The sequence below is a fragment of the Zea mays genome, chromosome 1 (genome assembly GCF_902167145.1).
Source record: "Zea mays cultivar B73 chromosome 1, Zm-B73-REFERENCE-NAM-5.0, whole genome shotgun sequence".
NCBI classification, from domain to species: domain Eukaryota; kingdom Viridiplantae; phylum Streptophyta; class Magnoliopsida; order Poales; family Poaceae; genus Zea; species Zea mays.
Window position 1 is genome coordinate 45,433,112 of NC_050096.1, and position 71,475 is coordinate 45,504,586.

Consider the following 71,475-nt stretch of genomic DNA (forward strand, 5'->3'; position numbering starts at 1 on the left):
TGACTACTTCGAAAAGTGGATCCTGAAAACGACAGAGTACACGTAAGCAGCCAAGGTTGACCGAGCCGAGGGACTCCTACGCCTCCGGGATACGGATACCTCACTCATCACCTTCTGCGATAAGTAACTCGCGTTCACATAAAGTGATTCCGCGGACCGAACAAGTCTTCACGTTCGGAAGCTCTTCTGCCGAAGCGATCCCTCGAGCCTTCTCGACTAAGTCGGTGACAGGGCCTCACGGACGGGTGAAAGTACGCGTAAGCGGCAAGGCTGACCGAGCCAAGGGACTCCCACGCCTCCGGGATACGGATACCTCACTCATCACCTTCCGCGAGAAGCAACTCTCGCCCGCACAAACATCCCTGTTACCGACAAAAAAGTCCAGATACTCGAAACAAGAGGAAAAGAGACGCAGCTTTACGACGTAGCGAGGGTGTGCGTTCTGGCCTCGGCGGCCGCAGAAGGCACGCGCTACAAGACAATCTGATCCTGCAGGCTCGGGTCTTGACGCTGGAAGGGGCGGCAGCACCCTCGGCATCGACGACAACTTCGGCGAGGTTCAACCTAGCCTCGGACGGCGACGCGGTCCGAAGACCTCCGCTCCGAAGGACGACGTCATCACCACGCCCGGGCCATCGCCGCCAGGGTCTTCTCCGGGAATCCGGCCCGAGCAGGCGGCTCGGCCGGTCACTTCTGAGGCCTCGGCCAACCATCTTCCAAGGGCGCCAGCCCGGCCCGAGGCCTCGGCTGATCAACTCCGGCGTCGGTCCCGCTAACGGACAACCCGGCTAGGCTCCGGCCAACCAGGTTTTCATTTTCGAGCCAACCCCGCCTCTGTTCATGCTGATATCGCTACCCCTGGCCTCGGCTCGTCGAAGAGCGGCCAAGGGGTCCCTTTAACTAAGCTAGAGGAGCCTCAGACAACAAGGCCGACCGAGCCGAGGGATTCCTACGCCTCCGGGATACGGATACCTCACTCGTCACCTTGACACGGGGCGACTCATGCTTGGTGAAGCGGTTTGGATAATCAACAGGCGAGTCTTAGTGCTCGAAAATGAGGAAAAACACGGCTCCGTGCCAAAATTACATACATGTTCAGGCCTCGACAGCCGCAATGAACAAAAAACCCTGGCATTCGAAGTGCCATTACAAACGGAACTCCGGTTCCCCCTCCGCAGGTACGAACAACCCCACTCGATAGGGGTGGGCCTGCGGAGCAACAGAAGACCGACGAACGGCGCGCCGTCACCTGCTCCAGCAGCAGCGACGACGACGACTTCTGCTCCGAGGGGCCGAACAGCGGCAGCACTGACCTCAGGGCGGATGCTGCTGCCGGGAGGCCCCTGCCCATGCCCAAACTCGTGAGGCAAGGACGAGCAGAAGGCCGTAGAGTTGGAGGTCGGTCCGTGGCCAGCCTTGGCTATCTCGCCGGCGGAAGAACCTCTTCAAGCTGCTGTGGCAGACGCCGGCGCCGCGAGTGGCTCCGAAGCCACTCGCGTCTGAGAGCCAGGCACGGTGCAGCTGCCGGCGCCACGGACGACGACCGCCCTTCCCTTCCGATCACTAAGTGAAGGAGCGGGCCGCCGCCCACGCAGGGGCCGACTCCAACTCGGCACACTCCCCTCCTGAAAGGGAATTAGGCTTACACCTAGTCCCTAATTATGTTTGGTGGTTGAATTGCCCAACACAAATCTTTGGACTAACTAGCTTGCCCAAGTGTATAGACTATATAGGTGTAAAAGGTTAACACTCAGCCAATAAAAAGATCAAGTTTTGGATTCAACAAAGGAGCAAAAAGGCAACCGAAGGCACCTCTGGTCTGGGGCACCGGACTGTCCGGTGTACACCGGACAGTGTCCGGTGAACCAACGGACAGTGTCCGGTGCACCAGAGGACTCCAACTCGAACTCGCCACCTTCGGGAATTTCGCAGGCCGCGGCGCTATAATTCACCGGACTGTCCGGTGTACACCGGACAGTGTCCGGTGCTCCAAGGAAGCGCGGTCTCCAGAACTCGCCAGCCTCGGGAACGCGCAGCAGCCGCTCCGCTATAATTCACCGGACATGTCCGGTGTGCACCGGACTGTCCGGTGAACCAGCAGAGCAACGGCTAGTTCGGCGCCAACGGCTACCTGCGACGCAATAAATGCGCGCGCAGAAGTCAGGCGCGCCCATACTGGAGCACCGGACAGGGAACAGTGCATGTCCGGTGTGCACCGGACATCCAGGCGGGCCCACAAGTCAGAAGCTTCAACGGTCAGAATCCAACGGCAGTGATGACGTGGCGGGGGCACCGGACATGTCCGGTGCGCCATCGAACAGACAACCTCCACCAACGGTCAAGTTTGGTGGTTGGGGCTATAAATACCCCAACCACCCCCACATTCATAGCATCCAAGTTTTCCACTTCTCAACCACTTACAAGAGCTAGGCATTCAATTCTAGACACACCAAAGAGATCAAATCCTCTCCAATTCCACAAAAGGCTTTAGTGATTAGCGAGAGAGATTTGTCGTGTTCTTTTGAGCTCTTGCGCTTGGATTGCTTCTTTTCTTTCTCACTTGCTCTTGTGATCAACACTCAATTGTAATCAAGGCAAGAGGCACCAATTGTGTGGTGGCCCTTGCGGGGAAGTTTTATTCCCAGCTTTGATTTGAGAAGAGAAGCTCACTCGGTCCGAGGGACCGTTTGAGAGAGGGAAGGGTTGAAAGAGACCCGGCCTTTGTGGCCTCCTCAACAGGGAGTAGGTTTGCGAGAACCGAACCTCGGTAAAACAAATTCGCGTGTCACACTCTTCATTTGCTTGCGATTTGTTTTGCGCCCTCTCTCGCGGACTCGTTTACATTTCTAACGCTAACCCGGCTTGTAGTTGTGTTTATATTTGTAAATTTCAGTTTCGCCCTATTCACCCCCCCTCTAGGCGACTATCAATTGGTATCAAAGCCCGGTGCTTCATTAGAGCCTAACCGCTCGAAGTGATGTCGGGAGATCACGCCAAGAAGGAGATGGAGACCGGCGAAAAGGCCACTACAAGCCACAGGAGCACCTCATCGGAAGAGTCCCGCACCAAGAGGAAGGAGAAGAAGAAGAGCTCCTCCAACAAAGGAAAGGAGAAGAAATCTTCTTCTCACCACAAAGAGAAGAAGGAAAAATCTTCTTCCCACAAGCCGCATCGGAGTGGGGACAAGCACAAGAGAATGAGGAAAGTGGTCTACTACGAGATCGACACTTCATCAACATCGACCTCCGGCTCCGATGCGCCCTCCGTAACTTCTAAACGCCAAGAGCGTAAGAAGTTTAGTAAGATCCCCTTACACTATCCTCGTACATCTAGACATACTCCATTACTTTCCGTTTCATTAGGCAAACCGCCAACCTTTAATGGCGAAGATTATGCTATGTGGAGTGATTTAATGAAATTCCATCTAACCTCACTCCACAATAGTATATGGAATGTTGTTGAGTTTGGAGCACAGGTACCATCCATAGGGGATGAGGATTATGATACGGATGAAGTGGCCCAAATTGAGCACTTCAACTCCCAAGCTACAACCATACTCCTCGCCTCTTTAAGCAAGGAGGAATACAACAAAGTGCAAGGGTTGAAGAATGCAAAGGAGATTTGGGACCTACTCAAGACCGCGCACGAGGGTGATGAACTCACCAAGATCACCAAGCGGGAAACGATCGAGGGGGAGCTCGGTCGCTTCCGTCTTCGCCAAGGGGAGGAGCCACAAGATATGTACAACCGGCTCAAAACCTTGGTGAACCAAGTGCGCAACCTCGGGAGCAAAAAGTGGGACGACCACGAGGTGGTTAAGGTTATTCTAAGAGCTCTCATCTTCCTTAACCCCACTCAAGTTCAATTAATTCGTGGTAATCCGAGATACCCACTAATGACACCCGAGGAAGTTATCGGGAATTTTGTGAGCTTTGAATGTATGATTAAAGGTTCAAAGAAAATCAACGAGCTTGACGAACCCTCCACGTCCGAGGCGCAACCGGTGGCATTTAAGGCGACGGAGGAGAAGAAGGAGGAGTCTACACCAAGTAGACAACCAATTGACGCCTCCAAGCTCGACAATGAAGAGATGGCCTTAATCATCAAAAGCTTTCGGCAAATCCTTAAGCAACGGAAGGGAAAGGATTACAAATCCCGTTCCAAGAAGGTTTGCTACAAGTGTGGTAAGCCCGGTCACTTTATCGCTAAATGTCCATTATCAAGTGACAGTGACAGGGACAACGACAAGAAGGGCAAGAGAAGAGAGAAGAAGAGGTACCACAAGAAGAGGGGCGGTGATGCCCACGTGTGCCGCGCGTGGGACTCCGACGAGAGCTCCACCGAGTCCTCCTCCGACGAGGACGCCGCCAACATCGCCATCACCAAGGGGCTTCTCTTCCCCAACGTCAGCCACAAGTGCCTCATGGCAAAGGACGGCAAAAGGAAAAAGGTTAAATCTAAATCCTCCACAAAATATGAGTCCTCTAGTGATGATAATGCTAGTGATGAGGAGGATAACTTGCTTACCCTTTTTGCCAATCTTAACATGGAACAAAAGGAAAAATTAAATGAATTGATTAGTGCTATTCATGAAAAAGATGACCTTTTGGATTCCCAAGAGGATTTTCTAAAGAAAACAAGAAACATGTTAAGGTTAAAAATGCTTATGCTCTAGAAGTAGAAAAATGTCAAAAACTATCTAGTGAGCTAAGCACTTGCCATGACACCATTGTCAACCTTAGAAATGAAAATGCTAGTTTAATTGCTAAGGTTGAGTCTCATGTTTGTGATGCTTCAATTCCCAATCTTAGAAATGATAATGATGACTTGCTTGCTAAGATTAAGGAATTTAATGATTCTCTTGCTAGCCTTAGAGTAGAAAATGAAAATTTGATTGCTAAGGCTAAAGATTTTGATGTTTGCAATTCTATTATTTCCGACCTTAGAACTAAGAATGATATGTTACATGCTAAGGTTGTTGAATTAAAATCTTGCAAACCCTCTACATCTAATGTTGAGCATGTTTCTATTTGTACTAGATGTAGAGATGTTGATATCAATGCTATTCATGATCACATGTCTTTAATTAAACAACAAAATGATCATATAGCATTATTAGATGCAAAAATTGCCGAGCATAACTTGGAAAATGAAAAGTTTAAATTTGCTAGAAGTATGCTCTATAATGGGAGACGCCCGGGCATCAAGGATGGCATTGGCTTCCAAAGGGGAGACAATGTCAAACTTAATGCCCCTCCTAAAAATTTGTCTAACTTTGTTAAGGGCAAAGCTCCCATGCCTCAGGATAACGAGGGTTACATTTTGTACCCTGCCAGTTATCCCGAGAGCAAAATTAGGAGAATTCACTCTAGGAAGTCTCATTCTGGTCCTAATCATGCTTTTATGTATAAGGGTGAGACATCTAGTTCTAGGCAACCAACCCGTGCTAAGTTGCCTAAGAAGAAGACTCCTATTGCATCAAATGATCATGACATTTCATTTAAAACTCTTGATGCATCTTATGTTTTGACTAATAAATCCGGCAAGGTAGTTGCCAAATTTGTTGGGGGCAAACACAAGGGCTCCAAGACTTGTGTTTGGGTACCCAAAGTTCTTGTGTCTAATGCCAAAGGACCCAAAACTGTTTGGGTACCTAAATTCAAGAACTAAAATTGTTTTGTAGGTTTATGCATCCAGGGGCACAAGTTGGATCATCGATAGCGGATGCACAAACCACATGACCGGGGAGAAGAAGATGTTCTCCTCATATGAGAAAAACCAAGATCCCCAAAGAGCAATCACATTCGGGGATGGAAATCAAGGTTTGGTCAAAGGTTTGGGTAAAATTGCTATATCTCCTGACCATTCCATTTCAAATGTTTTTCTTGTTGATTCATTAGATTACAATTTGCTTTCCGTTTCCCAATTATGTCAAATGGGCTACAACTGTCTATTCACTGATGTAGGTGTCACTGTCTTTAGAAGAAGTGATGATTCAATAGCATTTAAGGGTGTGTTAGAGGGTCAGCTATACTTGGTAGATTTTGATAAAGCTGAACTTGACACATGCTTAATTGCTAAGACTAACATGGGTTGGCTCTGGCATCGCCGACTAGCCCACGTTGGGATGAAGAATCTTCATAAGCTTCTAAAGGGGGAGCACATTTTGGGACTAACAAATGTTCATTTTGAGAAAGACAGGATCTGTAGCGCATGCCAAGCTGGAAAGCAAGTTGGGTCACATCATCCACACAAGAACATCATGACGAGTAACAGGCCACTGGAGCTCCTACACATGGACTTATTTGGCCCGATTGCTTACATAAGCATCGGCGGGAGTAAGTACTGTCTAGTAATTGTGGATGATTATTCTCGCTTCACTTGGGTGTTCTTTTTGCAGGACAAATCTCATACCCAAGAAACCTTAAAGGGATTCTTGAGACGGGCTCAAAATGAGTTCAGCTTAAGGATCAAGAAAATTAGAAGCGACAATGGGACGGAGTTCAAGAACTCTCAAATTGAAGGTTTCCTTGAGGAGGAGGGCATCAAGCATGAGTTCTCTTCTCCCTACACTCCACAACAAAATGGTGTAGTGGAGAGGAAGAATCAAACTCTATTGGACATGGCAAGAACCATGCTTGATGAGTACAAGACACCGGATCGGTTTTGGGCAGAAGCGGTCAACACCGCTTGCTACGCCATCAACCGGTTATACCTTCGCCGAATCCTCAAGAAGACATCCTATGAACTCCTAACCGGTAAAAAGCCCAACATTTCATATTTTAGAGTTTTTGGTAGCAAATGCTTTATTCTTGTTAAGAAAGGTAGAAAATCTAAATTTGCTCCTAAAACTGTAGAAGGCTTTTTACTAGGATATGATTCAAACACAAGGGCATATAGAGTCTTTAACAAGTCCTCAGGACTAGTTGAAGTTTCTTGTGACGTTGTGTTTGATGAAACTAACGGCTCTCAAGTAGAGCAAGTTGATCTTGATGAGATAGGTGAAGAACAGGCTCCATGGATAGCGCTAAGGAACATGTCCATTGGGGATGAAGAGCCTCCACATGCACAAGATCAACCATCCTCCTCCATGCAAGCATCTCCACCAACTCAAATTGAGGATGAGGCTCAAGATGTTGAACAAGAAGATCAAGAAGATGAGCCACCTCAAAATGACGGCAACGATCAAGGGGGAGATGCAAATGATCAAGAAAAGGAGGATGAGCAAGAACCAAGGCTGCCACACCCAAGAGTCCACCAAGCAATACAACGAGATCACCCCGTCGACACCATCCTCGGCGACATTCATAAGGGGGTAACCACTCGATCTCGTGTTGCACATTTTTGTGAGCATTACTCTTTTGTTTCCTCTATTGAGCCACACAGGGTAGAGGAAGCACTCCAAGATGCGGATTGGGTGATGGCAATGCAAGAGGAGCTCAACAACTTCACAAGGAACGAGGTATGGCATTTAGTTCCACGTCCTAACCAAAATGTTGTAGGAACCAAGTGGGTCTTCCGCAACAAACAGGACGAGCATGGTGTGGTGACTAGGAACAAAGCTCGACTTGTGGCCAAGGGATACTCCCAAGTCGAAGGTTTGGATTTCGGTGAAACCTATGCACCCGTAGCTAGGCTTGAGTCAATTCGCATATTATTAGCCTATGCTACTTACCATGGCTTCAAGCTTTACCAAATGGACGTTAAGAGTGCCTTCCTCAATGGACCAATCAAAGAAGAGGTCTATGTTGAGCAACCTCCCGGCTTTGAAGACAGTGAGTATCCTAATCATGTCTATAGGCTCTCTAAGGCGCTTTATGGGCTCAAGCAAGCCCCAAGAGCATGGTATGAATGCCTTAGAGATTTCCTTATTGCAAATGTCTTCAAAGTCAGCAAGGTCGATCCTACTTTATTCACTAAAACTCTTGACAATGATTTGTTTGTATGCCAAATTTATGTTGATGATATCATATTTGGGTCTACTAACGAATCTACATGTGAAGAATTTAGTAGGATCATGACACAAAAATTTGAGATGTCTATGATGGGGGAGTTGAAGTATTTTCTAGGATTCCAAGTCAAGCAACTCCAAGAGGGCACCTTCATTTGCCAAACAAAGTATACACAAGACATTTTAACCAAGTTTGGAATGAAGGATGCCAAGCCCATCAAGACACCCATGGGAACCAATGGACATCTCGACCTCGACACGGGAGGTAAGTCCGTGGATCAAAAGGTATACCGGTCGATGATAGGTTCTTTACTCTATTTATGTGCATCTCGACCGGATATTATGCTTTCCGTATGCATGTGTGCAAGATTCCAAGTCGATCCTAAGGAAGCTCACCTTACGACCGTAAAACGAATCTTGAGATATTTGGCTTATACTCCTAAGTTTGGGCTTTGGTATCCTAGGGGATCCACATTTGATTTGATTGGTTATTCGGATGCCATTGGGCAGGGTGCAAAATCAATAGGAAGAGCACATCGGGGACTTGCCAGTTCTTGGGAAGATCCTTGGTGTCTTGGGCTTCAAAGAAGCAAAATTCGGTCGCTCTTTCCACCGCCGAAGCCGAGTATATTGCCGCAGGACATTGTTGCGCACAATTGCTTTGGATGAGGCAAACCCTGCGGGACTACGGTTACAAATTAACCAAAGTCCCTTTGCTATGTGATAATGAGAGTGCAATCAAGATGGCGGATAATCCCGTCGAGCATAGTCGCACTAAACACATAGCCATTCGGTATCATTTTCTTAGGGATCACCAACAAAAAGGAGATATCAAGATTTCATACATTAATACTAAAGATCAATTAGCCGATATCTTTACCAAGCCTCTTGATGAACAATCTTTTAACAAACTTAGGCATGAGCTCAATATTCTTGATTCTAGGAACTTCTTTTGTTAAAATTGCACACATTGCCCTTCTATATACCTTTGATCATGTCTCTTTCATATGCTATGACTAATGTGTTTCAAGTCTATTTCAAACCAAGTCATAGGTGTATTAAAAGGGAATTGGAGTCTTCGGCGAAGACAAAGGCTTCCACTCCGTAACTCATCCTTCGCCGTCGCTCCAAGAGACTCTCCATCTTTGGGGGAGAGAGCAAAAGGACTTCGTCCTTGGTATAATCTTAACTCATTTATTTATGACCAAAAGGGAAGATAGCACTTCGAGGGCTCTAATGATTCCGTTTTTGGCGATTCATGCCAAAGGGGGAGAGAGTATGAGCCCAAAGCAAAAGGACCGCACCACCACCAATTTCAAAATAACTTAGTGTTGAATATTTTCAATTGGTATCCTATTATGTTCAAAAGGGGGAGAAAATAGTATTTAAAAAAGGATAGATCAAAACCCTCTAGAACCCTAAGAGGAAGATTTCATTTAGGGGGAGTATTGTTTAGTCAAAGGAAAAGCATTTGAAACAGGGGGAGAAAATTTCAAATCTTGAGAATGCTTTGCAAAATCGTATTCATTTACCTTTGACTATTTGCAAAAGAACTTTGAAAAAGATTTACAAAAGAGTTTGCAAAAACAAAACATGTGGTGCAAGCGTGGTCCAAAATGTTATAAGTAAGAAACAATCCATGCATATCTTGTAAGTATTTATATTGGCTCAATTCCAAGCAACCTTTGCACTTACATTATGAAAACTAGTTCAATTATGCACTTCTATATTTGCTTTGGTTTGTGTTGGCATCAATCACCAAAAAGGGGGAGATTGAAAGGGAATTAGGCTTACACCTAGTCCCTAATTAATTTTGGTGGTTGAATTGCCCAACACAAATCTTTGGACTAACTAGTTTGCCCAAGTGTATAGACTATACAGGTGTAAAAGGTTAACACTCAGCCAATAAAAAGATCAAGTTTTGGATTCAACAAAGGAGCAAAAAGGCAACCGAAGGCACCTCTGGTCTGGGGCACCGGACTGTCCGGTGTACACCGGACAGTGTCCGGTGAACCACCGGACAGTGTCCGGTGCACCAGAGGACTCCAACTCGAACTCGCCACCTTCGGGAATTTCGCAGGCCGCGGCGCTATAATTCATCGGACTGTCCGGTGTACACCGGACAGTGTCCGGTGCTCCAAGGAAGCGCGGTCTCCAGAACTCGCCAGCCTCGGGAACGCGCAGCAGCCGCTCCGCTATAATTCACCGGACATGTCCGGTGTGCACCGGACTGTCCGGTGAACCAGCAGAGCAACGGCTACTTCGGCGCCAACGGCTACCTGCGACGCAATAAATGCGCGCGCAGCGCGCGCAGAAGTCAGGCGCGCCCATACTGGCGCACCGGACAAGGAACAGTGCATGTCCGGTGTGCACCGGACATCCAGGCGGGCCCACAAGTCAGAAGCTCCAACGGTCAGAATCCAACGGCAGTGATGACGTGGCGGGGGCACCGAACATGTCCGGTGTGCACCGGACTGTCCGGTGCGCCATCGAACAGACAACCTCCACCAACGGTCAAGTTTGGTGGTTGGGGCTATAAATACCCCAACCACCCCCACATTCATAGCATCCAAGTTTTCCACTTCTCAACCACTTACAAGAGCTAGGCATTCAATTCTAGACACACCAAAGAGATCAAATCCTCTCCAATTCCACAAAAGGCTTTAGTGATTAGCGAGAGAGATTTGCCGTGTTCTTTTGAGCTCTTGCGCTTGGATTGCTTCTTTTCTTTCTCACTTGCTCTTGTGATCAACACTCAATTGTAATCAAGGCAAGAGGCACCAATTGTGTGGTGGCCCTTGCGGGGAAGTTTTATTCCCGGCTTTGATTTGAGAAGAGAAGCTCACTCGGTCCGAGGGACCGTTTGAGAGAGGGAAGGGTTGAAAGAGACCCGACCTTTGTGGCCTCCTCAACGGGGAGTAGGTTTGCGAGAACCGAACCTCGGTAAAACAAATCCGCGTGTCACACTCTTCATTTGCTTGCGATTTGTTTTGCGCACTCTCTCGCGGACTCGTTTACATTTCTAACGCTAACCCGGCTTGTAGTTGTGTTTATATTTGTAAATTTCAGTTTCGCCCTATTCACCCCCCTCTAGGCGACTATCACCTCCCCAGCACTGGTGATGAAAATCCTTGAGGCTGAGGGAGGGGCAGAGGCCGCAGCCCGGCTCGCTTTCCCCCACCATCAAGCCGGAGGTCACCATCTTGGGTGACCGCCGGTGGAGGGGTGCAGCCGGGCTGCATGATGAAAATCCTTGAAGCCGAACGATGGCTGAAAGGTACCGACTCCCACGGAGTTGCGTTCCTCCAACGATGAGGCGAAAAGACGGCGGGTATCCCCCATCCGGGGGCTTGGAAGGTGGAAAGACGCGATGCATAAGCGAGCGAGAAGACATGGTCGCCTTCCGAAAGGGGTCGCCCTCCTTTTAAAGGCAACTCTCCCTACTTGCGCCCCCAACCGTCACGGGCTGAGTCTTCTCCAACACGCTCCAAGGCCTTCCCCAGCGGCGCGGGGGCTGGGTCCCGCATGTCATGCAAGCTGGTTCAGAGCAGAAGAAGCCAAACCGCCGCGCATGGTGCACTCAACCGCCCAGCGGTTACAAGTGACCCTCCACTTTTGCCCAGACCAACGGGCGAGAGAGGCGGGCAGCCATGCAGGCGGCATGCAACCGCGCCAGGTGGACACGCTTCTCCGACTCCCAACGCGCCCGGCCTGGAGGCCCAGGCCCACGCGTCACGCAACCGGCGCGCCGGATGCTGCATGCAAGCAACTGCACCGCCACTTGCGCCACCACCGCGCCTCTTCGGTTGCGGAACCAATACCGCGACTCGAGGCGACCAGGCACATGACCCAGCAGCGCCAGCCTGGCGCGACGGTCAATGCGACCGAAAGTGGGCCGGCAGTAATGACGGTGGCAGGCGGACGGGAGCAGCGGTCACGTCGTCAGCCAAGCTCACGTCCCATCCGGGGGCAGCAAGAGAACCTCCTCTCACGGCGTGAAGACAACGCACCCGTGATCCGTTCCTCGAACGGCTCGCGCACGCTCAACGGCCGCCCTGCCAACCACTCGCCCCGTCGCATTAACTCCGCGGCGGGACATGCGGCGCTTCTGGCAGGAGAAGCGGGCGACGCTTCGCCTTCGCCGTGATAACCGCGCCAAAAAAAAGGTACGCCGCGTCGTTCGATTTCGTACCCTTTTCCATTTTTCCTCTTTCTCTATCTCTTGCAACAGGGACCGGGAAAGGGGGATACCCCGAAAAGGATCCTTCCCCGTGAAGGAACCGGGCTCCGAGCCCCCCTACTGATCAGAGGTTCGAAGGCTGGCCCCCCGAGGGGTTCAACAGCCGCCTCAGATCGCGTGGGCCCTACACCCACTACTGGTCAGAGGTTCGAAGGCCGGCCCCCCGAAGGGTTCCACGGCCGCCTCAGGCTACCCGGGCTCCGCACCCATTACTGATCAGGGGTTCGAAGGCTGGCCCCCGAAGGGTTCACAGTCGCCTCAGACGCCGAGCGAGGGATGACCAGGGGTACGTTCGATACATAACCAAGGCTCGGGCTGCGCTCCCGAGGTACCCTAGGACATTTCCGAGACCAGCGGGAGCGATCTTGTAACGGAATCCCATCAGAGGGAGGCATCGAGCCCTCGGACCCCGTCGCCAGGGGACCGGGTCCGGCAGATCACCCGCAGGTACTTTTGGGCGTGCCTCTGGGCCCCTAGCCGACCCCTAACGAATGGGGCACGGACGTCCACTCGGATTACCCGCTTGCAGCTCACCGGAGACACCATGTTCGGCGCCCATCGAGGGTAACATGGCGCTTTCCCCCCCCTCCTCCTTGCGGAAAGGCGACGCAGGGGCGTATGTAAAAAAGCCGAGTCTGTCCCTGATCGTCCTCTCGCCCTGTGCAGAGGCTCGGGGGCTGCTCTCGCAAACCCGGCTCCGGCCGAATCGTTGACAGCGTCAACATACCAGCCCGAGAACTTGGGCCCCGACCGTACACCCGGGCTACGGCCAGTTCGCATGAGGGAACAACCAGGCCAGCCGAAGCATTGCGCAAGGCATTAAGACCTCGAAGGAGTGAAACCACTCCTCCGAGGCCTCGGGGGCTACACCCGGCGGGTGCGCTCGCTCGCACCCACCGGAACAAAATGCAACCGAGAAAGGCTGGTCCCCTTGCAAAAAAGTGCGACGAAAGCCTCCAAGCGAGTGCTAACACTCCCTTCGAGGCTCGGGGGCTACTTTCGGGGACCATAATTAGGGGTACCCTCAAGACTCCTAATTCTCAGCTGGTAACCCCCATCAGCATAAAGCTGCAAAGGCCTGATGGGTGCGATTAAGTCAGGGATCAGTCCATTCGAGCGACTCGATCGTGCCTCGCCCGAGCCTAGCCTCGGACAAGGGCAGCCGACCCGGAGGATTTCCGTCTCGCCCGAGGCCCCCCTCTAACAGCGGACACATCTCCGGCTCGCCCGAGGCCCTGCCTTCGTTAAGAAGCAACCCTGACTAAATCGCCGCACCGACCGACCGAATCGCAGGGGCATTTAACGCAAAGGTGGCCTGACACCTTTATCCTGACACACGCCCCCCGGCAGAGCCGAGGTGACCGCCGTCACTTCGCCGCTCCACTGACCGGCCTGGCAGAAGGACAGCGCCGCCTGCGCCGCTCCGACTGCAGTGCCACTCGACAGAGTGAGACTGACGGGTAGTCAGGCCCTGCCAAAGGCACCATAGGAAGCTCCGCCCGACCCCAGGGCTCGGACTCGGGCTAAGTCCCGGAAGACGGCGAACTCCGCTCCGCCCGACCCAGGGCTCGGACTCGGGCTAAGTCCCGGAAGACGGCGAACTCCGCTCCGCCCGACCCAGGGCTCGGACTCGGGCTAAGTCCCGGAAGACGGCGAACTCCGCTCCGCCCGACCCCAGGGCTCGGACTCGGGCTAAGTCCCGGAAGACGGCGAACTCCGCTCCGCCCGACCCAGGGCTCGGACTCGGGCTAAGTCCCGGAAGACGGCGAACTCCGCTCCGCCCGACCTAGGGCTCGGACTCGGGCTAAGTCTCGGAAGACGGCGAACTCCGCTCCGCCCGACCCAGGGCTCGGACTCGGGCTAAGTCCCGGAAGACGGCGAACTCCGCTCCGCCCGACCCCAGGGCTCGGACTCGGGCTCAGCCCCAGAAGACGACGAACTCCGCTTCGCCCGACCCCAGGGCTCGGACTCCGCCCTGGCCTCTACCGAACGACCTCCGCCTCGCCCGACCCAGGGGCTCGGACTCGGCCTCGGCCACGGAAGACAGACTCATCCTCGGCTTCGGAGGAGCCTCCACGTCGCCCAACCTAGGGCGCAAGCCAGCCACGTCAACAGGAAGCGCCATCATCACCCTACCCCGAGCTGACTCGGGCCACAGAGAACAAGACCGGCGTCCCATCTGGCTAGCTCCGCCAGACAGGCAATGATGGCGCCCCACATGCTCTGTGACGACGGCGGCTCTCAGCTCTCTTACGGAAGCAGGAGGACGTCAGCAAGGACCTAACCGCTCCAACAGCTGTCCCTCCGCCAGGCTCCGTCGCTCCTCCGACGGCCACGACATCACACCAGCTGGGTGCCAAGATCTCTCCGGCTGCCACATCAGCATGTACTTAGGGCGCTAGCTCTCCCCCGCTAGACACGTAGCACTCTGCTACACCCCCATTGTACACCTGGATCCACTCCTTACGCCTATAAAAGGAAGGACCAGGGCCCTCTTAGAGAGGGTTGGCCGCGCGGGGACGAGGACGGGACAGGCGCTCTCTTGGGGCCGCTCGCTTCCCTCACCCGCGTGGACGCTTGTAACCCCCTACTGCAAGCGCACCCGACCTGGGCGCGGGACGAACACGAAGGCCACGGGATTTCCACCTCTCTCAGGCCCGTCTCCGGCCACCTCGCTTCCCCCCTTCGCGCTCGCCCACGCGCTCGACCCATCTGGGCTGGGGCACGCAGCGACATTCACTCGTCGGCTTAGGGACCCCCCGGTCTCGAAACGCCGACACATATCATACTTAATTATTAATTTATACATCTATAATTATGTGTAACTGTGCATAACTTGTGATTGTAGATTGCTTGTGTTTTATATGTCCATGTATATCATTATTCAAACTATATTTTTATACTAATTTAATATGGTGTATGTGTTTTTATGAAGCCAATATAATAGTTCGGGAATACTCGAACCTGAATCCGAAAATTCTGAGTATCCAATTTTTTGGGTATTGTAAAACCCGTTGTAATTTCGGGTATCAATTCTCAAAACTCGAAATTTTAAATACCCAAATTACTTCACCCGAATTTTTTTTGTATCCCGAACGCCCACGCCCACCCCTATCGCTAAGCCCTCGTCATCGCGTAAAACCCGCTGGCCGCCACCCTAGGCCCTAGCACATGGCTCGCGGGCTTTCCCACCCACTCGAAGAAACGAGATGATTTTATTATCTGAAACCTCTTACCCAATATCCAATGCATATACTAGAGATGGCAATGAGGACCCGATCCCCGATTCCCTGCGGGGAATTCCTCTATTAGGGGACGGGTATGAGACTAATTTAGTCCACGCGGAGATCTAAATGGGGGAAATTTAATCTCCGTCGGGTTCGCGGGGACAGGGACGAGGAACCATCCCCCGTCCCTGTTCCCCGTGTACCCGCCCCACGAAACTATTTTATCCAAGTTAGTTAATTTATTTGTTAAAATTATAGTAAGAACTCAGTGCATGACATGTTATAAAATAGAAAACTAAACTCTAAAGTAGATGTCTCTTGTAATTTTCAATCTTGTTGTTAAATTTCTATTAATTTAATATAATCAATTTAAATTTATCTTTAAATATTGTACTTCTAGCGGGAACAGTTTCCCCGCGGGGTTCCCCATGGGGATAAATTCCCCGACGGTGACAGGGATGGGAGAAAAAGCTCCCCCGTGAGCGTTTGCGGGGACGGGGACGGGGAATTTTTGTCCCCGCGGGGATGGGGATGGGAAGCCATTCCCCGACGAGAAAATCCCCGTTGCCATCCCTAGCATATACTCACCTCACCTTCGGTGTCCAAAAAATAACTTTAACGAACATTTATTGTTAAAATATAAATATACTCTTAATACATTTATACTTTTATAAAAATACTTATTAAGACAAATCGATGTATGTAAACATCATGTTTTAAAACTAAATAATAAAATAGTTATTTGTAGTCAAAGTTTAACGAGTTTGACTCAAATCTTATTCAAAACGACAAATAATAGAAAACCGGAAGGAGGAAGTCTAATGGTAATGGATCCTAATCTAAATATTTTTTACTGTTTATTTGAGCTCTTAATTATTTTTAGTTTAGAAATGAAATAAAATAGAGCTTGATAAAAATGTGTTTAAATTATTAAATTTTATAGCGCAAAATTTAGAGTTCATTACCATCTCTACATGTGTCCACACGACCGGGATCTAAATCTGCCCTTTCAACAAGTGCGTCATCGGCTTGGGCAAAGAAATGGGCTCCATCTTTTGTACCACTAACAACGAAATCCGCCAAACCTCGGATCAAGTTGTTCGGTTCGGATTAAAGCCAACTATTTAAAGTAATGTAGCTGTAATCGATAGAAGTAAAAATACTGTAAAATCAGTAGAAGCTGTTATAGATTAAAGGCAAACGAATACTAAGCACATGCCAGAAGTAAAACACATAGGATTTAACCATTTTATTCTCTGTTTTGTCAGCTTTCCCTTCGTTTCTTTTTCTTCCTATTATTTAAAACTTTTACTTGCCCGTTATTAGCAAAAGGTGTCTCCCCTCGCTCTGGCTGGTAAAGGAGCTCTATCATCTTAGGCCATCCCGTACGTCGATTTAGTTACCTGCACATGGCTGTATGGGTTGCACAAATGAATATAAAATAAGTCATTTTAAAGTCATCTGCTTGTATTCACTTGTACGCTTAAAATAACCGTATCCGGCTGATCTGGCTGTCTGTGGGCTGTGAACCAATCAAGCGGTATCTGAACTAGTTTTACACAACTTGAGACATAAGAAAGCTTAAAAATCAAGGTTTGCAGCCAGAAATTAGTAAAAAAAAAAGGGATCCGGAAAGCAACATAATGTCTGAGAAATGATAGAGACTAAAAACAAGGATAAACAAGAGAGAGACAAAAAGGAGACACCATACTAGTTTTCCTCTTTGCTAGAGCAGAATAGCAATTCAACAGCTAAAGCTAAATTCTCAAAAGCACGCGTTAAAATAACCTAAAATCGACTTGAATCCAAGAATAAAAAAAGGAGTGATTTGATTCAGATGATCGAACTGGTACACAGGAAAATTGAAAAAAATGCAAGTATTGACTGCATGTTACTTTAGGGAAGTTCCACAGACAAGTCAGCTACCCCATAGCAATCACTTCAAGGACAAGTGATTCGCTCAGCAACAGCTCTCACCAAACTAAATGCTTCACCCATTCTTGCTTGCACATTTGTAAGTTTCTCTAGCCAAGGCTCAAACAATGATACAACACCTCACTTACAAAACATCACCTTTAGTGCTACCACTATACGAGTTAGGAGGCAGGAGACATATATGAGGAACCAGTAGCACCATACTGTAACCTCATCTTCTCTGATGAGAAAGAGATGATGAGAGAGGGTGATGCACGTGTTACGCTTCTAAGAAGCAAGCTCCATGGCCTGGTCGAAAGGAACCGAGATCTGGAAGAGGAAAACAAGCAATTGAGACACCAAGTGAGCCAATTAAAAGGTCAGATCTCCTCTCTCGAAGGCCAGGAAACTAATAAGAGGATGCTGTGGAAGAAGCTGGAGAATTCTGCAACCGGCATCAGCTACTCCAAGGAAAAGCAGTTTGTCCAGAGCAACGATGGTGCTAAGGAAGCCGTAGATCTCAACAGCTCATTGTCTCACAGCAGGCAGCAATTCTCCAGTGTAAACCAAGTGAGATCAAGGGCGCCAAGGGTTCCAAATCAACCTCCCAATCCGACAAGCACCCAACCAAAGGCAACTGTGAGAAAGGAAGGATGCATGGCCCCTCCTCCTCCTCCTCCTCCTCTACCTTCCAAGTTGCAGAGGAGCACAAAGGCGATACAAAGGGTACCAGAGGTAGTCGAGTTGTACCGGTCGCTAGTGCGGCGTGAAGGCAAAAATAATGCAAAGTCTGGATCCGTAGGAATTCCAGCAGCAACGAACAGCAGAGAGATGATCGGGGAGATTGAGAACAGATCAGCTTATGTTTTAGCTGTAAGTACATAGTATTTTTTTGCTATCATATTTAAGCATGTTGATGTGTAACGCCTTGTTCTGCTTCTCTGCCGATTCCTTCTGTCCTTTTATTCTTTTTTCTTTAAATCAACACTTTCAATAAATGGTTGGGAAATTATTATTTTTCCAAGGCATTACCTAGCAGTTCTTTATTGGACTACAGACATCGGAGAAGGATCGTCAACAATAAATTAATTTCCGATATCCAAGGGAGATTTGTTTCTTGTATAGCATGCTCCCTTATCGTTCAAAACCTGCTCATCAGAATATATCATGTATCCGTGCACCAATCAATTTAACTCCTCCAGGTGGAGACTGTTCGTCCCCCCTTGTTGCATAAAAAAAGAATATATCATGTATTCTCTGTCCATCCATCCTGTGTTACGTGGAGAGCAGCCAGCATTTGGTTTGTTTCTGCATGAGGTCCCCGCGGATCGGCCTGCCTGTCTGCCTAGCCATTTTAGCTGTTGATTCATAGATAGACCACGGACACCCCTGCCTTGTCCATCTTGGTAGCTAATATAGTTTTCAGAGAGTTTTTAAGTTAACACTTAACTACAGAAACAATATATATGTACATTATGTCTTTGATATTTAAAAAGGAATCCTAACAACAATAAACAATACTTTTGCCATGTTACACTAGAGGAGTTGACAACTATTTAGTTTTACCACTACTAGCAAAATTGTAATGGTGGATCATGGCCTATTGGCCTGCACAAATGGTGTAGAAAGCGATGCTTTAGCCTCTGTTTGGAACCTCTAGAGTCTAGAGCTAATAGTTAGCTGTTAAAATTAGTCGTAGAGGTTCCAAACACCCCAGCTAATACTCTAGTTAATTGTCTAGAGTCTAGAGCTAATAGTTAGCTACTAAAATTAGTCGTAGAGGTTTCAAACACCCCAGCTAATACTCTAGTTATTTGTTAGATAAATCACAGCTAACAATTAGTCCATTAGCTAGCTCAACCTAGCTAACAATTTGTTAGTTGACTAACTATTAGCTCTAGGGGTTTTAAATAGGACCTTAATATTCTCCATATGCCCCCTTAATAAAAAGAGCATTTTGAAATGCGTGCAGAAAAAACATTAGCTATGTGCCTTAATTAAATATCTGAGTACATATGTGTATGCATGTTTGTATAGAAAGTATTTTCACAATATACTAGATTTTACTGGGTTTCATGACATGTCAAGGAATAGAAAGTAATAGTCAAAGCTGTGTACAGGGTACCATGTCAATGCCCAAACCATCACTTATTTGTGACTGTTGGGAGTGTCAGTTATTTCCCCTATCACACTTCTCATAACTAATTCTAAAACACCCCCTTATATTTTCTATTTCAACAGATTAAATCAGACGTAGAAAATCAAGGCAACTTCGTGAACTTCCTCGCAAGTGAAGTTCAAAACGCAGCATACAAAAAGATAGCTGACGTTGAAGAGTTTGTGAAGTGGCTTGATGGGGAATTGTCATACCTTGTGGATGAAAGAGCAGTGCTAAAACAATTCCCCAACTGGCCCGAGAAGAAAGCAGATGCCTTGAGAGAAGCAGCATTCAACTACCGCGATCTGAAGAACATAGAGTCGGAAGCATCATCCTTCCATGATGACAGGAGAGTGGCCACACCTATGGCTCTCAAGCGCATGCAGGCATTGCAGGACAAGTGAGTAAGATGACTGAAATGTATTTAACAGAATAAAAAATGCTGAATACCTTCTACTTTTAAATTCTACGGAACGATACTAAATCAAGAAATCAACATTCACCTAATTGTGCTTTCCCTTGTTGTAGAATTGAACAAGGTATTCATAACACTGAGCGAGTAAGGGACAGTGCAAGCGGAAGATATAAGGACCTTAAGATACCATGGGAATGGATGCTCGACTCTGGAGTCATAAGCCAAGTATGTCTTCCTTTCACAGTATGTTCTGTCACAACTCGCAATAAAGGAGAGGCATTTAGTTTCACAAAAGTGTGGAGTCCAAATACAATAATAGACATATGACACATGGTGCATGCCCATCCTACATTAAACAGCTAAAGATGGCTTCCTTGAAGCTTGCAAAAGAGTACATGAACCGCATTGTGAAGACACTGAAGTCAGATCCATTTGCGAATGAGGAGGAGCTGCTTCTGCAAGGTGTCCGCTTTGCCTTCCGCATACATCAGGTAACTTGTTCCGAACCACGAATTAATTCGCAACGACACTTGCAGAAACTAATTAATTAACTGACTGCACCGAAACAAATTTGCAGCTTGCTGGTGGCTTTGACGAAGGATGCAGAAAGGCATTTCAGGAACTAAATACTAATGCAAGCAAGTCAGAGTGATCCGAGTTCACGTGGGTTCAAATAAAAGTCGAGATCACACATAGATAAATATGACACACATAGATTATCAAGTTTTGCCGAGGTTGGCTCCAAGGGTCTCCACCAAGACTTGATGATGGTGCTGCATCTTCTAAAGTTTAATTTATTTGGCATCAGGTGCTGATCTCTTGGATACAAGTTGAGGCTCTGAAAAATTTCTAAACGAATCGTACATATGAGCAGTCGAGCACAAACCTAATTCACCAACATTCTCCCTCGAGAGTTGAGATCGTTAGGTCTTGGTCGATCACCAACACATGCGCGAAGCATGACACAAAAAAGCCATAGAAATGCAGAATCGGTTCCTGGTCCGTTTGGTTTGCACTTTGCAGAACGGGATAGTCTGCCGAACCATCCCAGCCTATGACGTTGTTTGGTTTGAGACGCTAGCTGTCCGTCATGAACGAGCACTAGTGACATGTTAATCTGAGGAAAGAGTCCATCCAGACCACCTCATTCCGAATTGACTCTCACGCCGGATTAAGGCCAACCGGCTAACCAAACACACCGTAGATCACCCACACAAGAACGACGGCAAGACATATGTAAATTATGCCATAAGTACCTGGGTCGCGCCGCTGCCCTTCGTGGGTGGATTCGCTGCAGCGACAACTTGTCGATCGGGTGCCTAACTGACGTCATGTCGCCGCGGCGACGCGCAGCCGCCTGTCGCCGCCGTTTACTTCCCCGCAGGTTTCCACGTTCTTCTTCCCATGGAGACGGGATCGGGGACGGCTCGCTACCTCATCTGGGCCCACGAGCCAGCGAGACGCTCCCGCAGCGTCACCGTCGCGCACCAACTTCCCACTTTCCCAGCTTCGGTTCGGGCTTGCGTTACTGTCGTCATCGCCATATTAGTCACTGATTGGTGGCCCAACATATGTTCCTGGCCCCACTTACTGTGTCACTGCCAGTATATCCTCGATACTGCAACAACTATCGCTCCCGTGTCGGCCCCACTCCAAATCGGCGAGCCCACAACATCGGCGCTTCCTTCCGGCACCTTCCAAAGTTCCAACTTCCAAGTCACGAGAAAGGTTTCGCTTCGAAACTCAACCGGAGATGGCGAGCTCTGGCGGAATCTCCGACCAGCTCTTCGTCTCCGTCAAGTTAGAGAGCCCGCACCTCGCGGAGCTCGACCTCGCCCCCCACCTCTTCGGCTCCCACCCTGTGGCTGGCTCGTGGGACCCCTGCAAGGCCGTAAGCTCCGGATCGCCTCTAGCCTGCGTGATGTGTGCGCGGAGCGGATTTTTGATTCGTTTCGTTTTTTTTTCCACGCAGCTGCCTTTGGAGCGGGCGGCCACCGCCGTGTGGGAGTTCAGCTGCGTCGTGCCTTCGCAGCACGGTAAGTTGGTTGATTTGATCGTGAAGTTTAATAACTTCGCAGGGCCGCAGAGGTCCTTGTTCCTCCATAGTGAGGTTTGGGATAGGAAGAGCGCAATCCGTGCTATGATGTTGGGATGCGCATGCACTGATATTTCAGGAATTGCGCTGTGCTACTTCTAATCGGAATGAATGAATTCAGTGTGTGAGGGAAAAATGTAGTATGTGAAGAGTTAAGCTGTGCTTTTAAAAATGGAAACTAGTACATTGTCAATTGAAGCTGAGGATTTTTTTTATATGTTGAGTAGGATTTCATTTCAGTTGTTATCATTCTAAGTAGTTGTTCGGTGTTTTTACTAGAATCGCTGGATTTCAAGTTTGTTTTGAAGCGAAAAGGTGATAATCCTCAATACATTATTGAGGAGGGACCTAACCGACCATTGGGTTGCCAGAGAAATGAATTTGAGATGGGGAATGCGTTGTTTAAACTCAACGAAGGGAAGGAGGTACTTGAGTGCAAGGTTCAGGTTGAGACAGAAATGTTATCCCCAATTGACTTGGCGGCTAGTTGGAGAGCTCATCAGGAGTATTTTCAGCCTTCAAGGGTGCGGGGGACTCACGATGTCACTATCAACCCTGGGTTAGAAGGCAGGGCCAAGGTCTGTTTCACCTTTTTCATTTTGTATTTGGACGTGAATAGGTTAGTGATATGTATAGAAATTTTAAAAAAATGCAAGACTGGTTATAAAAACAATTATTCAACTAGTGACACTGCCACAGTCTAAATGGCTCCCAAGCAATGGCCGACACTTAACAGTCTGATACTTTCTAACTTTCGAGAGCGCTGTTGTAGATGTAGACAACTTGGCACATTTTGCTACTTGATTGTGGCACTTGACAATTCTTTGGGCCCTAGGAGAACACATTTTGTTGTTTTTTTCTATTATTAGTTGATATTGACATGATGAACTTACTAGTGATACGTGAGTAGGACTGTACATATTTTAGCAAAAATGTTATAGAATACGATGCATACCACTATGAAGAGTATGAGTCTTTTGGGAAAATGTCAAGATGTTTAGGACCTACTGTGAACTGTAACGAGGATTTGTGACAATTGGGGATCTTTGCATAATGCATTAAAACTTGATGACGGCTCTTTTACCTCAAGAAGAGTTGCAAGAATTTAAAACGTACTATACTAACTTGTCATCATTGAAAGTGATAAACCACAATATTTCTTAGGTACATATAGAACCGACATTGCAAAATATGTGCAAGCAATCAAGCATAAAGGACTGAATTAAAGTAATTATTTTTGTTAAGAATAGTGTGGGTTCACGCATGCTTTTAAAGGAACACTCTTCCAACAAAGCAGTTGTCTATTTTTTATATCAAAGTAAATGCTGCATCCTTTTCCATTCTCCCAATTTTCTCTTGTTCATTCAAACAGAATGGCTTCGCTTCTGGTTTGGAGCTTGATTTAGACAAGTATGTAGTTCCAACACCAAACATGGGCTCAGGTGTTGTTTATGCAGCTAGTTTGACTGAAAATCCACGCTCATTATTGCAAACTGGGAGTTCCTCAAACAATGATACCACAAAGGACATTTTGCACAACTCAACTAAAGGCGATTCATCCTTGAATCACTATGTTAACACTATGAAGGTATAACTTCAGTTTCATTGCTTGATTAATTCTTAGCTTAAAATCATGCAGCTATGGCAATTTAGCTGTTTCACTATAGAAAAGGTAGTTGTATTATTTGCTGAAATATGTAAAATTTTGGGAGCTTAGAAGTAACTTCAAGAGTGTCATCATAATTTGTTCAAGCATGCAGCCAATTTAGTTTTGCTTTAATCTATTTAATTCACTCCAAAATAAAAGTTAGGTTAAAATTAATTTGACTGAATTCATTAGCAAGAAAAACTAATCCTAGTGCTGAAGTGCGCGGGTTAATGGTCATGAAGTTACCAAGTTCCCTTTTTTATTGGAATATAAGCCACAATATCAAATTTCTTCCAAGTTTCTCATACATATTGTTGGTGCAACACCAAACTATGGATGGAGCAGTCTCTCGGCAAGATTTTGATCATTTAGATTTATGTACCTTGAATATCTAATAGCTAGAATTTTCTGCCTGAAAGAGTTTTGGCCTATACTTATGCACTTTGCTGTGATTTATGTCTCCGGCATGGTCAGCAACTCAGCATGACATTTTCATCCTGTTTAGATGGAAGATATACTAGTTTTGACCCTTCCTTGCCATCCATTGTATATAGCTCTATGAATCAGTAGAGATATAGAAGTTCTAAATGTAATTAATCTAGAGATGTTTTCTGATTTTTTGCTCAGAGCACAATTGGAGGGCATGCATCGTCACTGGAAGAACAAAGGGCAATGTTTGTTGATAGAGGGGTTGGCTCACCAAATTTTGCAAGACCAACAATGGAAACCTTTTCGATGAGCAACTTTAAGTTGGATTCTGAATCAAAGGTTGTACATTATTCACTCCGGTCACTAGATTTAGTAAAACTTGATACTCGTGGGTTTATAGTGAAAACAATGGAATTGCATGGGAATTGATAGATTAATTTAAAGGCCAATAGTCCAGGGTACATATATAGGCAAGGAGGATCCTAGGTTGGTTTATAGAAGTATGACCACCGTTGGATCTCCTTGACTAATATAATATCAATCAGTCTATAATAACCATAATGGACTAATGGCCCATGTGCCCATGCATCTGTCTAACACCCCCACACATTTGGAGCGTCGATACATACGTTCGACTGGACCCGAACTCTTTTTTTGATAATGGAAACATGAGTTTCGGCTTTAGCATAATAATGCGTACAACCAATACAAGTTGATTATTACAATCGTGAACAGTTGCATGAATAGTGAGACTAACTCAAAGGAACAAAATGACAAGACTATGACTAACACTAGCCATACTTTTTTTTTCTCTCGAACACGCAGGAGAACCGCGCATCATTATTATTGGAGAGCGGATGAACAGCAGTCACAACAGTAAACCCTAACCCTAACAGATATATACCCCTAGTGGGCTGTGGGCTAGGCCCATGTACACAGATAGCTAACACCCCCCCCGCAGTCGAAACTCTAGCCACTGCAGATGTTGAGACTGGATCGGAAATCCGTGAAGACCACCGACGGAAGCCCCTTGGTGAAGACGTCGGCGAACTGTGAGGTGGTCGGGACGTGAAGGACGCGAACAGCTCCACAAGCTACCCGTTCGCGGACGAAGTGGAGGTCGATTTCCACATGCTTCGTGCGCTGGTGTTGGACGGGGTTGGTGGAGAGGTACACGGCGCTGACGTTGTCGCAGAAAACCAGGGTGCTCGTGGTCAGCGGACTGTGGAGCTCGTGGAGGAGCTGACGGAGCCAAGCCGCCTCGGCCACGCCGTTGGCCACGGCGCGGTACTCGGCCTCGGCGCTGGAGCGGGAGACAACCGGCTGGCGCTTCGACGACCAGGAGATGAGGTTGTCGCCGAGGAACACGGCGTAGCCCGAGGTGGACCGGCGCGTGTCGGGACAGTCCGCCTAGTCGGCATCGGTGTAGACGCGAAGTTCCATGGTGGAGGACTGGCGTAGGAGCCCGAAGTCAAGAGTGCCCCGCAAGTACCGCAGAATCCGCTTCAGTGCGGTGAGATGCGGCTCTCGAGGGTCGTGCATGTGAAGGCACACCTGTTGGATGGCGTAGGCGATGTGGGGCCTGGTGAAGAGGAGGTACTGAAGGGCCCCGGCAAGACTCCGGTAGCCGGTGGGATCGGCAACCGGGGGGCCGATGGCGGAGAGTTTGCCCTGTGTGTCCACTGGAGTCGCGCAGGGCTTGCAGTCAGCCATGCCAGCGCGTTCGAGGACGTCGACGGTGTACTGCCGCTGGTGGAGGAACATGCCCGGGGAACGGCGCTCGACGGTGATCCCCAGGAAGTGGTGGAGCGTCCCGAGGTCCTTCATCGCAAACTCCCGCTGGAGACAGGAGATGATGCGACACAGAAGCTCGGGGGAGGAGGCGGTGAGGACGATGTCGTCGACGTAGAGGAGGAGGTACGCGGTATCCGAATCATGACGAAGGACGAACAGGGACGTGTCCGACTTGGCCTCGACGAAACCCTGCGAACACAGGAAGGTGGCGAAGCGACTGTACCAAGCCCGGGGTGCCTGCTTGAGGCCGTAGAGGGACTTGTTGAGCTTGCAGACCATGTCAGGTTGAGTAGGGTCGACAAACCCAACCGACTGGGTGCAGTAGACCGTCTCCGTCAGGGTGCCGTGGAGGAAGGCGTTCGTGACGTCGAGTTGGTGGACCGGCCAGTCCCGGGCCAGCGCCAAGGTCAGAACAGTCCGGATGGTGGCAGGCTTGACCACCGGACTGAAGGTCTCGTCGAAGTCGACCCCAGGGCGCTGGGTGAAGCCCCGGAGCACATAGCGGGCCTTGTACCGCTCCAGGGACCCGTTGGCGCGCAACTTCAGCTTGAAGATCCACTTCCCGGTGACCACATTGGCACCAGGGGGAGCAGGCACCAGGTCCCAGGTGTGGTTGGCCTGAAGGGCCTCGTACTCCGCTTCCATGGCGCGCCGCCACTGTGGGTCTGCAAGCGCACCACGGACAGTCGTGGGTACAGGTGGAAGAGCTGAAGAGGAGGTGGCAGAGAGAATCAGGCGATCAGGCGGCCGAAGGACACCGGCCGCGCGGCGGGTGACCATCGGGTGGATGTGGCGAGGATCACGGTGGACGACGACGGGGTGGTAGGGCGTGACCTCGGCGCGGGAACGAGCCGGGGTGCCGCGTCGACCACGGCGCTGGTATGTATGGATGGGCTCGGGGTAGCGAGACGGCGGAGCAGGCGCCGGTGTCGCACTGGGCTGTGCGGAAGACGAAGGGGACGTCGAGGCCGCACGTGGCTGTGCGGGGGAGGGCGGGGCAGACAGGGTCGCAGGGGACGGCGAGGCCACACGTGGCTGTGCGGGAGGGGGCGACGCAGGCAGGGTCGCGCGAGGCGACTCCGGGAACGGCGAGGCCACACGTAGTTGTGCGGAGGAGGGCGGCGTAGAGGGCGTCGGGGCCGCACGTGGCAGTGCGGCGGGGGGCGGCGCAGGCAGGGCCACGCGAGACGGTGAAGTGGGCGAACCAGCGGGGAAGGGAGGCACGATAGTGGGAGAGACAGGGTCGAGGTTGAGGAGAACGTCAAGGTCGGTATGGGAGGCAGTGGGGGCGGAGGAAAAGGGGAAGTCCGACTCGTCGAAAACAACGTGACGAGAGATGAGGACTCTGTGAGAGGCGAGGTCAAGACACCGATACCCCTTATGATCGGGAGAGTAGCCGAGGAAGACACAACGAGTGGAGCGAGGGGCGAGCTTATGAGGAGTAGTAGAAGCGAGATTGGGGTAGCAAGCGCACCCGAAGACTCGAAGATGGTCGTAGGAGGGATGGACGCCGAAGAGAGCGAAGTAAGGGGTGGGGTGGGCAACCGCCTTGGTGGGGAGACAGTTGAGGAGATAGGTGGCAGTGCCGAGGGCCTCAGCCCAGTAAGAAACGGGAAGGGAAGCCTAGAAAAGGAGAGAGCGCACTACATCGTTCGTCGTGCGAATCATCCGCTCAGCTCGGCCGTTCTGAGGTGACGTGTAGGGGCAGGACATGCGGAGGTGGACGCCACGAGAGAGGAAGAAGTCACGGGACACATTGTTGTAGAACTCACGCCCATTGTCACACTGGATGCTCCGGATGGTGCGGCTGAACTGAGTGGAGACCCAAGCGAAGAAGTGAGACAGGGTGGGAAAGGTGTCGGACTTCTGACGAAGAGGAAAAGTCCACATATAATGCGAGAAGTCATCAAGAATAAGTAAATAATACTTATAGCCAGAAATGCTGATTACAGGGGATGTCCATACATCACAGTGTATCAGATAAAAAATGCCTGCTGCTCTAGAAGAGGAGATGGAGAATGGGAGCCTAACATAGCGACCTAACTGACAAGCATGACAGAGGTGCTCAAAAGATCCCCTACAACCAGAAACGGAGGTGCTGCTAGAGAGCTTGGACATCACATCACGACCGGGGTGACCGAGACGACGGTGCCAAGTCACAGAAGAGGCGGCGGCTGCAAGAACAGGCGGCGCAGAGGTCGGTGGCGGGGAAGCAGGCAGGCGAAGTGTGTAGAGCGGCCCGGGGCTGTCACACCGAGCGAGAAGGGTCCTGGTGGCAAGGTCCTTCACAGAAAGACCAAACGGGTCAAACTCCATGGAACAAGAGTTGTCAGTAGTAAACTGACGGACGGAAAGAAGATTTTGAATGATGTGGGGAGCAACAAGAACGTTGGATAAACGGAAAGGACCAGGAAGGACCGCGTCACCAACAGAGGTGACGGGAAGGGCAGAGCCGTTTCCAACCACGATAGAGGACGGAAGGGAGGGGTGGGGGGGATAGGTGGAAGACAGAGTACCTGCGTCTAGGGTGGTGTGGTAGGAGGCACCGGAGTCAGCCACCCAGTCAGAGACGGAGGTGGGTGGGGCCAGCGTCATTGTGGAGAAGGAGTTGGCGAGAGACTGCGTGTCCCACCCATTGGTCCAGGGTCCCCACACGGGTGGAGCCGGAGGCCCTGGGAGGGGAAGGAGCCCCTGCTGACGCTGGGGAGGTGCCGAGGGCGCCGCCGGAGGAGGAGTGGCAAGGAAAACCTGCTGAGGGGCGACGGGGCGAGGGGCCGAGGTGCCCGCGGACGGCCCGGGCCACATCTGAATGGTGCCAGTCCACGGGTTGTAGAAGGATGGCCACTGGGAGCCACCCGGGGAATGGCCCCGGCTGCCGCGGCCACTCTTGCGACCACGGCCGCGACCACGACTGCGACCCCCCCGGAGCCAGGAGGCTGCCGAAGGGATCCAGACGGCGGGAGGCCGGAGTGCGGCGAAGAGGATCCCCCCCGGAGGCAGAGGGGGGAGCCCGAGGAGCGCTGTAGAGCGCCGTGGCGGGAGCGACGGTCGCAGTGGCGGAGAGGCGAAGCTCCTCGAGAAGAAGATCGTCCTTGGCCTCAGCAAAGGTGGGAAAAGGCTTCAGGCGGGTGAGGATGGGCGTCACACGATCGAAGCGAGGGCTCAAACCGCGGAGGAGGTTGAGCACGAGGCACTCGTCGGTGATGGGGGACCCGAGGGTGCGAAGAGTGTCCGCCATCGTCTTCATCTGACGGCAGTACTCGTCCACAGAGATCGCCCTGAGTAAGCTGACGGAAGGCGGTCTCGAGGTACAGAATCCGAGTCTGGCGGTGGCCGAGGAACTGGGCCTCAAGAGCACCCCAGACCCGGTGAGCAGTGGCGTCCGGAACGCGAACGATGTCCTGAAGTTCGGCCGTGAGGGTGCCATGAATCCAGGAGAGCACCACCTCGTCCATCAGAAGCCAATCCTCTGACGGGTCAGGGACCGCTGAGAGGACGTGGTCGGCGAGGGCGTAACGGCGAAGGGTCTGTAAGACCTGATCGCGCCACCGGGGGTACTGAGTGGAGGCCGGCGCAAGGACGTCGGTGACGGTGGCCCGGATGCTGGTGAGGGCCGCCGCCTGAGCATGAAGAGAGGCGCGAAGGGTTGAGGCCGGGGCGGGCGCGGGCTCGAAGGTGTCGGCGCTGTGGCGAGCGGATGTGGGGGAGCCATCCGGCACGCCCTTGCCAGCGAGACGGTGATAGGTCTCGGCGTACTGGCGCTCAATGGCGTCGACAACCGCCTGCTCCTGCTCGAGAGCACGGGCGGCGTCCTGGGCCCGCTGGCGAGCAGCCGTAACGGCCGCCCGGGTGGCGGCGAGAATGGCAGCAGCGTCTTCCGAAGGAGTGCGCAGGGAGGAGATGATGGCGGACGGCTGACTGTAGACAGTGGTCGGCAGGGGGCAGCCACGAACGGGGCCCCCGCCAGTCGTGGTGACATGTGGAAAACCGGGCGCCAGCAGCTGGGAGCGAAGGAGGGCGGCATCCGGTAGGGAGAGTGCAGGAGGCGGCGGGGACCCGGCGTGGCCAGGGGCTGCCGCGAGGGTGGCAGTTTGGGTCGGCATGGGCGGAGGTGGCTCGACAGTGGGGGGAAGCGTGGCGGTGAGCACAAAGGCGTGGCCCGGCGGCGTTCCGGCAGCAGCGAAGGGATGTGCAGAGCCGGGGACAGCGGGGAAAGGGGCCGCAGGGGGCGCAGTGAGGGCCGAGGGCGCGCTGGCCGCAGAGGTAAAGGCCGCGACGGGCGCTGCGAGTCCCGGCGGCGCGCCGGACGCAGGGGAGAGGGCCGCCGCGGAGGGTGTGCCGGCCGCAGGGGAGAGGGAGAGGGCCGCCGCGGTGACCGGGAGGCCCGGTGGCGCGCCAGCCGCGGGGGAGGGGGCCGCCGCGGGGGCGGCGAGTCCTGCAGGAGCGTCGGCCGCAGGGGAGAGGACCGCCGCGGGGGCGGCGAAGCCCGGCGGCGCGCCGGCCGCGGGGGAGAGGCCCACCAGGGGCGCGGCGAGGGCCGCCCTGTAGGAGAGAGGAAGGGGAAGGGGTCGCCGGAGAAGGGAGGGGGCGGCGGCCGACCGGCCATGGAGAGGCGGCGGCGGCGGCTGGAGGGGTGGGGTGGCGGCGGCGGCTGGACCTAGACCTCTGATACCATATTGGAGAGCGAATGAACAGCAGTCACAACAGTAAACCCTAACCCTAACAGATATATACCCCTAGTGGGCTGTGGGCTAGGCCCATGTACACAGATAGCTAACAATTATATTAAGTAGAGAGAAAGGTCTAAAGAAGACCAAGAACAACGGCTATACAAAAATAGGGGAGAAAAAAGAGAGGAAAACCAGAAAAAGAGAAAAAAGAAGAAAAAGGGAAAAAAGAGAAAGACAACCAAGACCCCAATTCAAGGCCACAGCCTTCTCAGAGCCTTAGCACCTGCCAATTCCCAAAGCCTGGCATCCTCATGGATCTGTTGCAGAACTGCATTCGTGTTTGGGGAGACACCATAAAAAACACAAGTATTTTTGTGCTTCCAGATCCACCAAGCCACGAGAATAACCAATGTGTTGAACCCTTCCCTGTGCAAAACTGGCACAAGACCTTCAGCCATACTCCACCAATCCTGGAACATTGATGTCTCCAGCCCTGGTGCCACAAGCTGCAGCCCCACTTTGCATAAGATCTGCCACCATAAATTCCTGGAGAAGACACATGAGATCAAGATATGTTGAATTGTCTCCTGCTGCTGATCGCAGAGAACACATTTCCTCGGGTGGTCAAGACCTCTACGTGCTAGACGGTCCGCTGTCCAGCACCTATTAAGGGAAGCAAGCCAAATGAAGAATTTGCACTTAGGGGGCGCCCAACTCTTCCATATCCTTTTACCTGGCTCAAATTCCACAGAACCAGCCAAGAAACGTTGGTAGGCTGTTTTAGCAGAGTACTCCCCTGAAACACATGGAAGCCAACGGAAAGCATCAGGTACTCCAGGTTGCAAATGAATATCCTGAGTTAAATCCCAAATTATTAAGAATTCGACAATCACTTCTGCCGGTAAACTGCCAGAGATGTCACCAACCCAACTGTTATCCTTGAGAGCTTGCTGAACTGTTTTCCTTTTCCTCAATCGAATTGAAACTCTATTTAACAGGGAAGGGGCAATTTCTGAGATACATTGGCCATGCAACCAGCGGTCAGTCCAAAACAGTGTTCCAGCACCATCCCCTACCATGGAGCATACTGAGGCTGAGAACATGGCAGTAACATTAGGATGGACATGCACATCAAACTCAGCCCAAGGCCTGTCTGGCTGAGTTTTCTTGAGCCACAGCCACCTCAGATTCAAAGCCCAACCAAGAATTTCAAGATTGTGTATTCCCAAACCTCCCAGACTTAAGGGTTTACAGACCTTATTCCACCCCACAACACAATGGCCACCTCTGACATCCTTTCTTCCCTTCCACAAAAAACCCCTTCTGATTTTGTCGATAGCCTTGACCACCCATTTAGGGCAGGGAATCGCAATAAGGCGATAAATAGGGATGGCAGTGAGGACAGATCTGACAAGTGTTAGTCTTCCAGCTTGGTTTATTAAAGGAGCCTTCCAGCCTGGCAGCTTGTTAGCAACTTTATCAATAACTTCCAAAAACACACTTCTAGGCATTTTCTTAACAGAAAGAGGAAGCCCCAAATATTTGCAAGGAAATCCAACAATGTTGCAAGGGAATAAGGATTGTGCCTCACCAACACATAGATCATTACATTGGATAGGAGTCATACTGCATTTACTGACATTGGTTTTTAAGCCTGAGGCCTCCCCAAAAATCCTTAAAATCTCCTTGATCACTGTGATCTCTCTTCTGTTTGGCTGTAAGAAAAGTACAACATCATCAGCATACAGGGAAATCTGTTGACCATTTCCATGTCTCAATACAGGCAGCAACAGACCCCTTTCTTGTGCCTTTAAAATAAGTGAATCCAAGGCATCCATTACTAGGATGAAAAGCATAGGGGACAAGGGGTCCCCCTGTCTAAGCCCTCTATGATGCTTGATAATCTCCCCAGGTTCCCCATTCACAAGTACTCTTGTTGAAGAAGAGTACAACAATTTAGAAATGATGCTGCACCATACAGGACCAAAACCCAAATGCCTGAAAATTTCAAACAAGGACCAAGATACCGAATCAAAAGCTTTTCCAATATCCAATTTCAGCAGGATACGGGGCACCTTTTGCCTATGAATAGCCCTTGCAGTCTGCTGAACTGAAATAAAATTCTCATGGATGCTTCTACCCTTCACAAATGCACTTTGATTTTTTGACACCAGAACAGGAAGCCTTGGTGCAAGTCTGGTAGCCAATAGCTTAGTTATAATTTTTGCAAAGCTGTGTATCAGACTTATTGGCCTAAAATCTTTAACTTCCAAAGCCTCCTTTTTAGGTAGTAAGGTCACATAAGCTGAATTAAGGAGATGCAGTTTAGAAATATCCCCATGTAGCAATCTGTTAATAGCTGTCATAAGATCACCCTTAATAACTGGCCAGGCCTTTTTATAAAATCTCCCAGTATAGCCATCAGGCCCAGGTGCTTTGTCAGATGGCAGGGCCTTGATAGTATTCCAGACCTCCTCCTCACTGAAGTTCTGATCCAGATCATGTAAATTCAAGGCCGGCCTATGGAAGGCATCTAGATTTAGAGTAGAGTCCCTGTAATGAACTGTCCCAAGAAGATGATTATAGAAATCCACACTGCCTCTTTTTTATCTTCCTGCTCGAACAATAATCTGTCCCCGACCTGCAACTTCCCAATGAAGTTTTTTCTCTTCTTATACCTGGCATGTTGATGAAAATATGAGGTATTGGCGTCACCATCTTTCAGCCACAGTAAACCACTCCTCAGACGGGCTACAGTTATCTCCAAGGATGCCAATGCCAAAATATGATGCCAATCCTCACACTAGCCATACTCAATTCTTGCATTTGAGCGCCATCCATGATTTGCGAAGACTTCCATCGCCACCACTTCCAAATCTTGAGAAGCATCGAGGATTTGTTGTTGTGATTCCTCCTTTTGTAGAAGTCTCCAGAATCTGAACCAGTGAGTACATTTGAAAATAACCTGCACAATTGATGGAATTGGTTTATGATTAAAAGCCACCTCATTTCGACTGAGCCAAATAGCCCAAAATAAAGCTGCTATTCCAGAGAGTAATTTTTTTTGTAACCCGGACCCCAATTAGTTCCCCAAGACCCGATAATATGATTAATGCTAACGGGCATTTATATTTTTAAGGCAAAGTAAATTATTCTCCATATGCTTTTGGCTATATAGCAGTCAAAAAAGAGATGGTGAATACTTTCATTTCGATTGCAAAAGCTACATGTCAAGCTACCTTTCTATCGCCTTTTGGCTAAATTATCTTTAGTAAGGATCGCTCCACGACATAAATTCCACAAAAAAACTTTTATTTTTAAGGGGAGCTTAAGTTTCCAAAGCTTCTTGTTCCGTTCATTGTTGGGAATATTCATCAAAAAAAGGTACATAGATTGGACAGAGAAGATTCCATTCCTATGACCGTCCCAAACAAATTTATCTCTAGACGAAGACAGAGTAACCGCAGTTAGCAAGTTTAGCATGTTGTGCCACAACAACAACAACAACAACAACAAAGCCTTTTGTCCCAAGCACGTTGGGGTAGGCTAGAGATGAAACCCCATATGAAAACCTCAGAGCTCAACCCCCAAAGAAAACAGGGGAAACAAAGGCAAAGGAGAACCGAAAACGACGAAACAGGGGAACACATAAAAGAGATAAAACCCACAAGAACCAGCAAGGTCTAAATGGGCACAAGAAAAGGTCAAACGATTAAGGAGGAAAAGCGGAACTATAAATCAAGGTTCTGGCACGTGAATTGCACACTTCCACCCCTTCCTATCCACGACGAGCTCTTTATCAATATTCTACTCCTTCAGGTCCCTCTTCACTGCCTCTGTCCACGTCAAGGTTGGTCGACCTCTACCTCTCTTCACATTCTCGGGACGCCTAATTATTCCGATATGCACTGGTGCCTCTTCAGGTCTTCGTTGGATATGTCCAAACCATCTCAAACGATGTTGCATAAGCTTCTCCTCAATTGGCGCCACTCCTACTCTCTCTCGTATGTCATCATTCCGGACTCGGTCTCTCCTTGTGTGGCCACATATCCAGCGCAACATACGCATCTCTGCCACACACAGTTGTTGGACATGTCGTCTTTTAGTGGGCCAACATTCTGCTCCATACAACATAGCCGGCCGGATTGCTGTCCTGTAGAATTTGCCTTTTAGTTTGTGTGGCACCCGGGGGTCGCATAAGACACCCGCCGCTTGCCGCCACTTCAACCATCCAGCTTTAATTCTATGACTGACATCCTCATCGATGTCTCCATCCTTCTGAAGCATTGATCCTAAGTAACGAAAAGTGTCTTTCTTGGGTACCACTTGCCCATCAAGACTAACATCGCCATCTTCATACCCCATGGCACTGAAATCACACTTCATATACTCCGTTTTAGACCTACTAAGCCTAAAACCTTTTGCTTCCAGCGTCTGCCTCCACAATTCCAACTTTTGCGAAACACCACTCCTACTCTCCTCAATAAGTACCACATCATCGGCAAAAAGCATACACCACGGTATATCTCCTTGTATGTCCCTTGTGACCTCATTTATCACCAAAGCGAAAAGATAAGGGCTCAAAGCCGACCCTTGATGTAGTCCTATGTTAATTGGAAAGTCATCGGTGTCCCCATCACTTGTTCGGACACTTGTCACAACATTAGTGTACATATCTTTAATAAGATTAATGTACTTTGTTGCTACTTTGTGTTTTTCCAAGGCCCACCACATTACACTCCTGGGTACTTTGTCATAAGCCTTCTCCAAGTCTATGAAGACCATATGCAGGTCTTTCTTTTGTTCTCTGAATCTCTCCATAAGTTGTCTTAGTAAGAAAATGGCCTCCATAGTTGATCTCCCGGGCATGAAACCAAACTGATTTTGGGTCACGCTCGTCAGCTTTCGCAGGCGGTGTTCAATGACTCTCTCCCATAGCTTCATTGTATGGCTCATGAGTTTAATTCCACGGTAATTAGTACAACTTTGAACATCTCCTTTGTTCTTGAAGATTGGTACTAATGTACTCCGCCGCCACTCGTCGGGCATTCTGTTTGTCTGAAAGATGGTGTTGAAAAGCTTAGTCAGCCATACTATCGCTATGTCTCCAAGGCATCTCCATACCTCGATAGGGATACCATCAGGGCCCATCGCCTTTCCTACCTTCATCCTTTTTAGCGCCTCCTTAACTTCATATTCTTGTATCCTTCGCACAAAACCCCTGTTGTTGTCATCGAATGGTTCGTCCAATTCTATTGTAGAACTCTCATTCCCTCCATTGAACAATTTGTTGAAGTACTCCTTCCATCTATTCTTGATCTCTTCATTCTTCACTAATAGTTGGTTTGCTTCATCCTTGATGCATTTGACTTGGTTGACATCCCTTGTCTTCCTTTCACGAATCTTGGCCATCCTATAGATATCCTTTTCTCCCTGCTTTGTGTCCAACCGTTGATAAAGGTTGTCAAAGGCTTGACCCCGGGCTCTACTAACCGCTCGCTTTGCAGACTTCTTCGCTATCCTATACTTCTCTATGTTTTCTGCACACTTGTCATGATGTAAGCGTTTGTAGCAATCTTTCTTCTCCTTGATAGCCTTTTGGACATCTTCGTTCCACCACCAAGTGTCCTTAACTTCCCTTCTGTTTCCTTGACTCAGCCCAAACTCTTCTGAAGCTATCTTTCGGATGCACATCGCCATCTTCCTCCACATGATATTTGAGTCTCCCTCTTCTGCCCAAGGGCCCTCCTCGATAACTCTCTCCTTGAAAGTTTGGGCCACATCCCCTTTAAGCTTCCACCACTTTGTTCTAGTGACCTTGTTATGCTTATTCCGTTGTAAACGAATCTTAAAACGGAAGTCAGCTACGACAAGCTTATGTTGGGTTACCACACACTCTCCAGGTATAACCTTGCAAACTAAGCAGGCATGCCTGTCCTCTTTTCTCAAGAGGACGAAATCAATCTGGCTAGTGTGTTGGCCACTACTGAAGGTCACCAGGTGGGATGTCCTCTTCCTAAAGAAAGTGTTTGCTATAAACATGTCATAGGCTAGGGCAAAGTTCAGGATTTCCTCTCCTTCTTGATTCCTAGTCCCAAAGCCGAAGCCTCCATGCACACCCTCGAAACTGGTGCTAGATGTACCCACATGGCCATTGAGATCTCCTCCTATGAAGAGTTTCTCGCCAACTGGCACACTACTAACCATGTCCTCCAGGCCTTCCCAGAACTCCCTCTTTGAGTTCTCATTAAGGCCTACTTGAGGAGCATACGTGCTGATAACATTGAGAACCAAGTCCATTCCACTAATTTAATCCCCATGATTGTACGTCGAAAAGATAAATTAAGATTCGTATATGAAAAAACATCTGCAACCAAGGCTAATTTGTTCCGCACTATATTAAAGAGATTCGGAAATTGCTCACTAAGAGGTCGACTGGTTACCCATTTGTCCTTCCAGAATCTGGTAGCTTGACCATTCCTCACTTCGAAGTGCCCCCATCTAAGGAACTGATCCTTAATATTCATTAGACCCGACCAGAATTGAGAATCCCCCTGTCTTCTAGATATTTGAGAAAGGGATTTCTCTCCTAGATATTTATTTTTAAGTAATTGTTGCTACATCCCCTCCTCATTGAGTAATTTAAAGAGCCATTTGCTGATTAAGCTTGTGTTTTTTACAGCTAGATTAGAGACACCTAAACCCCCTAACTCCTTGGATTGACAAACAATATAAAGGGGAGTCCCTAATGGGCCATCTAACAGGAAACCTAAGCCCAGAGGGACCCGTACGGCTCAATAAGGACCGGATACAGATACACTCTAACAATAATATCAATCAATTTATAATAATCATAACAGGCCAATGGCCCCTTGTGCCCATGCGGCTGTCTAACATATAGCAGGATAAATGTCTATATGCTGTGTCATTGAGCTATTTGATAGATCCTAATATGTAGTATTAAATTGTAAGTACCAAAGGTAAACGTCACAGCTGGTTAGGGTATCTTTGGTTCCAGGAAAGGAAGAATATACTTCAGAAGCATTTTCTTTCTTGCCCATTGGCAAGGTTGGGGAATGGTGGGCAAGAGAAACAAATATTCCCTTGCTGGAAAATGTTGGAGGGTGCACACCTAGTTATCTCGAATGTCCAACAACATTCAATGCATAGAAACATGTCTTGTGTTTAGGGATGCAATATCCAGTGTGTACTTTTGGGCTAGTACTTCAGTTTATTTGCATCCCATTTTTATTTCTTGGAATCCAGATTAGTTCAATTTGAGGAGTTTTTTTATCAACTCAATTACCCAGAAAGAAACAAAACTTGCATCCCATACAATTGTGCTTCAATGCTTCACTCTTTCAATAAAAGCTGCACAATGCTGAAGCTCATGAAGTTAAGTAGTTAGAATTAACCCTTGGCTTCTGCTATAATTTGAACTCTCGAGCACAGAGGAGGTCAAGAGATGTCCAGGATATCTATTTCCATTTCACCCTTTCTTCGATTCACTATTGCATTCTGCCACATATATGTGGAAAGATTGATTTCTTGCCATCCTATGATCGTTGTAACAGCATCTGAATCCGTCAAAACTTGTTACTTCATTTTTTGTCACAATTTCTGACAGCTGCCTCCAGCAGGGTATGCCAGCAGCAGAAGGGGCTGTTGCAGCAGCTGCTGTAGCTGATCAGATGTATGGACCAAAAGAGGACCGCAAGTTGGCCATCGTATTGGTAAACCTTGTCCACTTAGAATGCTCATTTTACCTTTTGTAGCTATGACACAGTTATTGTAGATTATTTAAACTTAAAGCTAGATAAGTGTCTTCATTTCTGTGGAATTTTCATTTTCTGTATAAAATACAAAAAAACATTGATTTCGTAAGATTAAGAATTTGTTGCAGCAGAAGTTTTTGCTCAGCCCAAAATCCACAAAGAATAACTTGCTAAGTGATATGAGTGATCTATTTTGAAATTTGCAACCTTGTCTGCCTAGTTTGCACATCATTTGTTCAATTATTCTGATGTTCTCATGTACATGAGTCAACAGTTGTCACTGTGTACCCGGCTAACTTTTCCCCCTTTTTAAGTATCGCACCGATAAAAAAATGGGACCACTTTCCCGGATACCACTCAATTTGAAGGGTTTGCTTTTTTTTCTCGAACGCACGGGAGAGTTGCACATCATTATATTTGAAGGATTTGCTCTCATGCCATCATTTTCACCATATTGCAAAAATAGCACTGCAATTGATTTGAATCATGCTTCATCTAGCATTGTGCCATTAGATAGCAAATCAGTGGTCCAGATCATAGTTTGAATCACCCTCCATTTAACCCCCTTGAACATAGCTCATGTTCATCCACATCCAGCTCAAATCTGGAAGTGGCAAGGTTTCCTGCGTCTGTGTGGAGAATTCTGGGACCGGAGGGATCGGGAGGGGTGGAGAGGAGGGAACACGCGCGTGGGGACGACCCATGGGCAGAGGAAGTTGCGCGCAGAGGCGTCGTGAGGTGGGTGGCCACACGGCCGTGGTCCGTGGATTCGGTGGTATGGGAGAGAAGCGAAGATTTTTTAGCGTCATCGAGGGGAGGAAATCACACCTGATAAGGTGCATAGACTAGGGTTCAAACCCTACCCAGCTGGCTCAGTAACCAGAGGGAGCCTTGCCACCGCACTACTAGTGCGTCTGCAGAAGAGAAGTTAGGGTAGAGGTAGGATTCAGAAGGGGACCCAGACTCTTGGTACCATGTAGAGAATTATGGGAATACCTCACACCCATTAGGGAGGGGTGGCTTTCATCTGTATAGTCAAGATACAACTGGGAGTACATGGCATACATGTGTTAGACTATGTGTATATCTAATAGTCTGTCTCCTCCCTTCTATCATCCCCCCATCCCCCTTCACATACCATCCTCCCTGGCGCCCTTGGACCCTCTTTTGTGCAAAGCAAGCAGTTACTGAAATCGAGTCACTGCTCCAAATCAAGCCACCATCCCCAATCAGGGGACAAGCAAGCCTGACACTGTGCCCGGGTGCTGAGCTGCATGCCCACCAAGCTTTGCACCTAGAGCAACAGTATGAAACAGGAGAAGCCGCGAGGAGCTTGTGGAGACGTGTGCTCTAGGATGCCAAGTCATCGCACATGCTACAACTGGCAAGTGCCACCTTGCTTTTCCTAGTATGTCCTCTCTTTGGTTCCCTCCGCTTATTAGAGAGAACAGAGATCACCAGAGAAGACGACACTGACAGAGCTTTACAGACTGCTAGAGGAGGGGAAGAGGAACAAATGCAGTGGTATTTTTTCTGTTAGAGTGGACGCGCTAACCAGTTCAATCCAAAAGCTTAAGCTGATGGGAGAAGGTAGCCAATCCACTTGTACACTTCAACACCCCCACTCACGTGATAGAGAAAGGCACAAACACAGATAGAGAGAGGCGCAAACGTGGAAATAAATGGGTGGAGACACAAATAAAGCCTCTGCCAGGATTCGAACTCGAAAACTCTAGCTTTGATACCATGTAGAGTGGACGCATTAACCAGTTCAATCCAAAAGTTTAAGCTGATGGGAGAAGGTAGCCAATCCACTTATACACTTCAACACTTTCAACCCTAAAAATGATGGTACTGCAGCAAAATGGATTTATTGAGTGCTGTGAGTACATTTTTTTTTCTTTGAGAAAAAGTACAGCACAGCCTTACAAACATATAAACTTTTTGATGTGCATGATTCAGCTATATATATTGCATCTAAAAGATGGAATGCAGGTATTCCGATAGCTGGAACTATTCCAGTTAATCCATTGAGATGTCTTTCTTTCTTTCTTTCAGATAAGTATGCATGCAGTTCTTTTTTTAATCATCTGCTGATATTCTAGGTTGGGCTACCAGCTCGAGGTAAGACCTTTACAGCAGCTAAACTTACAAGATATCTCCGATGGTTAGGTCATGAAACAAAACACTTCAATGTTGGAAAGGTGATAATTTAGCTTAAGCTAATTTTGTAGAGAAAATTGCATGTGTGTATGGTATCGCTAATCATGTTTGCTATTTTGTTTTCTAGTACCGCCGGCTCAAGCATGGAACTAATCAGGTACTTACAACTTTTTGGCCCATTGTAGCATTTTTTGGGCACCAGGGGGGGGGGGGTACATTCATCACTATCCTCCGACTTTTGTTTAACTCTTGATTTTTTTATCAAATATATAGCTTGCACTTCCAGTTTCTTTATGGTCCTATATAACCCTATCCAATAAGATTTTTCTAATAGCATCTTGTTATTTTGAGCAGACTGCTGATTTCTTTCGTGGAGATAACAGGGAGGGTGTGGAGGCACGTAACGAGGTCAGTGAATTGTATCATGCATGCGCTTCTAGAAACATATACTATTTTCTTCTCATTTTTCTTGTAAGATCGTCACCATGCTTTTTCAGGTGGCTGCATTAGCAATGGAAGATATGCTATCTTGGATGCAGGAGGGTGGTCAGGTAGGCCACTGATTGGTAGCACTGCGTTAGAGCTCTTCAATGATTAACTTTCAGCTGGTCTGCAGGTTGGTATTTTCGATGCCACAAACAGCACAAGAATACGGAGGAACATGCTGATGAAAATGGCTGAAGGAAAATGTAAGGTATGTTTAAATCATTGTGTGCATCTTGGACATCCTTTTGGTTTGAATTTTTTTTGTCTCCTGCCAATTGGCAATAGTATTTTTATATCTCTAACTAAGCAGGAGTTGCACATGTCATTTCATTAAGTGCCAATAGTATTGTTTGGCAGTTGTCAGCCATGATTCATGATTGTTTTTTGTTCACATGTCACTTTAACAGCTGTCAACTATCATGCCCACTGCATTTAGAAGTCATCACATTTTCAAATCATTTATGGTGGATGCACTGCATATATCAGGCCGAATGTTGTTCCTTGTAGGCACCTTTGTTCTTGTGGTAGCCTCCCCCTCCCCTTTTTTGTGAAGTAGTAGTTGTGCTGTTGTGAATGCGCTCATAGGCAAGACCTACAGCCAGTCAGCCGCTGGCCCAGGCCAGAGAAGGCCCAGCCGGCCCAGCTGGCACCTTTTTTTCATCGAACATGCAGGAGAGTTGTGTATCATTATATTAAGAAGAAAAAGAGCAAAAAACAAAAACAAATACAAAGAAAGGGAAAAGATCCCAAAGCTGTTGCGAGGGAACCAAAACGCCGTTGGCACATGATCTTGAACTGTGGCCACGTGACCTCACGCTCGTCGCGTTCCAGCCGCCAGAACCACGTATGTGCATGGTCGGTGAGGTGATACGATGCTAGCTAGGCCTTGTCGGACTCCAGAGTGCGCTGACTCCAGAAGAACTACTCGCAGCCGTTGAACCACCCCAGAGGGTCACCGCTACCGTCGTAGATGGGGAGGGAGAGGGGTGCTGCAGTCGTCGACATGGTAGCAGCAGCGAGGGTCGGCGCCAGGGGATGGTACACCGGTCCTGGTATGGTTGCCCCTGGCGTCGTTAGCCATGCAATTGGTGATGAAGAAAACACTTATCTTAAACATAATCATATTAATTAGCAATCGCGCAATGCATAAATAAAATCAGCACTAAATCCTAATTAATTCGGTATTTTATTAATCGTCGTTACACTACGCACCTTAATTATTACATGCGATCCTAGATAAATTTAAAAGGATTGTTGCGCGACGAAGCGTGCGACACAACACACTACTACTCGAACGGAAATAAAAGGATTGTCGCGTGGCGAAGCGCGCGACACAACACGTATTTTAAACGGATTGTCGTGCGACAACACACGCGATCTAAACTGAAATTAAAACGGATCATCGCGCGACGAAGCGCGCGACGGCACACGTGAATTAAACTGAATTTAAAACGAATCGTCGCGCGACGCAACACATGAATTAAACTGAATTTAAAACCGAATTTAACTGAATTTAAACGTTACTACGCGCTAGGGCTGCGCGCACGGCGGCAGGGGCTGCGCGCACCGGGGCCGCGCCGAGCCGGGCAGGGGCCACGCCGGGGCTGCACGGGGAGGGGCTGCACGCGCACACGGGGAAGGGGATCGGCTAGGGGTGGGAGAGAGAGGAGGGAGGAGAGGGGAGCTCACCACGGGCTCGACGGACGACAGCAACCGCTCACCGGGATCCAACCTAGGGCAAGGGGAGAGGTGGGGAGAGGTGTAAGATAGGGAGAGGGAGGATGTTGCGCGGGAAAGAGAGAATGAGGGGAAGGGGCGCACATAGGGGGATGGGGCGCCTGGGCGCGTGCCGGGCTGGGCTGCGGGCCGGGCCGACTACTCTCTACTCGATCTCGCCTGCTCCTAATTGAGATTAATCCGCGAATCGAAAACCGAAACTAGACGAACGCACGACTAGGCACCACATTAGACAAAATAAATATGCTTCGCCATTATGCAACAACAATATCAACTTAGGTTTTGTTTACATGCGATACGGACACCAGTCTCTATAGTGCTTTGAAAATTGGAGGGAGGAGCGAAACAGGAAGAGAAAAAGAGAGTAACACCTGAATTTGGTGAATATTGGAGAAGAAAATTTATACCCCCAGATACAGGGCGTTACAGCTACAGGTGGATGCAGGGGGTGGAGTGTTGTGGTGAAGAAGGCCTTTGAGCTGCAACGGCTCCAGGTTTTGCTTTAGCATCTCAAGAAGAGTAAACATGGTGTGCCACATAGGGTGAGGAGTGAAGGAAGTAGAGAATACATATAACGTGTGGGATGTATTGCATTGAGCCTCTAGGGAGAATACATAGGAGTACATGACTTGGAGGGCAAGAAGCTTATCTTAGAGATAAGGAAGGTTATACTAGATATAACAAAGGTTATCCCGGGATTACAATCAATCCTAAACCAACCATATCGGGAGTTGCCTAATATGCTCTAATATGCCTAATATACTCTAACATCCCCATAGTCGTAGCGTTAGCAACACGAACGGACAGAATGGAGAATAATGGAGATATACCCCTCACAGTCGGAACGCCGATGCGAATGTTGCGACTGGAGTAGCCCATGCAGATGATAGCCCTTTGTGCCGATAATGTCGAGATAGCCAAGGACAAGGACGTGGAGCCGTTGTCGAAGTCTCGTGCATAGGGTAGCAGGACGTCGTAGAAGACAAGCCGCACAAGTCGCGGGCGCTGGTGCGTCACGCGGCAAGGCCCGCAGCGCGCCAGAGGACATCGTGGTGACGGTGGCGCTGAGAAGCAGCCGAAGACGAAGGCGGCACAGTGCGTCGAGGTAGATGAGGGTGTCGATTCCAGGGGCGACGCGTCAAGCGGCCATGGACGATGCGTGTTCCAAGTTTGCGAAGCCTAGAAACGTGTTGTGGATGAATGCACGTGCCGGTGGTGCCAGTACTGGACGTACTAGGTAGAGGGCCCCAACCATATGTGCCAGCATCTCAAGGGATCAGCAGAGAAAGCCTCTGCGACGGTTGTGGTGCAGCACGGCGGGAGTGCCGACACAACGCACGGTTGTCAGAGCGGAGTAGACGAAGTAGTCGAGGACGAGACGATGATGCTGGCGACGTGGTTGTGCTGGACGAAGCGAAGAGGTAGGCGTGGCGACACATTGAGGTTCCTGGAGTCGCGGCGGCGAGAGCCACGACGCATAGGAAATGAGCCTCAATGGCGCCAATGGAGCGCGATGGCGGTGTTTATCGGTGAACAACTCGATGACAAATGCGGTGCAGACCGGCGACGGTGGCTGGCACGCCTAGGACATGCGCAACACCAACGCAAGGTGTTAACACAGCATGCAGGAGGACCCGCAGCGCAGAACAATGGGTGTGCCGGTGCAACTCGCATGTGTCGAACAGCTTGCTCAAACCGTGCGTGGGAGACACGCACCGACGAAGTCGATAGTGATGTAGATGCAACGACATTGGTTGACAACAGGCGGTGATGCTACTGCCCGAGGAGGCGATGCAGCGACGACCCTCTTGCTTGGCGAAGCATCGCGCGATGGACGACAAACGTCTCGGGAGGATGGTTCGCCCGGGATCGGTTGATCAGGCCGACGACGTGCGAGAGACGTTTGTACATGGTCTTCTTAAAAGAGAAGTGGCCGATCATGTACAATAGTGGCCGACGATGTTTGTACATGGTCTTCTTAAGACCCTTTCTTCTCTTCTTTTCTAGAACACGCAGGAGAGCTGCACATTTTTTATATTAAGAAGAGAAGAAAGGGTCTTAAGAAGACATGGGTTCAACACATTGGTCATTCTTGTGGCTTGGTGGATCTGGAAGCATAGAAATGCTTGTGTTTTTTATGGCGTTTCTTCAAACACGAGTTCAGTTATACAACATATCCAGGAGGATGCCAGGCTTTGGGAATTGACAGGTGCTAAGGCCCTGAGAAGGCTGTGGCCTTGATTTGGGGATGTCTTAGTTGTTTCCCTGGAAGTGGTCGTTTCTGTTTTTGGTGGTGCTCTTTTTTCTAGGCTCCTGAGGCCTCTTTTTCCTATTTTTGTATAGTTTTTTTCTGGTTTGTTTCTGGTTTTCTTCTTTCTTTTGGTGTTTGTCACCTTGTACTTGGTCTTCTTTAGACCTTTTCTCTCTTCTTAATATAATGATGAGCAGTTCTGCTGCGTGTTCGATAAAAAAATTTGACTGGATAACCCATTTGGGACACTGGAGAGCTATCAGATGGTAAATATGAATGGCGGTGAGAAATGCTTTCACAAGAGTGAAGTTTGGACAATTTGCCTCATTTATTGAAAAATGTGTGAATTTCTCTTTTTTCTCGAACGCGCAGGAGAGCTGTGCACCATTTAATATAGAGGAGAAAAAGGTCCAAAATGGACCAAGTTACAGAGCCTAAAGAGGCACGATAAAACGCACCCACTCACAACCTGCCCTGCAACAACGCTGCAGCCTTCACTATTGCTGAAATATCAGCAGGACGACAAAGCGACAAAGAAAGGCCACAACGAAAAACTGCAGGCAGACCCCACTCTTCACAAACACTATGTCCTGACTATATTAAGGGCAACCTCTAGGCCTAAAATCTCAAGATGTTTAGCAACAGCCTTACTCCAACACGCCAACTCATCTAAAAAACGCTTCGAACTATGCTTAAAGAAGTGTTCTCTCCATTGAAGACAGCCTTGTTACGGTGAATCCATGGCACCAGGCCCCAGAATGATGACGTTGTTCATACCCTTTCTCTTGCTTCTGTGCACCTTTTTACAGACCTTTCTCCACCAATCTGCAAAAGATATCTCATCACCAGCCGGAGAGATATCACCAAACCCCATGGGCGAAAGAATGATATGCCAAAACTTTCTTGCAAAATGCATGTGCACAGGAGATTTTGGATGGTTAAATGGTTTCCTGCACCTGGTCACACAAAGGACAAAACTCCGGGTGATCCAAACCTCTCCTTTCCAGTCTATCAATTGTCCAACATTTATTCCGTATCGCCAGTCAAAGGAAATATTTGCATTTTGGAGGAGCCCAAGACTGTTTTTCAATGCAAACAGTTTAGAACAAATGAAGATTTAGTGCGCCCTTTTGGAAGAATATTTATTTTGTTTTGTGACAGCATTTTTAAAAGTAATCTTGTATAGTTGCACAAAACAGTTTCTGATAAGATTTTTGCATGAGTCGCAGCATATGTACATTATGGAGCTCCTGTGCTCCTGTATGATTTGGGTGTATTACTATTTCCATTTAACATATGGGTCCTCGCCTTTGCTTTCTAGATCATCTTTTTGGAAACATTATGTAATGACCAAGATGTTCTTGAGAGAAATATACGATTGAAAGTTCAACAAAGTCCTGATTATGCAGAGCAGTAAGAAAAAAATTATTTGCTTGCCTATTTGCATCCCGGTGGTGCACAATTTTTCTCAATCATCTTCTATGTTACAGAACAGATTTTGAAGCTGGTGTACAAGATTTCAAAGAGCGATTGACCTATTATGAAAAGGTCTGTAATTGCCAAATTATATTAAATATTATATCACAATACATTTTTTGTCAAGAATATAGTATAGTTATATGTAAACATTTTGAAACCTTTTCAGGTCTATGAACCGGTGGAAGAAGGTTCTTACATAAAAATGATTGACATGGTTAGTGGGAAGGGGGGCCAACTAAAGGTATGTATGAACAGTCAAGTGACACATGTAAAAGTAATATCAAAAGTTCTATTCCCTGTGCTATTGCTACTTTATATATGTTTACTTGTGCAATCTTAAACTGATTCTTTTGCTCATCATACAAAATATTAATATATCGAGTACAAGCATATGCACTGTTTTGAGATGTAAGACAAAATTGACTTTCTGCATATATTTTAGTGACATACCTTGCAGCCTTTGCTTCTAGTGGCATATTCCTAATCTCATACCCTACTTTGGTTTTCGTGCAGATTAATGACATAAGTGGTTACTTGCCTGGACGGATCGTTTTCTTCTTGGTACATACACAAAATCATATCCTTTTGTTGTGTGCACATTAAGACTACTGGATATCTTTGCAGTTTGGTGTACCCTTGTAGGTCAAATCATAATTTGTGTTGTGTTTAGTAATTCAAAGGTAGCTATCTAATCTGATGGGATCTGTCTGATTAGCTTTATGTTTATATGAATATTTTCGTCAAATTTCTACTCTGCTCTTTATCTTCGCAATGTGGTAATTGAGTCACAGTGAATCCTCACTGCATCTTTTTCTCGCTTGAACTTAGAGAATTCAACACACCGCTGGCAGATATAGGTCAAATCATGATTAGTTTTTTTAACTGTGTGATGTATTGTTACAGGTTAACTGTCATCTGACACCTCGTCCTATCCTGCTAACAAGACATGGTGAAAGTATGGATAATGTCAGAGGAAGAATCGGTGGAGACTCTTCTTTGAGGTCTTAATCTTTGCTTATGTTTGCATGGATGCAATATTTGGGAGACTCTTGGTGTATGTTGATTTTGCATTCTGCTTTTGGCTTTCTTGTGATGGAATAATTGGTATGCAGTGAGGCCGGTGAGCTTTATTCAAGGAAGCTTGCGAGCTTTGTGGAGAAGCGACTGAAATCCGAGCGGACTGCCTCTGTAAGTATGCCATTTGCTTCTCTATTCAGTGAAGGGGAAATATCATTAAATTTATGTGCAACGATGATTTCAGATATGGACTAGCACACTCCAGAGAACAATATTAACAGCACATCCGATCATTGGTTTTCCAAAGGTTAGCTATCATAGGTGATAAAATAGGCCTAGCAAGACTGCTCTCTACTTATAGAAGTGTTACCAAAACTAACTTGTTTCTCCTCATGTTCTTCTAGATACAATGGCGTGCTCTTGATGAGATCAATGCTGGGGTCTGTGATGGGATGACATACGATGAAATAAAGAAAAGTAAACCTGAAGAATATGAGTACGTGAATTCACTGATATCATGACATTTTATATTAAAAAATCCCCCTGATCACTCTGTCACTCAGAATTTTGTTCAGCTGTGGGTGTGTGTTGGTGCTTGGATTGCGGAGTCCCCTAATCTTTTGTACCTGTTGTTTCCTTAATGAAATGACACAAGCTCTCCTGCATAGTTTGAGAAAAAAAATTTGGTCGATGTTCCACTAGCTTGTAAATTTGATTGGAGACCCTTGTTTACACAATTTTCCAGCACCCCCCCCCCACAATCCATTTGCCTCATGTTATATACCTTCTCAGATCACGAAGAAAAGACAAGCTGAGGTATCGTTATCCGAGAGGAGAATCCTATCTTGACGTCATTCAAAGGTCAGTATTGCCTATTGATACTATTGCATGGCTCTATACATGATTCAGTTACTTATATGTGTTGCCACCTAATCTGAAAATTCCTCTATGTCCAGACTAGAACCTGTGATAATTGAACTTGAACGACAGCGTGCTCCAGTTGTAGTCATAGCTCACCAGGTAATAAGGACTAGCATTGTCATTCTTCTGTTCCTTTTGATACCAAGCCATTGCAGATGCCTGAGAAGAATATTCTGTATAGGCTGTGTTGAGAGCACTTTATGCATACTTTGCGGACAAACCGCTTGAGGAAGTCCCAAATATTGAGGTGAGGCATTTTATTTATCTAGGCTTGTCATAAGTCAAACTTGTTTAGCTTTGGCTATCAATATCTAAAAAGTTGTATAGTTAGACAACATAGTTTGGCATGGCCGAATCCATTATGGAAACTATCTTTATATTATATAATGATTTTCGTGCAAGATATACTAGAAATCAAACTTAAACAAATTTGACTTAACACAAACATAGATGGGCTTGTATTTCTGATCAGAAGTAGTATTGATTATTTTTGCTGTGGCTAAAAATACGTTCCTGCAGATACCTCTACATACAATAATTGAGATACAAATGGGTGTTGCTGGTGTTCAAGAGAAACGGTACAAACTCATGGATGCAATCCATCCCACAGCGGGGTTGTAAGAAATAATAAATGGAGCTCGCCTTCTAAAAGCAATGGTAGCACAAATAAATTTTGTGATGATATACGTATCACAACATTAATCAATTATAAGCTATAGTTCGAGGTGGAATGTCACACCACTAGGTTTAGCTCATAGATGATTTGCCATTTGACTTACAAGTTTTGGCTGGTTGTGTAGTGTGTACTCTTAATTCATGAGTTCTGAACATGTTTAATTCAGATCCGAGTTCTGAGCAAGTTTATTCAGGCCAAAGCTCGCGCCAAAGACAGTTTTTCCAGTAACGAAGTCCCTTTCAAAAATATTTATATTTTGCTGCGCGCCTGCCTGGCCCTTGGTCTTTGTGATCTTGGTGATATTTGTTAGAGTATTGTTAGGGTTTCGGGGCTAGTCTATGTGTATTTAATTGTATACTCTTAGTGTAATGGTCTTGGTTCAATTACTCCGCTTATATATATATACTTTCAACCCAATTAGAGTTAGGATTTTCATTCTAACTTGGTAGTCCCCTCCCACCCCACAAGTCCACAACCGTCAGCACCCTTGCCCAGGCACCGTCGGCCGCCCCCTAGGCTGTTGGAGCCCCCCTTGGTCGTTCGCCGGCCACCCTCGCGTTGGGCTGTGGCCACGCGTGCCCCACGTCGTGTCGCCCCTACATCACGCCGCGCCGCCAGGTCCTACGCCTTCTCGCTGTCATCTGGATCTCCGCCTGTAAAATCAAACACTAAATAGTCACATATTTGATTATTAAAATATTAGTTAAATTAAGTGGCTATAGAACACGCTCGTATGAACAAAACAATCACAAGAAGCAACACACGGGACACGCGATTTTTATGCCATGGTTCGGCCAAATAACACTTGCCTACTTCCACGTTGTGGTGTCCCAATAGACGAGGGTTGCACTCAACCCCTTTCAAGCGATATAATGATTAACTTGAATACCACGACTTTCTTCCTTATAGTATTTCTCCCGTTTGCGAGGAATCTCCACAATTTGGAGCCTCTCGCCCTTACAATGGTGATCACAAAAGAAACTGAAAGTCGCCTAGAGGGGGGTGAATAGGTAAATCTGAAATTTATAAACTTTAAGCACAACTACAAACCGGGGTTAGCGTTAGAAATAAAGTCGAGTCCGAAAGAGAGGGCGAAAACAAATCACAAGCAAATGAAGAGTGTGACACGGTGATTTGTTTTACCGATGTTCGGTTCTTGCAAACCTACTCCCTATTGAGGTGGTCACAAAGACCGGGTCTCTTTCAACCCTTTCCCTCTCTCAAACGATCACTTAGACCGAGTGAGTTTTTCTCCTCAATCAATTGGGACACTTAGTCCTCACAAGGACCACCACACAATTGGTGTCTCTTGCTTTGATTACAAAGATGTTGAGAACAAGAAATGAGAAGAAGAAAAGCGATCCAAGCGCAAGAGCTCAAAGAACACGGGCAAAACTCTCTCTTCTAGTCACTAATTGCTTTGAGTGGAATTGGGACTTGGAGATGCTTTGATTCAATCTAATTGTGTCTTGTATTGAATGCACTAGCTCTTGTATTGAATGTGTTAGCTAAAAAACTTGGATGACTTGAAGTGTGGTGGTTGGGGGTATTTATAGCCCCAACCACCAAAGTGGTCGTTGGGAGGGGCTGCTGTCGATGGGCCGGTGCGTCACCGGACACTGTCCGGTGCGCCAGCCACGTCACCCAACCGTTAGGGTTCGACCGTTGGAGCTCTGACAAGTGGGGCCACCGGATAGTCCGGTGGTGCACCGGACAGTCACTGTTCACTGTCCGATACGTCTTCTGGCGCCTGCTCTGACTTCTGTGCGCGCAGTCCGCACTGTTCACTATACACTTTTGTAGTCGACCGTTGGCACTGTAGTCGTTGCTCTGCTGGCACACCGGACAGTCCAGTGCTACACCGGACAGTCCGGTGAATTATAACGGAGTGGCATTTTCAGAAACTCGAAGGTGACAGTCCGGTGCGCCAGACCAGGGCAACCTTCGGTTGGTTTTGCTCCTTTTTATTTGAACCCTTTCTTGGACTTTTTATTGGTTTATGTTGAACCTTTGACACCTGTAGAACTTATAATCTAGAGCAAACTAGTTAGTCCAATTATTTGTGTTGGGCAATTCAACCACCAAAATCATTTAGGAAAAGGTTTGACCCTATTTCCCTTTCAATCTCCCCCTTTTTGGTGATTGATGCCAACACAAACCAAAGCAAATATATAAGTGCAGAATTGAACTAGTTTGCATAAGGTAAGTGCAAAGGTTGCTTGGAATTAAACCAATTTATATTTTCATAAGATATGCATGGATTGCTTTCTTCATTTTAACATTTTGGACCATACTTGCACCACATGTTTTGTTTTTGCAAATATTTTTGGAAATTCTTTTTCAAAGTCCTTTTGCAAATAGTCAAAGGTAAATGAATAAGATTTCGAGAAGCATTGTCAAGATTTGAAACTTTCTCCTCCTGTTTCAAATGCTTTTTCCTTTGACTTAACAAAACTCCCCCTTAATGAAATTCTTCTCTTAGTGTTCAAGAGGGTTTTAGATACCAATTTTTGAAATATATCACAAATATAATACCAATTGAAAACAATATTTAAAACTTAGACTTGTTTCGAAAATTTTTGAAATTGGCGTGGTGGTGCGGTCCTTTTGCTTTGGGCTAATACTTTCTCCCCCTTTGGCATTAATCGCCAAAAACGGAGTCTTTAGAGCCCTTTTCAAACTCTCTCCCCCTTTGGCAAATAATATATGAGTGAAGGATTATACCAAAGTTGGAGAGCGAGGCGGAGTGACGGCGAAGGAGAAAGAATACGATAGAGTGGAGTGGAAGCCTTGTCGTCGCCGAAGACTCCATTTCCCTTTCAATCTATGACTTAGCATAAAATACACTTGAAAACCACATTAGTCATAGCACATGAAAGAGATATGATCAAAGGTATATGGATGAGCTATGTGTGCAAAGTATCAATAAAAATTCCTAGAGTCAAGAATGTTTATCTCATGCCTAAGTTTGGTAAAAGTTTTCTCATCTAATGGTTTGGTAAATATATCGGCTAATTGTTCTTTGGTGCTAACATAAGCAATCTCGATATCCCCCTTTTTGTTGGTGATCTCTCAAAAAGTGATACCGAATGGCTATGTGCTTAGTGTGGTTGTGCTCAACGAGATTATCCGCCATGCGGATTGCACTCTCATTATCACATAGAAGAGGGACTTTGGTTAATTTGTAGTCATAGTCCCTAAGGGTTTGCCTCATCCAAAGCAATTGCGCGCAACAATGGCCTGCAGCAATGTACTCGGCTTCGGTGGTAGAAAGAGCTACAAAGTTTTGTTTCTTTGAAGCCCAAGACACCAGGGATCTTCCCAAGAACTGACAAGTCCCTGATGTGCTCTTCCTATCAATCTTACACTCTGCCCAATCAGCATCTGATATCCTATTAAATCAAAAGTGGATCCCTTGGGGTACCAAAGACCAAACTTAGGTGTATGAACTAAATATCTCAAGATTCGTTTCACGGCCCTAAGGTGAACTTCCTTAGGATCGGCTTGGAATCTTGCACACATGCATACGGAAAGCATAATATCCAGTCGAGATGCACATAAATAGAGTAAAGATCCTATCATCGACCGGTATACCTTTTGATCTATGGATTTACCTCCCGTGTCGAGGTCGAGATGCCCATTGGTTCCCATGGGTGTCTTGATGGGCTTGGCATCCTTCATTCCAAACTTGGCGAGTATGTCTTGAATATACTTCGTTTGGCTAATGAAGGTGCCCTCTTGGAGTTGCTTGACTTGAAATCCTAGAAAATACTTCAACTCCCCCATCATAGACATCTTGATTTTTTGAATCATAATCCTACTAAACTCTTCACAAGTAGATTTGTTAGTGGACCCAAATATGATATCATCAACATAAATTTGGCATACAAACAAATCATTTGCAATTGTTTTAGTAAAGAGAGTAGAATCGGCTTTGCCGACTTTGAAGCCATTAGTGATAAGGAAATCTCTTAAGCATTCATACAATGCTCTTGGGGCTTGTTTAAGCCCATAAAGCGCCTTAGAGAGTTTATACACATGGTTAGGGTACTCACTATCTTCAAAGTCGGGAGGTTGCTCAACATGGACCTCCTCCTTGATTGGTCCATTGAGGAAGGCACTTTTCACGTCCATTTGATAGAGCTTAAAGCCATGGTAAGTAGCATAGGCAAGTAATATACGAATTGACTCAAGCCTAGCTATGGGTGCATAGGTTTCACCGAAATCCAAACCTTCGACTTGTGAATATCCCTTGGCCACAAGTCGGGCTTTGTTCCTTGTCACCACACCATGCTCATCTTGCTTGTTGCAGAAGACCCACTTGGTTCCTACAACATTTTGGTTAGGACGTGGAACAAGATGCCATACCTCATTCCTCATGAAGTTGTTGAGTTCCTCTTGCATTGCCAACACCCAATCCGAATCCCTTAATGCGTCTTCCACCCTGTATGGCTCAATAGAAGACACAAAGGAGTAATGTTCACAAAAATGAGCGACACGAGATCGAGTAGTTACCCCCTTATGAATATCACCGAGGATGGAGTTCACGGGGTGATCTCGTTGTATCGCTTGGTGGACTCTTGGGTGTGGCGGTCTTGGACCCTCATCATCTTCCTTGTCTTGATCATTGGCATCTCCCCCTTGATCATTGTCCTCCTCTTGAGGTGGCTCTTCTTGATCTTCATTTTCATCATCTTGAGCTTGATCCTCATCTTGAGTTGGTGGAGATGCTTGATTTGAAGATGATGATTGATCTTGTGCATGTGGAGACTCTTCAGATTCTTTAGGACACACATCCCCAATGGACATGTTCCTTAGTACGACGCATGAAGCCTCTTCATCATCTAGCTCATCAAGATCAACTTGCTCTATTTGAGAGCCGTTAGTCTCATCAAACACAATGTCACAAGAAACTTCAACTAGTCCAGTGGATTTGTTGAAGACTCTATATGCCCTTGTGTTTGAATCATATCCTAGTAAAAAGCCTTCTACAGCTTTAGGAGCAAATTTAGATTTTCTACCTCTTTTAACAAGAATAAAACATTTGCTACCAAAGACTCTAAAATATGAAACATTGGGCTTTTTACCGGTTAGGAGTTCATATGATGTCTTCTTGAGGATTCGGTGAAGGTAGAGACGGTTGATGGCGTAGCAAGCGGTGTTGATTGCTTCTGCCCAAAACCGGAATGAAGTCTTGTACTCATCAAGATGGTCCTCGCCATATCAAGTAGAGTTCTATTCTTCCTCTCCACTACACCATTTTGTTGTGGTGTGTAGGGAGAAGAGAACTCATGCTTGATGCCCTCGTCCTCAAGAAAGCCTTCAATTTGAGAGTTCTTGAACTCCGTCCCGTTGTCGCTTCTAATCTTTTTGATCCTTAAGCCGAACTCATTTTGAGCCCGTCTCAAGAATCCCTTTAAGGTCTCTTGGGTTTGAGATTTATCCTGCAAAAAGAACACTCAAGTGAAGCGAGAATAATCATCCACAATAACTAGACAATACTTACTCCTCCGATGCTTGTGTAAGCTATCGAGCCGAATAGGTCCATGTGGAGTAGCTCAAGTGGCCTGTCGATCGTCATGATGTTCTTGTGTGGATGATGAAGCGTCCTGATCCTTTGGGACTCAAATGTGAAACAATTACTAGTCCCAGGAGGCTAGTAAACACATTCCTTACTTCAAATAGTACAGAGTTTAGATAAATTTATTACAATACCGGGGTACAAGCTCGAGAGAGCCAAATAGAGAAGCGCAGTAGGAAAATACACTAGCCCAAGCCACAGGCAGAACTGGGTGCAGACACAGCCCTCTTAATCAAGTATAGCAGAAAAGAAGTCCTCGGCTGCTGAAAAACATAAATAAATCTGGGTGAATACACTAGGTATTCCGCAAGCCCACCCCGCTCCCGTAGAGAGAAAGAGACCTATGATGTACATGCTCAATTTGGTGGAGTTGATGTCACTCATCATTTTCTTAGAGAAAGGCAGTTGCTTGAAGGTTTTCCCCATGGTCTTAAAAGTAACCAAAAACTCAACCACCACTGAGCTTCCCGCTCCCGTGGCCTTATTATCTTTTTTTCAACACCCATTTAATCGCACCTTTCCCTTGTCAAGAAACTTAGTGAAAAGCTCTAATTGCCATACCATACTAGACTCGTCCATCCCGGTGGACACGGACTATTCTAATAGGTTTCAACTCTGCGCAGAGGGGTACACTTTACCCACTAGCCCGGTTTCTGCGATCTCACCGTCGCGAGACCCGAATGCCGGATCTCTTTCCTTACCCGTACGTCCTAACCTTAACGGTTATCCGGAAGGAGTCAGGCCACCACCATGCCCAAACCGGACAAAACTTTCCCCTTCCTTATCCTCCCGGTGCTCCCCAGCCTTCTTAACCCTGGGGTTGGACCGCACGAGTTCGGATCGAGTGACTGCCCACACAGTCTCGAGTGGTTGTACGATAAAGGAGTACAGGTAGTGAAAATGACAAGCCGGTCCTTATATGAGGGGACAATCCTTCTGCTCACGCCTAAACCAGCTGAGCCAACACCTTAGGCCCTCCCCTAAACCAGGGAGTCCCTGATCATCCCACTCTCAAGGTGATGAGGGTGAGTACCCTTCATCGCATAACTTTTCAAAAAGAGGTTTTATTTGGAGAAACACTTTGCCCTACTTCCAGATCCACATTTCGTAACCGGAAATAATATGTTAATGCGGGCCATCTCTCCCTTCACAATGCAATGTTCCCCCATGATTCCCGGCCTAGGCAGTGGTAGAGAGAAAAGGTAATTTATGCATCAAGGGAAGGATGGACTTGCCTTCGTCGAAGCTCTCTTGGCACAGAAGATCTACTTCCGGAAGTTCGGGCTCCGACCCTTCTTCCGGAGCTACGGGATCCGGATCTGCGGTTCCCGCTTCTTCTAGGAAACATACAGTAAAACAATACATCAATAGTGGTTCATCAATCATAGTGTGCCATTTTTTAACAACATTGTTTTATGTGGCCTTGGAAATCCTTTTTGATAATTTTTGGTGCATAAAATATTGAGAAAACTATTTAAATGGGAAAAGGGTGGAAAATAAAAAGAAAAGAGAATTCCTCTCTTCTGGGCCGGGGGCACGATTTTTGGCCCACCCCGGGTGCGAGCGCGCGCTGAGGCGCTTTCGGCCCAGCGGCGGCCCACGAGCGAGGGGGGGAAACGGCGCGGCCGCGAGGGTGACGGCATCGCTTGAGGGCCCACTTGCCAGCGAGAGGGGGGGGGGGGGGGGGAAACGGCGTTGCGGTCCGACGGCGGGCGAACCGGCCGAGCGCGGGGAAAAACCGGCCGCCGGAGAAGCTTGACGGCGGCTTGCCGCCGGTGGCCCGGTTCCTGGTCCGAGGGGGTGGTTTAGCACGGGCGGCGGTTGGTGATTCTCATGGTAGGTTCAATTTGGCCAGAGGGGGTCGGGAGGGGGCTGCCCACGGGGAGGGGGCGGAGTTCCGCGGCGGGGATCGCCGCCGGTGGGCTCTGGGTGGGGAACGGGGGCTGGAAGGCGGTGCTTCGGGTTCGTGGCTACGCGAGGGAGCTGCTCGGCTCATTCAATTCCTTGCCGGACCAACAGAGGAGGAGAGGGAGGAGGAGGAAAGGACTCACCGGAGAGGAGGACGACGCCGGCTCTTTGCGAATTGGGCTCGGGGGAGGGGGAAGAGGGATGGCCGAAGCTGGTGCGAGGAATAAGGAGCTCGGGGCGAGCTTTTTATAGGCGCGCGGGGGAAGGGGGGCGGTGGAGCTCCATGACTCCGGCGAGCTTCCCAGTGCCGCCATAAATGGCGCACAGTGCCGCCGAGGGGACGCTACGGCGGGGCGGTACCGGCGAGGACGCTAAGGGGAGGAGGACGGAGCGGTGCCAAACTTCCCTGTGCGGCAGGGTGGCAGAGGGGAGGACGGAGGCGACGGCCGGAGGTGACTTCGGCGAGGGGACGGCGGACAGACGACGAAGCAACTGACTCGTGGGGCCGCTTGGTCAGAGGGAGCGAGCGTGCGAGAGAGCGGGTGGCTGACGGGTGGGGACGTCTTGTCAGCGAGAGGGAGGGCGGGGTGTGGAGCGGCTGTCGCGCGCGCGGAAGCAGGCCGAAGTTGGGCCGAATGCGGAGGAGTGCGGGCGCGTGGGAAGGGGGGGGTTGCGGGTCTTGGGCCGGAAATCGGTCCAGCAGGGAGAGGGGAGGGTTTTTCCCTTTTTCTTTTTACTTTTCAATTCCTTTTTCCCATTTTGCCCCTTTTCCTTTGAACAAAAATATTTTGTAAATACTCTAAGTGTTTAGAAAATAGAATCTAAGTGAGGTGCTTTGTGATCAAACAAAATGTATGCATATGATGAAAGAAAACTTAGTGGAGATCTTAGAATTAGAGGATGAAGGGAGGAAAAAAAAGTAGATTAGGGTTTCAAACCTGGATTAGGATTTTTGGGATGCTACAGATGATGAGCACCAACTTGCTTCCTTGCTTGACATACGCTACAAATCCTGTCTTTCTCAAAATAAACATTGGTTAGTCCCAAAATGTGCTCTCCCTTTAGAAGCTTGTAAAGATTCTTCATTCCAACGTGGGCTAGTCGGCGGTGCCAGAGCCAGCCCATGTTAGTCTTAGCAATTAAGCAAGTATCGAGTTCAGCTCTATCAAAATCAACTAAGTATAGCTGACCCTCTAATACTCCCTTAAATGCTACTGAATCATCACTTCTTCTAAAGTCAGTAACACCTAAATCTGTAAAAATACAGTTGTAGCCCATTTTGCATAATTGAGAAACAGAAAGCAAATTGTAATCTAAAGAATCTACAAGAAAAACATTGGAAATAGAATGGTCAGGAGATATAGCAATTTTACCAAGTCTTTTGACCAAAACTTGATTTCCATCCCCGAATGTGATAGCTCTTTGGGGATCATGGTTTTTCTCATAGGAGGAGAACATCCTTTTCTCCCCAGTCATGTGGTTTGTGCACCCGCTATCAATTATCCAACTTGAGCCCTCGGATGCATAAACCTACAAAACAAGTTTAGGCCTTATTCTTAGGTACCCAAACGGTCTTGGGTCCTTTGACATTAGAAACAAGTACCTTGGGTACCCAAACACAAGTCTTGGAGCCCTTGTGTTTGCCCCCAACATATTTGGCAACTACTTTGCCTGATTTGTTAGTTAAAATATATGAAGCATCAAAAGTCTTAAATGAAATGTTATGATCATTTGATGCAATTGGAGATTTCTTTTTAGGCATTTTAACATGGGTAGAATGTCTAGAGCTAGAAGCCTCATTCTTATAAATAAAAGCATGGAGAGAAACAGAATGAGTCTTCTTAGCATGAATTCTCCTAATCTTATCCTCAGGATAACCAGCAGGATATAATATATAGCCCTCGTTATCCTGAGGCATGGGAGCCTTGCCCTTAACAAAATTAGACAATCTTTTAGGGGCATTGAGCTTGACATTGCCTCCCTATTGGAAGCCAATGCCATCCTTAATGACAGGGCATCTCCCATTATAAAGCATACTACGAGCAAATTTAAATTTTTCATTCTCTAATTCATGCTCGGCAATTTTAGCATCTAATTTTGCTATATGATCATTTTGTTGTTTAATCATAGCAATGTGATCATGGATAGCATCAACATTAACATCTTTACATCTAGTGCAAATAGAGACATAACTAATAGTAGATGTAGAGGGTTTGCAAGCATTTAATTTATCAATCTTAGCATGTAAAATAGCATTCTCATCTCTAAGATTGGAAATATAAATATTGCAAACATTTAAATCTTTAGCCTTAGCAATTAATTTTTCATTCTCAATTTTAAGGCTAGAGAGTGATGTATTCAACTTGTCAATATTAGTAACCAAACTAGCATTATCATTTCTAAGACTAACAATTGAATCATCACAAACATCTAACTTCTCAACCTTAGAAATTAACTTTACATTTTCATTTCTAAGGTTTGAGATAATATCATGGCAAGTGCTTAGCTCACTAGTCAATTTTTCACATTTCTCTACTTCCTGAGCATAAGCATTTTTAACCTTAACATGCTTCTTGTTCTCCTTAATAAGGAAGTTCTCTTGGCTATCCAAGAGTTCATCCTTCTCATGAATAGCTCCTATCAATTCATTTAATTTTTCTTTTTGTTGCATGTTGAGGTTGGCAAAAAGGGCAAGCAAATTATCTTCATCATCACTAGAGTTATCCTCATCACTAGATGTTGCATATTTAGCGGAGGCTCTAGATTTTACCTTCTTTTTCCCCCTTCTTTGCTTGAGGATTTGGCGGAAGCTCTTGATGATGAGCGCCATCTCCTCGTTGTCGAGCTTGGAGGCGTCGATGGGGAGCCTACTTGATGTAGACTCTTCTTTCTTCTTCTTCGTCGCTTTGAATGCGGCGGGTTGCACCTCAGGTGTGGAGGTGGCGCCTCGCTCGATGATTTGTTTGGAGCCTTTGATCATCAATTCAAAGCTCACAAACTTTCCTATAACCTCCTCGAGAGACATTAGCTTATATCTAGGATCACCACGAATTAATTGAACTTGTGTAGCGTTAAGAAAAACAAGTGATCTTAGAATAACCTTGACCATTTCATGGTCATCCCATTTTGTGCTCCCGAGGTTGCGCACTTGGTTGACCAAGATCTTGAGCCGGTTGTACATAGCTTGTGGCTCCTCTCCTTGGTTGAGCATGAACCGACCGAGCTCCCCCTCGATCATTTCCCTCTTGGTGATCTTGGTCACTTCGTCTCCTTCGTGCGCGGTTTTTAGTACGTCCCAAATCTCTTTGGCACTCTTCAACCCTTGCACCTTATTATACTCCTCTTGACTTAGAGAGGTGAGGAGTATAGTAGTTGCTTGGGAATTGAATTGCCGGATTTGGGCGACTTTGTCCGCATCATAATCTTCATCCCCTATGGATGGTACCTATGCTCCAAATTCAACAATGTCCCATATGATTGTGTGGAGTGAGGTTAGGTGATACCTCATCAAATCACTCCACCTACTATAATTTTCACCATAAAAACCGGTGGTTTGCGCTTAGAAGTGACGGACGGCGTGTCGGAGCCGGAGGTGGAAGGCGACGAAGAATCGGTCTCGTAGTAGACCACTTTCTTCATTTTCTTCTTCTTGTCGCCACTCCGGTGCGACTTGACGCGGGGAGGTGATTCCTCCCTCTTCTTGTTGACGGACTCCCCTGATGGAGCTTTCCCATGGCTTGTGGCGGGCTTCTCGCCGGTCACCATCTCCTTCTTGGCGTGATCTCCCGACATCACTTCGAGCGGTTAGGCTCTAATGAAGTACCGGGCTCTGATACCAATTGAAAGTCGCCTAGATGGGGGTGAATAGGCAAATCTGAAATTTATAAACTTTAAGCACAACTACAAGCCGGGGTTAGCGTTAGAAATAAAGTCGAGTCCGAAAGAGAGGGTGAAAACAAATCACAAGCAAATGAAGAGTGTGACACGGTGATTTGTTTTACCGAGGTTCGGTTCTTGCAAACCTACTCCCCGTTGAGGTGGTCACAAAGACCGGGTCTCTTTCAACCCTTTCCCTCTCTCAAACGGTCACTTAGACCGAGTGAGCATTTCTTCTCAATCAATTGGGACACTTAGTCCCCACAAGAACCACCACACAATTGGTGTCTCTTGCTTTGATTACAAAGATATTGAGAACAAGAAATGGGAAGAAGAAAAGTGATCCAAGCGCAAGAGCTCAAAGAACACGGGCAAAACTCTCTCTTCTAGTCACTAATTGCTTTGAGTGGAATTGGGACTTGGAGAGGCTTTGATTCAATCTAATTGTGTCTTGTATTGAATGCACTAGCTCTTGTATTGAATGTGTTGGCTGAAAAACTTGTATGCCTTGAAGTGTGGTGGTTGGGGGGTATTTATAGCCCCAACCACCAAAGTGGCCGTTGGGAGGGGCTGCTGTCGATGGGCGCACCGGACAGTCCAGTGCGCCACTGGACACAGTCCGGTGCACCAGCCACGTCACCCGATCGTTAGGGTTCGACCATTGGAGCTCTAACAAGTGGGGCCACCGGACAGTCCGGTGGTGCACCAGACAGTCACTGTTCACTGTCCGGTGCGTCTTCTGGCGCCTGCTCTGACTTCTGCGTGCGCAGCCCGCACTGTTCACTGTTACTGTACACTTTTGCAGTCGACCGTTGGCGCTGTAGCCGTTGCTCCGCTGGCACACCGAACAGTCCGGTGAAACACCGGATAGTCCGGTGAAACACCGGATAGTCCGGTGAATTATAGCAGAGTGGCATTTCCAGAAACCCGAAGGTGAGCAGTTCGAGTGGATTCACCCTGGTGCACCGGACACTGTCCGGTGCGCCAGACCAGGGCAGCCTTTAGTTGGTTTTGCTCCTTTTTATTTGAACCCTTTCTTAGACTTTTTATTGGTTTGTGTTGAACCTTTGGCACCTGTAGAACTTATAATCTAGAGCAAACTAGTTAGTCCAATTATTTGTGTTGGGCAATTCAACCACCAAAATCATTTAGGAAAAGGTTTGACCCTATTTCCCTTTCAGAAACACAGAAGTAAGGGAGGAGAGCAACACACACAAGACTCAATTACGCAGCACAACCACGCACACAAGTGAAGACTTGATCTCAAAGGACAATACAGGGAGTTCACAACTCGAATGGAGCTCAAATCATTAACACAACGAATCAAATGCGTGTGAGCGGATTCTGGATGCCATAGTATGCTTAGAGAATGCTTGGTATCTCTCCTCCATGTGCCTAGGGGTCCCTTTTATAGCCCCAAGGCAGCTAGGAGCCGTTGAAGATCATTTTGGAAGGCATTTCTTGCCTTCTGTCGAGTGGTGCACCGGACAGTCCGGTGCACCACCGGACAGTCACTGTAGCAGTCCGGTGCGCGATCTCCTTCCAAATCAGGCACATCCGACCGTTTCTCCTCGGGGCTGGTTGGCGCACCGAACACAGTCCGGTGCACCCAGCCGACCGTTGGAGCGAGCCACATGTCGCGCGCTGATCGTGCGGACGACCGTTGGCGCTGGCGCAGTTGGCTCACCGGATAGTCCGGTGCACCACCAGACAGTCAGGTGAATTTTAGCCGTACGCCTCTATCGTTTTCCCAAGAGCATCCAGTTCACTGTTGGCCAGCCTGGCGCACCGGACACTGTCTGGTGCACCACCGGACAGTCCGGTGTGCCAGGCCCGAGCTGATGTTGGCTGCTCACAGCCAATCCTTTTCCAAATTCGTTTCTCTTTTCTCTGCACTATTTCTAGCACTTGGACAAACATGTTAGTACTTAAAAACAATTTACTGAGTCTAGAAACGTACCTTGTCTTTGATTTTCACTTCTTGTTCACTTAGCACATAAGGGTTCAAAACATTTTTGTTGTGCATCTAATCACCAAAACAATTATAGAAATGGCCCAAGGGCACATTTCCCTTTCAATCTCCCCCTTTTTGGTGATTTATGCCAATACATCAAAAAGCGACAAGAGGAGTGCAATATCAATTCAAATTGAAGACCAAATACTTTTAACTTAGGATTTGGCATATTCGGATTACTCTTTGCCACCACTTGGTTTGTTTTTGCAAATCAAATTCATTTTCCTATCTCTAAGTCAAACACGCTTGTTTGGGCACATAGAGAGATATTCCAAGAGTAAAATTGATCAAGTGCCAGAAAACTCCCCCTTTTCCCATAATCAAAATTCTCCCCCATAAGAGACCAAATTTTGCAATATAAGGGTTTTGTGCAAATCGCAAAATCTTACTATATTATTTTCAAAATTCACAAGTGGTTGGCTGATCCATTTGCTTTGGCCTTAATTTCTCCCCCTTTGGCATTAAGCACCAAAACGGTTGGCCCTTGAACCCCATTGCCTCACCAAAAACGTCAATTAAGAGCAAAAAGGCATGAACTTGGAATTGAATACACTGATACCGGAGTGCAGTGGAAGTCTTTTAGCCATCCAAGTTCACTTTCCCTTTCAATGTACTCAACCAAACAAGTTAGTCTCAAAAGGGTCAAGTTGTAGCATATCTCTCCCTAAATATGTGCATCATTTGCATATGGACTTGTGAGATCCGGGGAGGACTTGTACAACTTGAGCACCATAAATATACAACGAATAATGTAAATGCTCAAAGTAACATGATCAAAGGCATAGACTACATGGATGCTATAGATCAATCCAAGTTACGCGAATCTAAGACATTTAGCTCACTACGCAACCTGCAAAATGTTTTCTCATCCAACGGCTTGGTGAAGATATCAGATAGCTGGTTCTCGGTGCTAATATGATAAATATCGATATCTCCCTTTTGCTGGTGATCCCTCAGGAAGTGATGACGGATGTCTATGTGCTTAGTGCGGCTGTGTTCAACAGGATTATCCGCCAAGCAGATTGCACTCTCATTGTCACATAGGAGTGAGACTTTGCTCAGATTGTAGCCAAAGTCCCGGAGGGTTTGCCTCATCCAAAGTAGTTGCGTGCAACACTGTCCTGCGGCAACATACTCGGCCTCAGCGGTGGATAGGGCAACGGATGCCTGTTTCTTGGAACTCCAGGACACCAGCGACCTTCCTAGAAATTGGCACGTCCCTAATGTACTCCTCCTATCAACCTTGCACCCGACATAATCGGAGTCTGAGTATCCAATTAAGTCAAAGATAGACCCCTTTGGATACCAGATCCCGAAGCACGGTGTAGCAACTAAATATCGAAGAATTCCCATAATAGTCACAAGGTGACATTCCTTGGGGTCGGATTGATATCTAGCACACATGCATACACTAAGCATAATGTCCAGTCTACTAGCACAAAGATAAAGTAATGAACCTATCATGGACCGGTATGCCTTTTGATCAACAGACTTACCTCCTTTGTTGAGGTCGACATGCCTGTCGGTTCCCATCGGTGTCTTCACGGGCTTGGCGTCCTTCATCCCAAACCTCTTGAGAAGATCCTGAGTGTACTTCGTTTGGGAGATGAAGGTGTCGTCTTTGAGTTGCTTCACTTGGAACCCAAGGAAGTAGGTCAACTCACCCATCATCGACATTTCGAACTTTTGTGTCATCACCCTACTAAACTCCTCACAAGACTTTTGATTAGTAGAACCAAATATTATGTCATCGACATAAATTTGGCAAACAAAGAGATCACCATTGCATGTCTTTGTGAAAAGAGTAGGATCAGCTTTCCCAACCTTGAAAGCGTTCGAAATAAGGAAATATCTAAGGCATTCATACCATGCTCTTGGGGATTGCTTAAGTCCATAGAGCGCCTTAGAGATCTTATATACATGGTCGGGATACCTGTCATCCTCAAAGCCAGGGGGTTGTTCCACGTATACCTCCTCCTTAATTGGCCCATTGAGGAAAGCGCTCTTTATGTCCATTTGAAATAGCCTAAAGGAATGGTGAGCAGCATAGGCTAATAATATTCGAATTGACTCTAGCCTAGCCACAGGAGCAAAAGTCTCCTCAAAGTCCAAACCTGCGACTTGGGCATAACCTTTTGCCACAAGTCGAGCCTTGTTTCTCGTCACTACTTTGTGCTCGTCTTGCTTGTTGTGGAACACCCACTTGGTTCCCACAACGTTTTGCTTTGGACGTGGCACCAGACTCCAGACTTCATTTCTTTTAAAGTTGTTTAGCTCTTCCTGCATGGCCAACACCCAGTCCGGATCCTGCAAGGCCTCTTCTACCCTGAAAGGCTCAATAGAAGAGACAAACGAGTAATGCTCACAAAAATTAGCTAATCGTGAGCGAGTAGTTACTCCCTTGCTGATGTCACCCAGAATTTGATCGACGGGGTGATGTCTTTGGATCGATGCTCGGACTTGAGTTGGAGGGGCCTGTGGTGCTTCTTCCTCCACTTGATCTTCATGTGCTCCCCCTTGATCCTTCCCTTCTTCTTGAGGTACCTGTACATCGTCTTGAGTTGGGGGATGCACCATTGTAGAGGAAGATGGTTGATCTTGTTCATGTAGTTCCTATGGTCACACATCGCCTATCGCCATCGTGCGCATTGCGGCCGTCGGAACTTCATCCTCATCTATGTCATCAAGATCAACTTGCTCTCTTGGAGAGCCATTAGTCTCATCAAATACAACGTCGCTAGAGACTTCAACTAATCCTGATGATTTGTTGAAGACCCTATACGCCTTTGTATTTGAGTCATACCCTATTAAAAATCCTTCTACTGCCTTGGGAGCAAATTTAGAATGTCTACCTTTCTTCACCAGAATGTAGCATTTGCTCCCAAATACACGAAGTAAGAGACATTGGGTTTGTTACCGGAAAGGAGTTCGTAGGAGGTCTTCTTGAGGAGGCGATGCAGATAGAGCCGGTTTATGGCGTGGCAGGCTGCGTTCACAGCTACCGACCAAAACCGCTCAGGTGTCTTGAACTCTCCAAGCATCATTCTTGCCATGTCGATAAGCGTCCTGTTCTTCCTCTCTACCACACCGTTTTGTTGTGGTGTGTAGGGAGCGAAGAACTTGTGCTTGATGCCTTCCTCCTCAAGAAACTCTTCAACTTGTAGATTCTTGAACTCGGACCCATTGTCGCTCCTTATCTTTTTCACTTTAAGCTCAAACTCATTTTGAGCTCTCCTTAAGAAGCGCTTTAGGGTCCCTTGGGTTTCTGACTTATCCTGTAGAAAGAACACCCAAGTGAAGCGGGGAAAATCATCAACAATTACAAGACCATACTTACTTCCCTCGATGCTTAGATAGGCAACGGGTCCAAAAAGATCCATGTGAAGGAGCTCCAGTGGTCTTGATGTCGTCATCACATTCTTGCTGTGATGTGTGCTTCCCACCTGTTTCCCTGCCTGACATGCTGCACAGGGTCTGTCTTTCTCAAAACAGACATCGGTTAGTCCTAACACATGATCTCCCTTTAGAAGCTTATGAAGGTTCTTCATCCCAACATGTGCTAGACGACGATGCCACAGCCAGCCCATATTAGTCTTAGCTATTAAGCATGCATCTAGACCGGCATACTCTTTCGAAAAGTCAACTAAATAGAGCTTGTCGTCTAATACACCCTTAAATGCTAATGAACCATCACTCCTTCTAAAGACAGATACATCAGCATTTGTAAGCAAGACAATTGCATATTTAGGACTCTAAACATCGCGCTTCGCACAAATGCCATCCAAAATATTTTCTTCGCAAAAATGGGACTACAAACGTTTTATAATTGATTATACTACCATTTAATGTATATTCTTCCTTTTATAAAAGTGTTTCCATGTATTTAGCATCAAAGAGTCAAAATTGCCCCTGCGTCTCTCTCGTTTGTCTCTGTCTCCTGCTTCGACTGTGTTTCTCTCGTATCTCTGGCTCATCTCTTGCCAAGCACGACGGTGACGCAAAGCTTGCCATCGAACGACGATCTCCACTGGCTACCACCGCGTCGGACTTCACCACGGAGGAGCAGGCCGAGGGGTTCGCCATCCTCGCACCATCCGCCGGACTTGGCCCTACCGCGACGTCTGTGCGGTCTGGCCGAGGCCACGCTTGGCAAGGAATTGCTGGTCAAGGCTGGTACCTCCGTTGCTGATGCTACTATACATGTTATGTTGTTTGTGTGCAGGTGAGTTGTTCACTGTTGAGCTGTTCGAATCCATTGACCAACAAATGTTCAATAAATAAAATAGCAAAGTAATTACTAACGATACCAGAGAACACACGTTCCTGGGTGGAAGGAAAAAATAAAACAAGTTGCAAACATCGCTGTCGCGCGAGCGTGATCCTGCTGCCTAGCTTCCCTGTTGCCTAGCTCCCCCTATAGGCGAGTGTGATCCTGGTGACTGCTGACCAAATTCCAGATTTCGGGTGGGGAGCTGCAAAATCATTTAGTGCGTATAACTAGAGGGGTAAAAGCGTCTCGTTAGAGAAAAAATACATAAGATTATATTATAAAAGGAAGAATATACACTAAATGGTAGTATAATCAATTATAAAATGTTTGTAGTCCCTTTTTTGTGAAGAAAATATTTCAAATGGTATTTGTGTGAAGCACAATGTTTAGAGTCCTAAAAATACAATTGTCTCTTTGTAAACAGACAATTGTAACCCATGTGGCACAATTGACTTACAGACAGAAGATTGTACCCGAGCGACTTTACTAAAAATACATTTGATATTGAGTGTTTGTTAGTGATGGCTATCTTGCCCAAGCCTTTCACCTTGCCTTGGTTCCCGTCTTCAAAGATGATCGTATCCTGGGAATCCTTGTTCTTGACGTAGGAGGCGAACATCTTATTCTCCCCCGTCATGTGGTTCGTGCATCCGCTGTCGATGATACAGCTTGAGCCCCCGGATGCATAAACCTTCTTCTCCTTAGCCATGAGGCAAGTATGGCGTTCGTTGGGGAAGAGCGAATACTTGTCGAAGGCCGAGGCAGCCAATCCTTCATCGTCGGAGTCGGATGAAGAGCAGTCAGAATCTCATTCCTTTCCAAGGTGCGCCTCGCCCTTCGCCTTCTTGTAGACCTTCTTCTTCTCCCTCTTCCCGTGCTTTTCTTGTCCTTGGTCATTATCATTATCGGGGCACTGTGCTATGAAATGACCAGTCTTACCGTATTTGAAGCAAGAGCGCTTTCCCCTTGTTTTATTCTTGTTGGGGTATTCCTTGCGTCCTTTCAAGGCGGTTTTGAAGCGCTTGATGATGAGCGTCATTTCGTCCTCGTTGAGCCCGGCAGCCTCCACTTGTGCTACCATGCTCGGTAGTGTCTCCCTGCTGCTCGTTGCTTTGAGGGCAACAGGCTGCAGCTCGTAGGTGGGCAGTGGACCATTTAGCGCATCATCCACGTATCGCGCCTGTCGGTGTTTTGGGTCCGACCGCACACCCGGGGTTGCCCCTCAAGGTGTTTTTAGGAGTAGGACGATGTTGCCGACTGTAGCTAAATGGTTCGTGCTGGACGCACGAGGAATAATGGACAGCGGTTTACAGGTTCGGGCCGCTTTGAAATGCGTAACACCCTACGTCCTGGCGAGAGTGTTTTACTTGGTGGGTTACAAGAGAGTTCTCTGACCCTGAGAGCGCAGAGAATTGGGTAGGTGGCTAGTAGTAAGTTCAATTGTTCTGAAGGGGTGCCCCCTAGGCCTTATATATTCGACCGTGGGGTAATACATGCAGATATGATAACAATGTGCACCTAAGAAATAGTGAACTGATTGAGTCTATCTTCCTATAGTTCCGCCGACTCATCCTCGCTTGGTTCCGCTGTACGGGGTTCCAGCGCGGGAAGGTCGGGTCTCTGTTGTGATTACTCGCTCGAAGTCGTTGGGCCGTCTGGATTCGCGCCGGTCCGGCCTTGTGTCAATCCGCTTCACTGGTCATTCCTCCCCAGGCCCACGAAAGGATGACCTTACGATTTATTGGGCCCTTGGGCCTTTCGTGAGGTCTTTTATCCTTCCAGTGGACCCGGGGGATATCTGTCCCCCACAGCGCCTCCTTCACCATCATGCGCCCGCTCACAAATTTTACGAGGATCTCCTCGGGCGTCATCTTTGTACCTAGGGTTTTCATGAATAAGATTGACAAGATGGGGGTCAATTACAGTAAATGACCTTAGCATGAGTCAGACGACATCATGATCCCTCCATCTTGTGCTTCCATAGCTTCGGATCTTGTTGACCAGGGTCTTGAGCCTGTTGTTGGTCTAAGTTGGCTCCTCTCCCCTAATCATCGCGAACCTCCCCAACTTGCCTTCCACTAGTTCCATCTCTGTGATCATAGTGGCGTTGTTTCCCTCATGAGATATCTTGAGGGTGTCCCAGATTTGCTTAGCGTTGTCCAAGCCACTCACTTTATTATATTCATCCCTGCAAAGTGAAGCTAGCAAGACAGTAGTGGCTTGGGCATTCTTATGAATTTGTTCATTAATGATCACAGGATTATCAGTGCTATCGAAATGCATCCCATTTTCTACAATTTCCCATATGCTAGGATGGAGAGAAAATAAATAACTACACATTTTATGACTCCAAAATGAATAGTCCTCTCCATCAAAGTGTGGAGGTTTTCCGAGGGGAATTGATAGTAAATGCTTATTTGAATTGTAGGGAATGCAAGAGTAATCAAACGAATAATTTTGATTGACCGTCTTTTTTCTTTGACGAGGAGTCGTCGTCGTCCCTTGGTGAAGAAGATGAGGCATCGTTATCGTAGTAGATAATTTTCTTGATGCGCCTTTTCTTCTTCCCGACCCTCTTCTTATGACTCGAGCCTGAGTCGGTAGGCTTGTCGTCTCTTAGCTCATTGAAGATGGACTCCTTTTCCTTGTCGTTGACCACCATCCCCTTTCCCTTAGGATCCATCTCTTCGGGCGGTTAGTCCCTTAGATGAAGAGTACGGCTCTGATACCAATTGAGAGCACCTAGAGGGGGTGAATAGGTGATCTTGTAAAATCAAACACTAAATAGCCACATATTTGATTATTAAAGTCTTAGTTAAATCAAGTGGCTATGGAACACGCTCGTGCGAACAAAACAAACACAAGAAGCAACACATGAGACACGCGATTTTTATCCCGTGGTTCGGCCAAGTAACACTTGCCTACTTCCATGTTGTGGCGTCCCAATGGACGAGGGTTGCACTCAACCCCTTTCAAGCGATCCAATGATCAACTTGAATACCACGGCTTTCTTCCTTATAGTCTTTCTCCCGTTTGCGAGGAATCTCCACAATTTGGAGCCTCTCGCCCTTACAATGGTGATCACAAAAGAAACACAGAAGTAAGGGAGGAGAGCAACACACACAAGACTCAATTACGCAGCACAACCACGCACACAAGTGAAGACTTGAGCTCAAAGGACAACACAGGGAGTTCACAACGCGAATGGAGCTCAAATCACTAACACAACGAATCACATGCGTGTGAGCGGATTCTGGATGCCTTAGTATGCTTAGACAATGCTTGGTATCTCTCCTCCATGCGCCTAGGGGACCCTTTTATAGCCCCAAGGCAGATAGGAGCCGTTGAAGATCATTTTGGAAGGCATTTCTTGCCTTCTATCGAGTGGTGCACTGGACAGTCCGGTGCACCACCAGACAGTCACTGTAGCAGTCTGGTGCGCGATCTCTGTAGCATCCCAAAAATTCAAATCTTGGAATTTACTCAAACTCGCTCTAAATTCAAAATGAATTTCAAATTTCATTTCAAAATGTTTGTTTGCGAGTTGATATCAGCAAATAAAATATAGTGGTCTATATTCTCTCCAAAATCCTCCTCAAATATCCTACAAATGTTTCTCCAGTGACCCCCTCAAATTCTTTCCAGAAATACTGCCCAGATATTTCCTGAGTAATCCCCTTCAAGTTCTTTCCAGAAATATTGCCCAAATATTCCACCAATATATCTCCAAGTATTTTCCTCTTGAGAAATACCTTCAGAATCATTTTTCAAGTCCCTATAAATATTTTCTTCATAACTTTCCTCATGCTCATACGTATATGTATGCCTCCAGTGTCATACAGTGAGCTCTACAAGCTAATCTCACTTATACAAGACAAATACATGCTAGTCTCCCACTAATCCTCTCATCCTCCCACTAATCCTCTCATCCCTCCCCCTAATCCCCCCACCATGGCTATAAATAGAGGGGCAAGGGCCTCCTCTCATCCCACCCCAAGCCATTTCATGGCAACTCTCTTCCCCCCCCCACCTACACCCACTCCATGTTCCACACAAGCACACACTAGCACAAGGATCGTTCGGTCGTTCTTCGATCGTTCGTCCTCCTGTTCTTAGTTTGTTCGTTCGTTCGTCCGATCGTTCGATCGTTCGTCCGATCGTTCATGGTTCGTTCGTCTGTTCGTCCGATCGTTCGATCGTTCGTCCATTCGTTTGTCCAAATAATCTTTTTCCTACCGTTATGCTGCCAAAATTCTGATCGTTCGTTCGTCCGATCATTCGATCGTTCGTCCGTTCGTTCATAGTTCCTATTCATCGTTCGTTCATCATCACTATTCATCGTTCGTTCATACGACTATTCACCAGCGCTATTCACCATTACTGTTCAGCGTTACTATTCACTGTTACTATTCATTATCGTTACTATTCATCGACGATATCTATAATACCTTTTCGTCGTCACTATTCATCGTTACTATTCATCGATCATCCGATCGCCCCAAATTTCAACTACTCATCCATCATGCTGTCCAGTCCACCTAAGACTAGCCAGACCCATATTCCAGTCATACGAACTTCGGTGACTGTGATTTTCCTTCCAGTAGGGAACCTCCCATCTGGTCACCCATCCTAGGTTTCTCCAAGTTGAGCATGCTTAACTTTGAGATTCCTTTGAACCAGGCTTCCAAACTCAGATTCCAATAATTCTTGTTTCTAAATTCTTATCGAATTATTCTCTATCCAACCATGTCATCCCTTAAGCATGGTTCATATTCCAGAA

General features: G+C 47.4%; 2 protein-coding genes and 1 pseudogene across 4 annotated transcripts; 2 read left to right on the top strand and 1 right to left on the bottom strand.

Moving 5' to 3' along the window:
- Window positions 1-16,610: 16,610 nt before the first annotated feature.
- LOC100383863 (uncharacterized) lies at window positions 16,611-21,283 on the bottom strand (annotated as a pseudogene). Its single transcript, NR_169040.1, has 4 exons — window positions 21,162-21,283; window positions 19,994-20,155; window positions 19,703-19,853; window positions 16,611-16,831 (listed from the first exon to the last, which is right to left on the bottom strand). The product of NR_169040.1 is annotated as an uncharacterized protein (transcript).
- On the top strand, window positions 16,855-20,799 carry LOC101202702 (Tetratricopeptide repeat (TPR)-like superfamily protein). Of its 2 annotated transcripts, none has more exons than XM_008649675.4 (5): window positions 16,855-18,205; window positions 19,574-19,890; window positions 20,019-20,148; window positions 20,265-20,396; window positions 20,483-20,799. In XM_008649675.4, exons 1-5 carry the CDS (start codon window positions 17,588-17,590, stop codon window positions 20,555-20,557), a joined length of 1,272 nt encoding a protein of 423 aa, XP_008647897.1. In that variant the 5' UTR covers window positions 16,855-17,587; the 3' UTR covers window positions 20,558-20,799. The 2 variants fall into 2 exon arrangements, with proteins under 2 accessions (XP_008647897.1, NP_001266333.1); NM_001279404.1 differs by having other exon boundaries at window positions 17,530-18,205; window positions 20,019-20,130; window positions 20,483-20,711.
- LOC103634503 (6-phosphofructo-2-kinase/fructose-2,6-bisphosphatase) lies at window positions 21,162-49,274 on the top strand. Its single transcript, XM_008656332.3, has 23 exons — window positions 21,162-21,796; window positions 21,878-21,941; window positions 22,280-22,578; window positions 23,373-23,588; window positions 24,276-24,416; window positions 38,182-38,274; window positions 40,422-40,520; window positions 40,607-40,636; window positions 40,834-40,887; window positions 40,977-41,030; window positions 41,096-41,173; window positions 46,275-46,366; window positions 46,444-46,501; window positions 46,599-46,673; window positions 46,946-46,993; window positions 47,336-47,433; window positions 47,545-47,620; window positions 47,694-47,756; window positions 47,854-47,945; window positions 48,242-48,310; window positions 48,406-48,469; window positions 48,552-48,617; window positions 48,890-49,274. The coding sequence occupies exons 1-23, from the start codon at window positions 21,659-21,661 to the stop codon at window positions 48,989-48,991; spliced, it is 2,169 nt and encodes a 722-aa protein (XP_008654554.1). The 5' UTR covers window positions 21,162-21,658; the 3' UTR covers window positions 48,992-49,274.
- Window positions 49,275-71,475: the final 22,201 nt, after the last annotated feature.

Coding starts and splice junctions, on each gene's coding strand:
- LOC101202702 (XM_008649675.4), top strand. CDS start 17,588: ATGATGAGAGAGGGTGATGCACGTGTTACGCTTCTAAGAAGCAAGCTC. Junction 18,206..19,573: donor GATCAGCTTATGTTTTAGCT/GTAAGTACATAG, acceptor CTATTTCAACAG/ATTAAATCAGACGTAGAAAA. Junction 20,149..20,264: donor AAGTATGTCTTCCTTTCACA/GTATGTTCTGTC, acceptor TACATTAAACAG/CTAAAGATGGCTTCCTTGAA.
- LOC103634503 (XM_008656332.3), top strand. CDS start 21,659: ATGGCGAGCTCTGGCGGAATCTCCGACCAGCTCTTCGTCTCCGTCAAG. Junction 41,174..46,274: donor TGGCTGAAGGAAAATGTAAG/GTATGTTTAAAT, acceptor TTTGCTTTCTAG/ATCATCTTTTTGGAAACATT. Junction 48,311..48,405: donor TATCTTGACGTCATTCAAAG/GTCAGTATTGCC, acceptor CTCTATGTCCAG/ACTAGAACCTGTGATAATTG.